This window comes from Beta vulgaris, chromosome 8 (genome assembly GCF_026745355.1).
Source record: "Beta vulgaris subsp. vulgaris cultivar EL10 chromosome 8, EL10.2, whole genome shotgun sequence".
NCBI lineage: Eukaryota > Viridiplantae > Streptophyta > Magnoliopsida > Caryophyllales > Amaranthaceae > Beta > Beta vulgaris.
In genome coordinates this window covers 9,638,261-9,710,349 of record NC_079209.1, presented here as the reverse complement: position 1 = coordinate 9,710,349, position 72,089 = coordinate 9,638,261, and the positions used below count along the sequence as shown (strand labels likewise).

At 31.9% G+C, this 72,089-nt stretch overlaps 3 protein-coding genes across 3 annotated transcripts; 2 read left to right on the top strand and 1 right to left on the bottom strand.

Moving 5' to 3' along the window:
• The first annotated feature begins 9,788 nt into the window (after positions 1-9,788).
• LOC109133541 (uncharacterized) lies at positions 9,789-15,809 on the top strand. The gene is made up of 5 exons (XM_048634826.2): positions 9,789-10,052; positions 10,361-10,437; positions 10,587-10,623; positions 14,769-15,085; positions 15,338-15,809. Exons 1-5 carry the CDS (start codon positions 9,884-9,886, stop codon positions 15,512-15,514), a joined length of 777 nt encoding a protein of 258 aa, XP_048490783.1. The 5' UTR covers positions 9,789-9,883; the 3' UTR covers positions 15,515-15,809.
• Positions 15,810-19,770: 3,961 nt separating this feature from the next.
• On the bottom strand, positions 19,771-21,591 carry LOC104901035 (uncharacterized). Its single transcript, XM_010688579.2, has 5 exons — positions 21,445-21,591; positions 21,029-21,251; positions 20,483-20,938; positions 20,217-20,365; positions 19,771-20,082 (listed from the first exon to the last, which is right to left on the bottom strand). Exons 1-5 carry the CDS (start codon positions 21,589-21,591, stop codon positions 19,771-19,773), a joined length of 1,287 nt encoding a protein of 428 aa, XP_010686881.2.
• Positions 21,592-47,877: 26,286 nt separating this feature from the next.
• On the top strand, positions 47,878-70,579 carry LOC104901034 (myb family transcription factor MPH1). Its single transcript, XM_048635246.2, has 5 exons — positions 47,878-48,365; positions 51,563-51,639; positions 51,731-51,767; positions 61,569-61,858; positions 70,153-70,579. The coding sequence occupies exons 1-5, from the start codon at positions 48,245-48,247 to the stop codon at positions 70,324-70,326; spliced, it is 699 nt and encodes a 232-aa protein (XP_048491203.1). The 5' UTR covers positions 47,878-48,244; the 3' UTR covers positions 70,327-70,579.
• The last annotated feature ends 1,510 nt before the right edge of the window (positions 70,580-72,089 follow it).

Below are 72,089 nucleotides of genomic sequence, written 5' to 3'. Positions count from 1 at the left end.
TCATTGTTTTACATTAGATTATTTGTTTCTTTCTCACGTCCGCTATTACAAATTGGTATCAGAGCTTTGTGTTCGATCTATGTGAGAAAGATGTCTGGGATGAATGTGAAGATTGATAAATTCACTGGGAGGAATAGTTTCAATCTGTAGCAAATCAAGATGCAGCCTTCACTGAAGCAACAGGGCTTGTGGACACCGTTGACAAAGAAGTCAACAGATTCAGTTACCGCTTAAATGACCACTCTGGAGGAGAAGACTCATTCAACGATTATGTTGCGTCTAGCTGATGACATAATCACTAAAGTCGCGGAGGAGGAAACTGCATTTGGTCTGTGGTTGAAATTAGAGAGTTTGTATATGATAAAATCTTTGATCAACAGCCTGCAAAATAAAAATAAGTACACCTCTTAGAGATCCCCTAGATCAATTAAATACAATTTTGCTAGAATTGTGAAATATTGATGTTAAGGTGGAGGATGAGGATGTCGCTTTGATTCTGCTTATTTCTTAACGTTATCATATAAAAATTTTGTGTAATCTTTCATTGTTGTTAAAGATTTTTTTTCCCTAGAAGAGGTTAGAACATCTCTTCATACTAGGGAATTGCTAACAGTGTAGTATGTAAGACAGTTGGAAAAGGCTCTATCAAGATTTGGACACATAATGTTACATTCTGCACTTTGAATAATGTTAGGCATGTTTCATAGATGACCAAGAATCTGATTTCACTTAGTCTGTTAGACAGTAAGGGGTTCAGTTTCAGAGGTGGGGGTGGAGTTGTGAATGTCTGCAAGGGTTCAAAGGATGTATTTAAAAAGGTCAAGTGTGGTACCTTGTATGTTTTGCACGGTTCTACCCTCTCAGGTTCAGCTATTGTTGTATCGTCTGAAATTGAGAAGGAGGATATGACCAAGCTATGACACATGAGACTTGGACATATGAGTGAGAGAGGGTGCAAATCCTCTGCAAGGCTGATATTGTGGGTGGCCATAAGGTCATAAACCTGGAGTTTTGTGAGCATTGTGTTTTTGGGAAACTACATCGTAGCAAGTTTCCTAAGGGCATTACTAGAACAAAAGATACTCCAGATTATATCCACTCCGGTTGTTGGGGTCCTTCACGTCTGGAATCTTGGGAGGTCACAGGTATTTTGTATCTTTCATTGATGATCTTTCAAGAATGACTTGGTTAATTTTCATGAAGTTAAAAGGTGAGGCTTTCAACAATTTCAAGCAATGGAAGGCATTGGTGGAAAATCAAACTGGGAAGAAGATCTAAAGGCTACAAACTGATAATGGTTTGGAGTTTTATTTGTTTGAGTTCGAAGAGTTCTGTAAGAATGAAGGGATTGCTAGGCATCACATTGTCAGAAATACACCGCAACATAATGATGTAGCAGAACGAATGAATCAGACACTTCTGGAAAGAGCTTGGTGCATGCTCTTTAATGCTCGGATGACTAGAAGGTTTTGGTGAGAAACCGTTAGTACATGTTATCTGATCAACCGTGGACCTCACTCTAGGATCAATCTCAAAACACCATATGAGATGTGGTCAGTTAAGCATGCCGATTACTCAAATATGCAAGTTTTTGGTTGTAATGTTTACTATCATGTAAATGAGGGTAAGTTGGATCAAAGGGCTAAAAAGGGAGTGTTTGTAGGATATTGGGATGGAGTAAAGGGTTGGTCTCCTTCTGAAGGTAGGGTTATACTAAGTAAAAATGTTGTCTTTGATGAACATTCTATATTTAATCCTACCTGTGAAGTCTATTGTTGTGTCAAACAGTGGTAGTGTTGATAAACAGGTGGATCAACAAGTCACTCATGATTAGAGTGATGATTATCAACACATTGTTTCTGAAGCACCACCATCTTCAATACCAAATGAAGAGGCGCCTAGCCTGGCTTGAGAATGTCCCATAAGGACAAACTTTGGGAAACCCCCAAACATGTATGATTTTGAAGATATGTTGGCTTATGCACTACAGGTTGCTATGGAGGTGGATATCTATGAGCCATCCACATACAGGGAGCAGTTGCATGTACGGTACCCATTGGCTTGCTGCAATGGGGGACGAGATGTAGTCACTTCATAAGAACGAGACTTGGGAGCATGTGCCGAAGCCTCCAACGAGAAGCATTGTTACTTGTAAATGGGTTTTTAATGAAAAGGGGGGGATAACACCTGCTAAGGAGGTCAAGTATAAGGCTCGACTAGTTGCAAGAGGATTCACACAAAGGGAGGGTGTAGACTACAATGATATTTTTTCACTTGTAGACATACTTCCATCAGGGTACTACTAGCAATAGTTGCACATCAGGATTTTGAGCTTGAGCAGCTAGATGTAAAAACTACTTTTCTGCATGGGAGTTTGAGGAGGAGATATACATGGCTCAACCAGATGGTTTCCAGGCTACATGGAAGGAAAATTGTGTTTGCAAGTTGAAGAAGTCCTTATATGGGCTAAAGCGGTCTCCGAGGCAGTGGTAAAAGAAGTTTGATAGCTACATCAAGTCCATTATGAGAGGACTAAACATGTAAATGTCGGGTATCATTTTTTAAGGAGTGAGACAAGAATTAAGGTGAAGAAAGTAGCTACAACTAATAATCCTGCTGATATGTTCATCAAGCCAGTTTGGTAGAGTAAGTTTCAACATTGTTTGAATTTGCTCAATGTTCGTGATTATTAGTTGCCCTCTTGGGGCAATTCTGGGGTCCTTAGGGACTAATGTGGTTTGGTTGCCTTTTGGAACAAATATGTTCGTAGGGAGAATCTGGGCGTTGTGATTAATGCATCTGTTTTCTGGTTTATTGTGAGAGGATTCAAGTCAAGGTGGAGATTTGTAAGAATATTGGCTTGAATGTGTTCGACAAAATACGTCGAAATCGCTGATTTGGAGTACAGCTAGATCGGGTTAGGCAGAGTCACCCGATCGGGCCCGAGACAAACGTCTTAGCATTATGTTGGAGTAGAGCGCCCGATCGGGCACCTTAGCGAACAACGACCGGGCGAGGTCACCCGATTGGGCCCGCGTGAGTCTGGTGTTTGGGAAAAGTTTTTCCCGGTCGGGCGGATGTCGCCTGACCCGATCGGGCGGAGGCCCGGTTTATGTGGAATATGCGTTTTCGACACGGTGGTATAAATAGGTTATATACCTAACTGTTTTAGACTACGAATTTAGTCTAATTCTCTTTGTAATTTGGTTTTCCTCACATAATAAAAGATTATCTCTATGTCCATGGACATAGCCAAATTGGTGAATCACGTAAATTTGTTGTGCGTTTTTCATTCTTTTACATTCGATTATTTGTTTCTTTATCACGTTTGTTATAAGAATTTTTTTAAAAGGGAGATATATATCCACAATTTCGGTATAGAGATATACAAGACCTAGGGCTAAGATTTCATAGTACATCCCAGTAAACAAAGAGATTTCTACGGGAGACAACAAATCCAACCATAGAAAAATTACTCGCTCAAGCTGAGACAATCAATTGAAATAAATCATAATCAAATAAAATCCAGGAATGTTTTTTGAACCATATGAAGAGTAAATATCATATTAAGTTTTTATTAAAATAAGACAGTTTTTGATAAGTTTTAGCACTATATAAAATGAGCTTAAATAATTTCCAATTAGTTAAGATGGGAGGTCAAATATGTTCAATTTAGAAAAAATCAGGAGAAGCTAAGTATACCAATAGTTCACTTCATATTATTTTATATTACACATGTGTGTGAAAGTTCATATTACTTTGAACCAAATTTTCTAGAACTAATAACAAAACAATGAAATTTGTTGATATAGGCTGAAAATGGCAATAATAGCCTCTTCTAAGATGACATGAGATAATTTATGAAAATATATAAGCATGTCTGTAAAAATATAGAGTGTATGTATATGCAGAAAATTAAACACTTTATTTAATCAAACAATAAAAATATTTTCATAAACCTTCCTTGGATACTTGTAATATTTAGATAATATAAACTACACAACTTTAATAAAAACTACTTTTTCCTTGCCTAGGTACATTTCTTAAAGTGTGCTCATCCCCCAAATTTAGTATTCCCTAATGCGTCTATGACAAGGGGTTACTACCTTATCCACCTGACTTACTACGTCTACAAGAAGTACGACATGGGTAAATAATATAATCACTACTACTCTTTTTAAGAAATAACAAGTTATAGTCTTTTTATAATTGTCTCATTTATTCATACTAAAACGTGGTTTTACCTACAAATAAAAACATTACTCAATCTAAGTCACTCAACCTTTATAAAATAGTACTAGAAAATTATTTATGATGTGCAATCGTAACTAATTATCCGTCTAATAAAACTCATCTATCATACATATATTTTTTCGATACTGATTATATCTCGTATCTCTAACATCTTTTCCCTAGCTTAAAAAGCAAAATTATCTAGCTATTTGATCTCAATCTCTCACCCTATGTCTTAATGTGGAGATTTCCACCAACTTTTTTAGTCAAATATTTATTATTCTTACTTTTACATTGTTTACCAACAAATTTTGCACTACTATACAAAGTCTTAGAGGATTATATCATAATTAATCACTTTGCTACTACTAAAAGGGAAGAAAAATTAAGTTAAAGCTAAACCTTTAATATCAGTAATTATTATTTGCTACCTTTTTGTACCACGGAACAAAACTTAGCTGTAACGGTTATATACGGTAGCAAGTTGGAATAATAGCTCTTTTTCGTTTTGATGCTAAGGAATAATAAATTAATAATACATTGATTACAATTTAACCAATTCGTTTTACTTACTAATCTTGTAAACAGAGAATGTCTTATGGAAAGACTTATTTGTGATTATAGACCTAGTCAAATTGCTATACAAATAAAGCAAACTTAATAGCATTGTCAGAGTATCAATCCCTCAGCAGTGCGTACCACAACTAAGGCTATGTTTGATTCACCTGAAATTTTTTGATCTGAACTTATCTGATCTGATCTGAACTTATTTTTTCTGATCTGATCTGATCTGAACTTATTTTTTCTGATCTGATCTGATCTGATCTGATCTGATCTGATCTGATCTGATCTGATTTACAAGATCTTATCTTATATAAAATATATTATTACTATTATATTATTTTTTTGTAAATCATTATTATGCAATACATTATAAGATCTTCTTTATAGTATTACTATTATTATCATTTTATTTCTATTACAACTTTTACACAACTTTTATTAATAATAATAATTATTATTATTATTATCATTATTATAAGCACATCAATAATAATTATAATCATAATTATTATTATTACTAAAAATAATTATATAACTCAAGTCATTATTTTATAAGAGCACTTATACAATGTCATTCACACTTTCCCTTAAAAAAAAGTTTCACACTTGAGAAGTCGGCAAACTCAACTCTTTTTTTTCCATATAAAATAGAATATGATATACAAACAACTATGACTTGAGCAAAAAATAAATAAATATCGTGCAACTTCAAATAGCTAGAGAGATTTGGAATTCGGTAGGAAGAGGTATACCGAATCTAAATTTATAATTTGTATCTCACACTTAGCTTATTTTGAAATGTAATCCGAACTTAGTAGTTTCGTTGTCATGAATTTGAGATATCATATTTTATATATTTCTTATTTTTGCATCAACTTATGTTCTTAACACGTGGCTTTTAATTTTCTATTATTTAATAACAACAAAATAACTTAATATAATAATAACAATGACATTTATAATGGTAACAACAAGATTAATAATAATTACCAATATTAATAATTAATAAGTACAACAACAATAATAATTCTTTTGAACAAATGTACTAGTAAATAATAATACTCCCTTTGTATTTTTTTATCTTTCTCACTTAGAATCTTGACACTATTCACAATTAGGGATAATCTTTTAGATTTTTCTCAATATATAAGAAAAAATATAGTCATGTGGGGTCTTGTTTGATTCGTCTCAATGAGTACTTTATTAATATTCAATTATTATAATTTTTATTAATATGTAGTGAAAGATATTTAATAATAATGAGTTTTTAAATATAAGCATGATATGATCTGAATTGATCTGATCTGATCTGATCTGATCTGATCTGGTCTGATCTGATCTGATCTGATCTGATCTGAACTTATTTTTTCTGATCTGATCTGATCTGAACTTATTTTTTCTGATCTGATCTGATCTGATCTGATTAGATCTGAAATAAGCAAAAATAAGGTGAACTGAACATAGCCTAAGTTCATAGTTGCACTTGCGGTTGGCCCAAGAAATTGGGTTGGCTTAAGTGATATGTTTTCCCATCTCTCTCATTAAAGTTTAGGGTTTAATTTCTATCTCAAATATTTTCTTGAAATTTAAGGGGGGAATAGAATTGAGGGTGCCTGATTTGTAATGGGCTCTTAAGGAAAGGGGGGGGGTTGCGAGGACAGCCCAGAAGATTTCTTCTTATCAATTTTTAAAGTTGTGGTTGTCACAAAGATTATATGAAGGAAAACTTGTCATGATGGTCTATGATCCCTAAAAAAGATAGACTTGAAAAATATAAGGTCTTTCTTCCTCAGCAATGCATTTTATGTTGTAATGCTCCTGAATCTCTTTATCACCTTTGTTTTGGATGTCCCTTCACTTTAGATGTGTTTGAGTGTCTTCATGACAGTGGTGCGTAGCCAAAACTCACTCAATAGTTCAACTTTTTTAGTCAGTTTTCTTTTCGATATTGATTTATCATTCTGAGCTTTCTATGGAAGTTATTAGGAAGCTATCTTTTGTGTGGTGGTTTATTTGGTTCTTTAGAAATAGAGTGATTTTCAATGACGAAGGCATTTCCTCCCGCCATGCTAGTTTTCAAATTAATAATTTTTTCACTCAATGGTCTAAAGTGGACAGTAAGGAAGGTGATTTCTCCTCGGCCTCGTATTCTTCTCCCAAGTGAAATCTTCCTTAAACCTTCGAGTGGGTATTAATCTCATTTAGTCCCCCTCCTATCAATTTTTCTAAGCTAAATTTTGAAGATTCTTAATTTAGCAATGGCAATACATCTATTAGGTTTTATGATTAGATATAGTGGTGGTGATGTTTTGTTAGTTGGTGTCAAGTCTCTGAATTCTCATATATCTATTATTCAAGTTGAGGCTTGGGTTCTTAATGAAGGCATTAAAGGAGCCATTTTCCTTAACATCACTCATCTTATTATATAAGGCGATAACTTAGAGTTCATCAATTCCATGAATTGTTCTTGGCTATTACTTGGGAGATTTCAAACGTTGTTAAAGATTCGGGTGTGTGGATGTTCTTTAGTTACAGGTGTGCCAGTTTTGTCACTAGTTTCACGAAGCTAACAGGACTGCTAATTTTTTGGCTAGGAAGGCACATGACTACCTTTTCCTGTTATATTGGTTTCCTCCTTATTTTATGATTTCTCCCCCATCATCCGCAAGAATGTTTTAGCGTAGCCCCATATTAGGGTGTTAGTTTAAGTTTGTTCTCTTTATAAAAAATGGCACAAAGATTATAATTTAAGTTCATTTTATGTAGAATAAACAATAAAATAATGTTATAGGAAGCGTTGCGATGGATAACATATTTCACCGTAACTTGTTATGTAAGAGAGTGCGTCTTAGTGTAACATATTACACAATAACTTACATGCATAATGATATAGACTCCAACAAGAATGACATGGACTATATAAAAAATGATATTAATCTCATGTCATTATGTCTTTTATTTCATTTCATTTGTGTTTTTTTTACAAAAGAAGCGTTGGTTTGTGTGTGGTTACACCATAAAATATGGTATAACGGTTACACCCAAGAATTTGTGAAAATAAGATGGTTTGGCGGTGTATATGAGATTCTGTTAGATCAATTTTCTTGTGTATTTATATAGAAGATAAACCTTTTTATTGTAGATATTAATATCTCTATTATATAAGTGAAGGGGGGAGGCATGGTTTCCCCTATTAAATGACTAAAATACCCTTATTTTTCTTAATTACATCAATTTTGTTTAAAATTTTAAAACAATAATAGGTAATCAATCAATCAAAATATTTCCTATTTTAAAAAACTAAAATTCGAATAATTTAAAATAATTTAGTTTAAAAAAAAAGAAAAGACAAACAGTTTTTAAAAAAACAAAGATAACAAATTCATTTAAGAATATCCAAATCTTCCATCAAATTATAAAAGGAAAAATTTTGAAAATGAAAAATTAGCAATATACTTCCACAACATTATAGTCATGTAAGAATATGATTATTTAATTTCAATTTGGGTAAGTCAATTAAATAAAAGATAAGTCATACTTCATTTAAAGTTTTAGCTATATTATCAATGATAGATAAATAAAAGCTAGAATTGAAAATAGTTCACAACTAAATCAAAATATAAAAGAAGACAAAAGAAAAGCACAAATATATGAAGATAATCATTGCAATTTTGGAGAACATATATTTGAATCAAATTAGGATTAAAAAAGCAAAAAATAGAAAAGATAAATATAATTGCGATTGTGAACTAATTTGCTAATCAACTTATAAACTAGACAAAAGAGGTGAGTATGAAATATTCTTATGGACATTTTTTATTATTATGTTTAAAATATAAAATAGAAGTGAATGCTTTCTTTAACTACTTTTGTACTCTTCTATTAGACTTATTTTTGCTTATCTGAACTTATCTAAATTATTTTTTTGCTGAAAATAACTTCTAATAAGTTGACCAAAACATATCATTTATTCAAAAAAAAAAATTATTATCTTAAACTACTATAACGAGTTGTCGTTGCATATATTGTGTGTATGTAAAACTAGCTACTCGACATCACGAAATATGACAATGAAAAATTATTATCGCACGCATCGCGTGCTTTGAAAGCTAGTATATTATAATCCGACTTGCGTGGACCCGGTTCACGTTACCATTAGCGTGCACCATGCCAAAAGCATGTATTGTTTTTGAACAATATACGATATCATTTAAAAACCCACTATATCATATACAAAGCCACTATATCATCCTTATTCTTACTATATCATTTATAAACACACTATATGATGCATAACTACATTATTTTCAAACCTTTCACTATATCATTCAAAAATCCACTATGTTATTTAGAAACTCACTATATCATTCAAAAACTACATCATTTTTGAACAATCAACTATATTTAGACACTCACTATATCATCCAAAACAATATCTTTCTATATGTTAAAGCATGTGCCACAATACACAACACAACCTACACCTTCCTACATGTTACAATTTTAAAATTGAATCCTCCACTATATTGCATAAGTTTCCCTATATGTTTTTCCGTTAATAAAATTCATTATATTGTATATAAGCTAAGTTCACTATATCTTTATAAAATTCACTATATGACGTTAATATCAATTACCAACCTGGTGCACACTAATGGTTAACATTATGTATTAGATAAGTGAGTGAAACTTAATAATTTAAGATTTCAAAATTAAGCCTCCGTTATTAAAGACACTTTTGTACAAATTAAAGGTCAAAATTGTCAAGTTTTATAGAATCTTGGAGAATTTCTTTCCATCTTTGTTCTCTACTATTTGCCTTTTGTTGGTGATGATGAATTAATATTTCAATTAAACACATAACTGACCTTTCTCTAGTATGCGGAAACCTGTCTAGTAGAAGACAAAGTGTAGTAAAATCACACGAGTCTCTCCCTCGCTCTCTCTTTTTCTTCTCACTTGTCCTTCACCACCTATTTATTCTCCTCTTTGGCTTCATTCTTTTCATCCCTCACCATCTCAACTTCCTCCTTTTTCTCTCCCTACCTCAGTTATCAATACCTAAGTACAAAAAAAGTAGATATATATGGAGAGAAGAAATTTTCTGAGGAATGTAGTTGGTGTTCATGATAATCTTAATCCTAATGTCCTTGGTGTTAGACCATATGTAAGATCAAAGAAGCCAAGACTTCGGTGGACCGAAGATCTCCACTATTGCTTCCTCCGTGCCGTCGCTAGACTTGGTGGTGAAGATAGTAAGTATATACTATCGTTTTCAATGTTATTAGATGGTACAGAACTATTACATCTATTTGCTATACGTTCAAAGAAATTAGGATGAGTCTAAGAATTATTGTTTTGTATCATAGAATATTTTTGTTTCGTAAAATATTATTTTGGACTAACCATATAAAATAATAAGTTAACATTATTTTCTGTTATGTTCATTTATAATTTTTGTACATGAATTTTGTGCATCAAATTTGAGTTGTAATGATATATTATTTTTTTTGGTAAAATGTACCAGAGAATTCACTTAACTATGGATTTGGTGTGTTTTTAGGGGCTACACCTAAAATGATTTTGCATGTGATGGGAGTGGATGGAATTACTGTGTCCCATGTCAAGAGTCATCTCCAAGTATTGTTCTTTCTCTCTTGATCTTTCATATATGAAGCATAATTTTTTCTTAAAAAAAAAAAATACATCCTCATGTATGTGTTGTTTGATTATTATCTTCTAATATTATATCATGAGGGTGGATGATTAAATCTTCATGTACACAACAGATGTATCGAAGTGTGCGTCAAGATTTGTTGATTCAAGGTAATCATCTAAAAATTAAATCATCAGCCGTTTATTTTTATTTTTCTGCATGGCTGACTTTTTAATTACTTATTTGTCATCTTGTAGGGCTCGAATTGATTGACAAATAGTTAGTATATAGTTACGATCATTCTTGTTTACAAAGTTTAATTTTATTTTTATAAAAAAAATATGTTAGATGCATTTTCATATTTTCTTATGTTTAGTGTTTTGGCTTTTGAGTTTAAGTATATGTTAAGATATGTTAATGAATTAAAGGGACTTTAGATGAAATATATATTGTGTACTAAATTTTAATAAACGATAATAAAAGACAAAATAGAGATACCCGTCGACCATAAAAGTTTTGCAAATTTTGAATGACATATACATACCCAATCTTATTAAAAAAAAAAAAACAAACATTTTTTTCTTGAAAGAATGTATACTCTCGTCCTTTGAAAAAATACATGATAGTTTTGTGATACATAATCATGAAAATAATAGCTATATGTTAACACAAAACATGTTTATTTTCTCCTCAATATATGCAAGAATTTTAACTGAAAGATGGGTCCCACTCAATTCGAGAAATAATCCTAATTTATTTTGCTTAACCTAAAGATAATTTTTTTATAACCTAAAAATAATTATAGTAATTTAAATTTATATAATAAAAAAAATTTATAATCATCTAATGGGTTGTTTTTTTTAAAATAAGAATCTTGTTTACAAGAAGAATTGCCACATTTTAAGTATCAGATCAACATATTTGTTCTTTTCTTAAATACACGTATTTTCTTGATAAGACTTCGGAAAGCCGTTCATATTCATATTTATTTCCATCAGTGATGCACTCTAATAATTATTATATATATATATGTGTGTGTTCTAGAACATATTTATTTTTCTTTAAAACCTATGTTACCTAACATTCCATTTATCAGGCATGGCTAAAATTCTCCATACATTCATTGAAGAATTACTCACTTTCATTTTCTCTCAATCTACTAATTAATTAGATATAGCTAACTTTACTTTATTACTATTATTTATGCAAAATATATATACTTTTTTACTCATCTTCCTCTCTCTCTTGTTTACTTTATATCTTTTGTAAAATATAATTAATATTCATACAAACTCTCCTCATTTAACTTTTTTTTACATATTCTTTCCTAGATATATAAATGTGCACATATAGTGAGTGGCATGATGACCTTGGAGGCAACACCTAAATAAAACATAAAAACACAAAAGGATGCATTACTAAGTTCTAGAAAGATAGCTAAACTACTAAGAAATAAAAGAAATTACTCATATGAACGAATGGAATTACTAGTATGAATAAATGTGGTTATTATGACAAATGAGATTGCTCTTAAAAATGGGGATACTTTTACAACAAAATGGGAGTACTAATTAGCTTACTCTTATGAACGAATGATCGAGGTAACTCGTATGAATAAATTAAATATGTTATTTTTGTGATATATTGAAGTTACTTACTCGTATGATTGGATGCAGTCCTCGTATAATTAATTTAGTTAGTCGTATGATTGAATGTGGTTACCAATAATGGATGAGATTCCTATTAACAATAAAAGAGTTACACTTATAATCAAATGGAGTAACTTTTATAACAAAAGGAAACACTAATAATCACTTTACTCTTATGACTGATTTCTTTACTAGTATGAATAAATGTGGTAACTTTGATCAATGTTTGGGGTTACTCATATGAATAAATTAGATTTCTTTTATGATAAATAAGGTTATTCATAAGATTAAATGAGGTTACTCATATGATTAAATAAGGTTACTCATATGATTAAATGAGGTTCCTCTAAAATTTTTTTTAGCTTAATAATATAATATTTGAAAGGTCACGCATAACAACAGAAGGGGGTTACTCTTATAAATAACGGGGTTAATTACTTTTATAAACAAAAGGGTACTAATGAGCTTACTCTTATGAACGAATGAAGTTACTCGTATGATTAAATATCGTTATCTCTAACTGATGAGATTATTATGAACAATAAAAGGAATTACGCTTACAGACAAGTAAGGTTACTTTTAATTATAACAAAAGGAAATACTAATCATTTACTCTTAGAAACACTTGGGTCAACTTCATATGAACATTTCTCACAACACAATCAACATTTTGGCTAGATTCAACTTGGAGATAACACTTTCGCTCGATAGCTTTCCAATGCATGGTCAAAAGCTCAATTTCGATGAAATTCAAGTGAGACATGACCTTTAAAAAATGAATGGATGCGCGTGTGTGTGCCCACATTATGTGGCTAGCCACATATAATCATGTGTGGTTCAGATAAGGTCTAGTAATTAAGGACTAATAAGTTTAGTTCAAAAAATAATATTTGACACCTTGGTAATATAAGGTCTAATAAGTTCAGAGAAATTTATATAAGAACTAATTAGATCTAATAAGTTAAAATTAATTCAGATATGTTCAGTTATATTTAAATAACTTCATATAAAAAAAAAAGTTGAATAGAATAACACACCTCTACGTTAGGTTATATTTTAATGACCTTGATCTTTGTAATACAATATCACATACATGGGACACTTTGGAAGAAATTTACCCCCACAATATATTTCGAAAAAGAATATGGCACTGTTGGAAAATTAGCGAATAGTTGTTATCTGATTATATTGGCTAATATTTGTTGGCTTATTGTATTAGATGATTTGATTAACTGATGTATTAGTTGTTTGTATAAAAGTGTTTTGGTAAGTAACTGCTAGCTAACTGCCACATTATTTTGCAAAATGACCAATAAAAACATGTGCATAATCTTGCTATACCTTTTATTATTAATGTAATTTTTAACAACTTTAGGATATAAATGTAATTGGCTCACTCATTCCCAAACCTCTAATGTCAAAAAGCTCCTTCCCTCAAGTTTTTCAAAAAGAGCTTTTTAGGCTCAATAAGCTAACTGAAACCTCTTTTTACCAAACACTCAAATTAGAGGATTGACTAGTCAAATCCTCTAATATGAGCTCAAATCACTAATTTTGTTCCAAACCTCCCTTGACCAAAAAAAGCCTATATATATTGAAAGCATACAAACAACAAAATTCTTACATAATAGAATTTTTTTTTGTATTATGTAGAAGTAACCCCATTAGAAATAAGGTTTGATAAATTTCTAACAGTTAGATATATCTAACATAAGTTTTCGTGTAACAAATGTTGTTTGTGTATATAATAAATATTGTTTGTATACGTAAAAATATTGTTTGGTTTTCTTATGACAAATAAGAGAAAAATAACACAAACAATATATTTTACGTACCCAAACAATATTTGTTATATACACAAATAATAATTATTACACGAAAAACTTATATCCAACACATCTAACTGTTAGATGTTTATCATCCCTAATTAGGAATAGATTTAATCTTATTCGAAGCATAAAATCCAAATATATTATTAAAAAATATGGGCTACAATTGCAACCTGTCATGTCTAGTTCCCTTTTTAAGTGTTGACGGAGAGCCATGTTATTTATGACATAACATTTCTTCGAGACTCAACATGGTTATGTGAGTGCAAGCGAGTGTGCACGCATAGGTGTTGATGTAGCTCATCATTAATTACTCATAGTAAATTGTTATATTTAGTAAATTTCATTTTTGGATAAACTATATGAGCCCTTATTACCATTTTCAACAAAAATTCTAGTAATTAGACATAAATATATACTCCATTGAATTTTAATTATAAAGCCTTTTAACTAAAAAGATTTATTTCACAATATAAAACATTTTGGAATGTTATTGTACTATCAAATATCATTTTATATTATTAAAGTAAGATTATAAATTGATTTGTATTATCGATACAATTTTGAATGTCAAATTTATTATCGATAGATTTATATAAAAGTGGTTTACATGTTATATTTTAAAAGCAAAGATATATATACATCAAAATTAATCTTGTAAGGAAGAACATATGCAAAGCTAGAGGATCACTTTTTCGTGCATGTAAATTGTAGTAGTACGCGTAGGAATACCGGATGGCCATGTAAGATGCAAAAACGCAAGTGATACCAGATCAATACACGCGCTAGCTATTCTACTATGTTTTAGTGTTGACATTGTTTTTGTTGTTAATGTAGATGCCCTAGATGCTGCTAAGAAAAGTGGGAATGACATGCAATTGATTTCTAAGCTACCTGAACTTCTCAACCACTCTTCTCGTGCGGTAACTCGTAGGCAAACTCGCCTTCAACGAATCAAGGGTGTACTTATTAAAAACGCCCTTGACAAGCATTTTCCTAATGATGTCCTAATGCCGCAACTTCCACCGTTGCCACCGCTGACGCTACCAAAACGTGTTGCGCGTAAGAATAGTCAACAACAAGCTAAAATGAACGATCAAGCCTATATGATGTTTAGTGATCTTGTTAAAAATTCCATCTCTACTGCTACACAGGTATGTTAAATATGTCATTAAGCTGATCAAATATGTCCCGGATAGATCAGATTATAAACTTTTCTCCTGATAATCGGGCCATTTTTAGACCATTTTGGTCTTATGTCCACTTGCTTGGCCTAGCCGTATTTTTGGTCACGTTCAAGAGCATCCGATCCATGATCAGCTCTAGTATATATATGTTCACCTACAATAGTATTAAGCTAAGTCGAAAGTAATTCTTAGCTTGATACCTTCCATTTAATTGTTCAGGTAAATGCAGCCAAGGGAAAAGAGAAAATAATATACTGTGATGATCCTTCAACTAGTACTAAAGATTTACTAAGCAATTTCAAGTCTGCTGCTTCGGATTCAAGTCTTGAGCTCAACATTTGCCGTTGTTCTGTCATTCCTACAAATGAAGACCTCTCACTAGCCCTCTCACTTTAATGATTATCATGCGCCTTATGTTAAGGAAACTAGAACTTTCAGCTTAACATATATTTGCTAGTTTTATGTTTTTAATTTATGCTACAAGGCTAAATGGAGATCTAATTGTCCAGCGAACAGAAATGAGAAATTGGTGTATGGCCGAAACCATGTGGATATATCGAATTTACCCCATTCTCATTCATTTGTTCGCTTGAGAATTGTTCTCCAAATTAGTCAAACTCTTATTTTATCATTATCTAGAATTTTTCCTTGCACTTTCTTTATTGTTACGTTCTATTATCACATATGTTGATATGTATACTGGCTTTGGAAAAGGTGATATTAAGCATATCTTTGTTATTTTACGTTTCGGTTAAATTTGTGACGCCATTAATTAGAGTTAGAGATATTTCCTTTAGGGAAGTTTATATAATAATATAAATAAATAATTTGTCAATAAAGGAAATCATTACTAGTGGTAAAAAGATTATGTTATAACGGATGTGAGAGAGAAACAAATTATGAATGCAAAAAGCGATAAAATCAGATAACAGATTTACGTGGTTCACCAATTTGGCTACATCCACGGTAGAGAGAGGGGGAATATTTTATTATGTGAGGAAAACCAGATTACAGAGAGAATAGAGACTAATTCGTAGTCTAAAACCCTAAGATATACATAACATATTTATATCCACAACAGAAAACGCGTTTCCGCGTTACCCGGTCAGCCGTCCGATCGGGGGACATCCGCCCGATCGGGCGGTAATTTCCCTTTTTCCAGTTTTGTTGCGCGCCCGATCGGGCGAAGCTGGCCCGGACTTTGTTCAGTCAGCCGCCTGATCGGGCGACCTCGCCCAATGCCATTGGGCGACTTCGTAAAACTGTCATAACTTTCTCGTTTCTCAGCGGAATTGGGCATATGAACTATCGCTGGAAAGCTCTTGGAACAAGCTATCACCTCCACTTTGAATCACCTAAAAATCATTTATAGATTGAGAGATATATCCATTCAAAGTCATCCTTATGTCATTCCTTCTTCACGTATTCTACCAAACACCTTCAAGGCACCATTCAAGTCACTATTCTTACATATTAGATGGTCTTTAAAGAAGGGATTCGATTCTTCCCACAATCGGATCATTTGACACAAGGTTCTGGCATGCAAGGGAGATGAATTATTAACTGATTCAGTGGTATTTTGAACTGGATCAGTTGACGAAAACGAATCCCATTCTTTTGTCAACTGATCGGGTTCAAGTGACAAAATTGTTAACTTCCCTTATTTTTTTCATTCTCTCTCCCACACTAGTTGTATTCATTCTCTATTATCTCCCACACTTCGACCTTTCTCCTCACTCAAACACCATATTAACGCTTCCACCAAGGTGCCATCTCCATTCTCTGGTCCATCAGACGAATTCTCAATCGTCAAGGAATTAGGACTCTATCACCGTTGGCGAATACCATGCACATTAGTGCTATATCAAACAAGGAAACAAGGGCTTTAGCCAATGGGCTCTACCCCATTAGGGCTTCATGGTCCGCCACAAACCTTCACAACAAGGTTGGCTCCACCTGTCACTACACCCATCACGACCACATCCCTCCTCCACCTCCCTCCTCCACCTCCTTCTATATCGGTAAAGGTGTTAGAGTTTAGATTTGCTTATTGTTGCTAGTTAGGTTGTTAAGAGTTTAGTAGTATTGTTGATTAGTTTGTTCGATGTAATTCTAACATTAGTTTGGTTACTATTATAATTAGTATAAATAGGTAGGTTGTAATATTCTAATACATCACTTTTACTTCTTACGTCAGAATTATACACATTTCATTTCTCTTTCTCTCTACACTCTTCGAGCTCTCTCTAAGCCATTAATGGCTGACTTCACTCTTTTCACTTTCCTTCCTCCCTAAAACATAAACTATAACATGGTATCACAATGGAAATTCGATTCCTGACTCAATTTCTTCCGCACATTTTTCAATTCAAATATATTCTTCAATTCTTCTCCTAAAAATTTTCTTTCAACTCACTTCAGTTTCTCATTATTTGGTTAAATTTACTTGTTTGATTTTCTTGAATATATATCATCTCACAAAATTATTGGTGTTGAATCTTTGTTGAATCGTAGAGTTGAGTTAAATCTCAACTGCAATTTTCTGACCTAGACATTCAATTTTTTCCCAAATCGATTTTCTTGGTTGATTCATTCTTTGATTGGCTTCCAATTTCGCTACGTAGAAATTTGCATCTGATTTTCTTTTTTAAACTTCCAAATTTTTCGCAATTTCTTGTTCCTTAATTCTTGATTCCATCAAGAAGTCCCTAAATCCAATTGTGCGATTAACCCTCTCACATTCTACCGAAATTCTTAAAATTTGAATCCCTAAATTCCATTCTTATAGCTGTTACTGATTAGTTCGACTTTCTCGCTCAAATTGCTCAAGTTTTTTTTTTTCATTTCTTAAAGACTTTTGTGCCTCACTTTAATAGTAGTTGGGTTATTCTGGAAATCGTTGGTTGAAGATTATGTTTGTATTTCTTGGTCACTTTGTTCTTTCACTGTCGATTTTCTCAAGATCTTTCGAGTTTTTCTTTCGGATTTGATTCTTTTTTAGATGTTGAGGCTCATTATCTACGAGGGATGAAGAAAACTTTGTCATATATGTCAAGAAGATGGTGCTACTGGGTTTAATAAGATTTACGAGCAATTTATGGATTTGCAAGTTTGGGGTATCCGTGAATGGTACTTGATCAGAGTTGATTGGAGTTTTGATTGTGGTTTTGGGGTTGCCATTTTCTTTTGTTTTCATCTCATAAATTGAGATTCTGGTTTGATTTCTTCAACTCCCTTCTCCTCTTTGGATTCGTTGTTGATTTGTCGAAATAGTTTTCTAGGCACAACTCATTAATGTTGAATGTCCGTTTCTTTTCCTATGAGCATCTTATGGTTCTCTTGAGTTTTGTTGCATTTGTTTGGAGGATATGTTGTGAATTTGTTGAGGTGTCTGCCTATTTTTTTCCCCATATAATATGAATGAAATTGGAATTATGTTGAGGTAGATTAGGTTGAAACTGTGAGTGCCCACTGCAAATTTTACATGACTCAATGAAATTTCTGGTTGAATTGCGAGGTTCAGTTATGTTCAACATTTTAGTTAGTGTGTTAATGACTTGGCTAATTGTTCACCTATAATTATTCATGCTCAATTTCTCACCATCTCATTGATGAATTACATAACTGAATGGCACTTCTCTCATGTCAACAACTTTCAATTGTTTTTGGGATTAGCTTGCAAACTGAATCATTTGGGTATCATTGGTATTATGGGGTTATTGGTTAGTATTGTGGTTGCATTATGAGGTTAAACTTTTTTTTTATGGTTTGTGTTGATCTGCAAATCAGGTTATGGATGAGGTGTTAATGATGAAAGTTGGGTTGTGTTGGGTATGACATTTACTCTATGATGGAGCAATGTCAGCGGCTAAATCTTTTGGTTCACAATATCATGTTGAGTTGGGTGATCAGGCTGGACAACTTGATTTTGGCTTATAATGATGTTGGTGAAGATCAGCTTTGCAATGTTGGGTGATCAGAAAGTGGCTTCTTGTGATATTTGATTTTGGATTATGTGTCTTCAGTTTTTTTGGTCTTTTGGTGATCAATCTTGTGATCAGTTGTAATGGTCCTTTGTGATCAATTCTTTGAGACCTATTGAGGCTCATTAATAGATGGTCATTGTCAAATTAAAGGCCCATAGATGGTCATTTCAAGACCTAAAGTGGTCATTTTTTTGACCAAGAAGGTAATTTTTTATTGATCCATAGTGATCGTTTTTTGAGATCTAAAGTGGTTCATTATTGAATTTTGAGACCCATAGTTGATCATTTTCCCATAGTTTCCTTTTTTGTGATCCATAGAGATCAAATTTATGACCCATAGAGGGCTTTTCTTTCCCACTATGGCCTTTTGAGATCCATAGTGAGCATTTTCTTATGTTTTTCAGCTTCTAAACACATTCTTCTTTCCCATTCTTTCTCTCTTTTATTTTTCTATTTCAAATTGGAGTTGTGGTGCATGTAGTGTGATTAATGGATGGTTATAATGGTGTGTATGGACAGCTATGTTCAGCTACTTGTAGGCAACATGATGCTTTCTTCACGGCAAAATCACAACAATAGTTCATTCTTATTCAAATTGAAAATGTTCTTCAATCAGCCATGTAATTGAAGAATTGAAATGGCCTACCCTGCCTAGGCTCATCAGTGCTACACCTCAACACCAATAGAGAGTGGTATGATACCAGGGTTCATATATTCAACAGAGAGACTTGGGAACATAGTCAACCAGCATGAATTCACAAGGCATCTATCAATCCTACTGGCAATTCTAGCATCACCCAACCCTTTATTAGACCAAGAGTAAAAGTGGCCACAAGATTTATATTCCCCTAATTCAGTAGTAGCCAGAAGTCTTATGAAATCTTGAGTTTCATAAGTAGATACAGGATTGCCATTAAGTCTGTCACCAGAAGCTAAAACAGCATTAAAATCGCCCATAACACACCAAGGCAAGGACATCTAATTATCAATAGCTAAAAGCTCAGGCCACAAAGTTTTCCTATCTTCAACAGTATGTAACCCATACACTACAGTCATTCCAATATGTAATCCACTATTTTTAGCTTTAATATTATTACAATGAATCAGCTGACACTTTTCTGCAAAAGCTGTAAAGAGAGCCAGCTAAGATCCCAAGCAAGCCAAATCCTCCCCTTAAGATAGCTATCACAGTTAGTCTCCCATTTCCACTGATTGCCAAACTTCCCCTGTATCTTCACTTTGTTATGAGTCTTTACCCTTGCTTTGAAAAGAGCAAAATAAGTGATTTTATTATCTCTAACAAACTTCTTTATTTCTCCTATCTTTAGAGGATTATTTAATCCCCTAATATTCCAGGAACATATATATAATCATTAACCTGGTGAAATTGTGAATGAACTTGATCTAGCTTCATCCAGTATTTGTGTTATTACCCCAGGCCCCTTCAGATGCTCAATTTCCTTCCTTTTCTGCCCACTTGTTACAATATTCCATGGTGGCCTAATTTCTGCAAATTCATTTACCCCTGCATTATCAGCCTTTGGTTGTTCCCTTACTTCAGTAGCCACCTCAACATCTCTCCCACCAACATGCTCAGGCTCTACCTGCTGCTTAGTTTGCTCAGACACTACTGGGACAACCTCAATTGCATCTGGTTGCTGGGCAATAACAAGTTTAGCCACCCACTTTTCAGTTGGTTTTGGATCAGCCACTTTCCCCACTTTGGAACCAGCCACTTTCTTAACACAATCATGGCCTACAACTTGACACTTCTTACAGAATAATGGAGCCCATTCAAAGCTTATCTTTTGCTCAATCATTCTACCTGACTCCCCTGCAATCAGAACATACTATGGCAAAGGTTTAGTAACATCCACCTCTATAAGCATCCTAGCAAAGGAGATCCGCTTCTGATGGGTAGTACACTCATCAACATACAAAGGTACCCCTATCATACTGTCAATATGACTAAGAGAGTTAATGCTCCAGTAGCTCAAAGGTAGGTTAGGCATCCTAACCCACAATGGAATAACTCTCAACATTTCATCATGGAAATTAAATTCAGGGGTCCAAGCCTTGATAATCATTGGTCGATGATTAAACATAGGGGGGCCAGAGTATAATATCTCATTTCTATCATCAATATTCTGGAATTTGACCACAAAATAACCATTTTCATGTAAGAAAACCTATGGTTTTGCAACAGTATACGACTATTTTTCTATATGGCGAAGGATCATACCTATGGAGGGAGTATGACCAACCACATAGACAATGAGAGCAGAAGCCCATACCTCAGCTAATTAATTCACCTCATCTTTGTAAAGCTTAGCCACACACCAGTTTCCCTTCTTTCATAACCGGAGCCACATATTTCAGAATGGTCCCCTTTGCAGTTAGAGGTTTATCCGCAGTAAATTTTACCCATGGGAGAGGAGATGGTTGTATTTCCAAGCATCGCGCGGCTCTTGATCCTCCTCCAATCATCACATAATCATTCCTATCGGATTCTAGCACCACTGGACCTTCAGTCCTCTATTCAACTGGAGTTCGATCAGACCCTTGCTTATCTACTTTGCTTTGAGTTTTCCCACCCTCCACTGTGATATGTACTCCTGGAATCACCTCAGATCGATTGGCCCTGAACGCAGCTTTCATTGCATCAACTATCATAGCAGTTTGGTTTGGCGAACCCTAGTTAATGCTACATTGGATTGCGACAATTTCCCTACATTTGAATCTCCCTGATCTCCTTTCTAGTTAATCACAGTCTGTTGCGGTTACGACGGTTTTCTCCGATGGCCCATCAGTGCTGGAAAATAGCTAGCTTGTTACCTAAGCTATCGTTCAACACTCATGGAGAGAAACTCATGGATTGAAGGTGTTAGTGATTAAATTGCTCTAAATCAATGCAATTCACACTTTTATGCGGCAATTTGTGGTTACATTTGAGTAGTTCACACTTTAGTTTAGTTATTAAATGCAAAGAAAAAAGTTTTAGATTTTTCGAGACCTCCATAGGACGTTGAGCTGGTTTTTCGTCTAAGGTACTATAGTGTTTTGGTAATTTCTAAATATATTTTGGCCTTGACCGAACATAAAGATTTGGCAATTACTAAACATATTTTGGACATGAGCAAAAATAAAATTAAGGTGTGTGTGAGATAATTGCAACAAATCAATGCACTTTAAACTTTTATCGAGTTACATTTGCTGATTAGATCATACTTTAGTTTAGAAATTAGATGAAAAAAAATTACAACATGTTCGGGACCTCTACTGTAGTGGAATGCACTGGTTTTCAAGCGCAAGTAACTGCAGGATTTTGATAATTAGTAAAGATATTTTTGTCATGAACTAACATAACCACTATATATGTTATATAATTGCCTAATTAGATTAGGATATTACCAAAAATTTAGGTCATTACCTAACCCATTTTACGACAATACCTAAACTAAAAATTGTCTTGGGTAATGGCCTCAAATCATGTGCATATAACATATATGATGAGGGAATTGTATGGTTAAGATGTTGGTTATTGAAAATCTAATCCATGAGGTTTTATGTGGTTTATATATATGATAAGATTAGATATGAGTAAAATGTTGCATTTTTTCCTTTTTATTTTGCTTTCAAGTAATTGAATTGATTTACTTTGGTGATATAAAAGGTTCATTGATAGAATGTTTATGTGAACATTACATTGGAAAAGTCGAACAATCTCTCAAAAGAATCCACTCCATTATAGTGGAATGTCACTAGTTTTTGGTGCAAGTTACTATAGCATTTAGGTAATTACTAAAGCTATTTTGGTCATGACCTAACATAACCACTATATATGTTAGATAATCACCTAATTAGATTAGAGTATTACTAAATAGTTTAGGTCATTAACTAACCTTTTTATGACATTATCTAAAATAATAATTGGCTTGGACAATGGCTTCAAATCATGTGACTATAACATATTTGATGACGGTTATTGATAACCTAATCCATGAGGTTTTATGTGGTTTATATGATAAGATTGCATCGCGGTAAAACACTTTTTTTTCCTTTTTCATTTCGTTTCAAATGATTGAATTGAATGATTTTGGTGATATGAAAGGTTCATCAATATAATGTTTATATGAACAACGAATTGGAATGGTCGAAGAATCTCTCAAAAGAATCATGTCTATGTAGTGATATTAATTTAACATGTTTTTATGCAAGTTACTGCAGGATTTAGGTAATTACTAAGTGGATGTTGCTCTCCCAAGCACAATCCATTCCTATTACTTATCAAACCAATTTTTATGGGATTGGACAATCATGCTACTGGGTCAATTAGGCCCAATACATCACCAAACCCCAATGACTTGAGATTTGGGCCCCATTGTCCCTCATTGTATTAAAAAGCCCAAATTAATCTAAGATCATATGCTTTTCGATAATTAGCAAACATGTTTGGGGAATTACCAAACCTACTAAGTGGAGGATGTTCTCTCAATCAGAATCCTTTATCATTACTCATCAAAGCAATCCTATGTGGATTGGACAATCATGACACTAGGTCCATTAGGCCCAACACTTACCAAACCCTATTTACTTGAGTTTTGGCCCCCTATGTCACTCCTTGTACTAAAAAGCTCAAATTAATCTTAAATTATATGCTTTTAGGTAATTACTAAACATGTTCTGGGATTACCAAACCTATTAAGTGGAGAATGTTCTTCTAATCATAATCTTTTATCATTACTCACCAAAGCAATCCGATGTGTACTGGAAAATCATGTCACTTGGTCCATTAGCCTAATACCTCACCAAACCCCATTTACTAGAATTTTGGGCCCTAACTGTCCTTCCTTGTACTAAAAAGCCAAATTAACCACATATCATATGATTTTAGATAATTACCAAACATGCTTTGGGCATTACCAGACCTATCCAATCAATCCATTCCCATTATTCATCAAAGCAATCATATGGAGATTAGATAATCATGCCACTGGGTTCATTAGGCCCAATACCTCACCAAACCCCATTAACTTGAGTTTTGGGCCCCCGTTATCATTCATTGTACTAAATAGCCCAAATTAACCACATATAATATGCTTTTAGGTAATTACTAAACATGCTTTGGGCATTACCAAACCTATCCAATCACAAATTCATCTATTTCATGAATCTACAAAGATGAAAGAGTAGAAAGTCAAAAAAAAACGTCCCCAAAATTTTCCCTCAAAATCGGGAAATAAAACTTCGATTTCACAACTTCTCCATCACAAATTCACGATTTCTTCATGAATTCTTACCATTTCATGGAATGAGAAGGTTCCAGTGAAGAGATCTACTGAAAATTCGAGAAGAATTGAAGATCAATGAAAAAAATTGAGGGAGGAAGGGGTAGAGGAGAGGAAAGAGAAAAGCCGCGTAAAAAAATTCCCCCAAATTATTTTTGTCTGAAACTAATTTTCGGATTTGCCAGAATTTTTCAGATTTTTTTATTTTTTATTTTTCGAAATTATTTAAAACATGTTCAAAAATTAGAATAAATGATTTTGGTATTTTCTAAAACCATTTCAAAGCAAAAAAGAAAAGGTAAAAGAAAGCTGAGGTGGATGGCTCACATTCATTGTGACCCCATATTTTCCATGGTATTTTTTCAAAATGACCATCTTAGATTTTCATTCTCCTTAAGTTTAATTATCAGAAGTAAATGTGTTTTACACATTCTGAAAAGCTAAAAGAAATTTGAGGTGGATGGCTCACATTCATTGTGACCCCATATTTTCCATGGTCTTTTATCAAAAAGACCATCTTAGAATTTTCATTCTCCTTAAGTTTATCAGAAGTAAATGTGTTTTGCATATTCTGAAATAGATAGACTATATATATATATATATATATATATATATATAATATATATATATATATATATATATATATATATATATATATATATATATATGAAAACAGAATTAGCTATACCGTACCATACTTGTTTCAGAACTCCTCTATCTTTCCTTAAACTTTTTTAGTAATTATATTGTTAGAGGTACTCCCTCTGTTTTTTATCATTCTCACTTCATGTGCACGTCTCCTAATCCACCTCTTTGAACTTAAATATCTTTCATTATATATTAGTAAAAATGATACCAGCTATTACTCATCGGAGGTTTGTACTCCCACTAACTCTCTTGCTTCTTTCATAAAAGAACATTTGAACATAAACTCTCTCTCTTCGCGGGTTCCTCCAGCTATTTCGCTGGTCGCCATGGGTAGACCTCGAGGGTGCAAGAGTTCCAAAAGCATTGCCAAGAGCAAAGGAAGTGTGAAAAAACCATCTTCATCGAATGCGAAGAATTCGAAATCGATGGATGAAATCATGGGGGTGAGTAGGCTGGAAATTCCGAACTTTCTAGGTCAAGCGAAGAAGAAGGTGAGATTCTCACTCCTCATTCTTCTTTACATGAATTGCAACGTAAATCTGCTGATTAACAACTATTCTCGCAATGGTTGAATGTGATTAATAGTGGGTCAAATCCTTCTAAAAAGGTCTCATGGGTTGCTAAAATTGAAAATACAAATGATGATGGAAATAGAATTGAATCTGAACAATTGAATGTGAATGAAACTTCAATTCTTGTTCAATTTCGTTAATTGTAATAATGCTGGAAATGGAAATGGTGACATCTCATGTGAACTTCCTGAAATTGAATTTGATGATATTTAGGAGGAGATTAATTTTCTGGAACCATCGATTGTTTGTTACATCTTTGGGGCCAATCTGCCAATACTGGTGGTAAAGGGTTTCTTTAAGAGAATTTGGGAAAAATATGGGTTAGATAAGGTCGCTTCATTGGTCAAGGATTTTTCATTGTGAGATGTGATTTTGTGGATAATAGGGATAAAATCTTGAATGATGGGTATCATTTTTCGATGGAAAACATGTTATTGTTCAGGCTTGGAGATCAGATATGAACCTATCCACAAAACATGTCCAAAACATTCCTATATGGATTGAACTTCATGATCTTGAATTGAAATATTAGGGTGACAAAAGTTTGATCAAGATTTTGAGTAAAGTTGGGAAGTACATTAAGGTGGATCAAGAAACCATGAATAGAGATAGATTACACTTTGCTAAGATCCTTGTTGAGGTTGAAATTAACTAATCCTTTCCTGATGTCATTCAATTTAAGAATGAGTATGGAGAAGTTAGGGAACAAAGGGTGGTTGATGGCTAGAAACTAATAATTCTATGCACCAGTTGCAATGGGTATGGACACCAGAAGACAAAATGTGTCAAGAAGGGTCAGGTGAAGAAGATCTGGGTTGCCAAAAGAAGAATGAGAGTGTCAAGTTGGTATCCAAGCCACCAGCTGAAAAAGAATTCACCAAGGTGACTTCAGGAGGTGCTAAATAGGTCGCTAAGGTGAGTAGTAGTACACCTATACAGAGCTCTTTTATGAGGTAGAGCAGATTAATGAGGAGGGACAACAACTGGATGATGAGATGTAGGGGTTGACCATCATGGATAGTATCATGACATGGAATGTTAGGGAGACTGAATAAGCTTAGCAAACAAGTTGAGGTTAGAAATCTCATTTCTACTCATTATATAAAGCTATTCAGTCTCTTGGAGACCAAGGTAAAAATTTCTACAATGGGAATGCTTTACCAAAATTTGTGTTTTGGATGGTGCTTTACTACAAATAGCAACTGTGTCGGCAAGGGGAGAATTGTTGTAGGATGGAGGCCTAAAGCTTTCTCTGTTGATGTGCTTTAGGTTTCATCCCAATTAATTCATTGCAAAGTTGACCCAGCTGGGCCAAGTCTAGGGTTCCTTTGCACCTTTGTTTATGGTCACAATGAAAGGAAAGCTAGAGAAGACTTATGGAATGAGTGGGGTGCTATGAAATCTAATGATCCATGGATTGTGATGGGAGACTTCACTTCTATTTTGAACCTTGATGAACGAATTGGTGCCCCAGTTAGAATTAGTGAACTGCAACCTTTCAAAGATTGTGTAATGCAATGCAAGTTGATTGTATGATGTGAAGCATACTGGAAGACTTTACACATGGACGAATAAACAAGAGGGGGAGAGTAGAGTATTCTCAAAAATTCATAGAATACTTGGTAATGATGCATGGATGAATTGAGATGAAAATGCTGAAGTTTCTTTTTTACCTAAGGGTGAACATGACCATTGCCCAACTATTTTATGTGTTTACACTAATGGCATGAGTGGGAAGAAACCTTTTAGATTTTTTAACATGTGGATCACGTCCTCTATATTTCTTGAAATTGTTAGAATAATGTGGGAGAGGTCTGTGCATGGTTGCATGATGTATTCTATGACTCAGAGGTTATAGAACTTGAAAGATGAATGGAGGAAGCTCAATAGGAAGGGCTTTTTCTGATGTTCAAGTTAGAGCTACTCAAACCTATTTGAAGTGTATTCATTTGTCGGATCTTGTGCATGATCATCCGAAAAATGTGGAGTATTGTAGAGAGGAAAATTTTGGTTGCTGATGAGTATAGGAGAATGCAAGACCTTTATTTGAGTTTTTTGAGGTAGAAATTCAAGGCTCAATGGATAGATAAAGGGGATGATAACATAAGATTGTTCCATCAATCTATTAAAGCTAGAAGGTGTAGTAATAAAATACACTCTATTCAAGATAGTAATGGCCAGTGGGTGAACTCAAGAGAAAAAGTGAATGAGGCTTTTGTGAAGTTCTATACAAACCTATTGGGGAAGCAAATGCATGATAGATGTAAAGTAAAGCAGTTGATTTTCGATGAAGGGACTAGGGTAAATGACAATCAGCGGAGCTAAATTGTAATTTCATAAAGGCTGGTGTCAGGATGGTGTTAATGTCCATTCCTAATGAGAAAGCTCCTGGTTTGGGTACAATAGTTTCTTCTTTAAGAAAACAAGGGAGATATAATTGATGATACTAGTGATGCTTTACTTGATTTTTTTAGGACTGGGAAACTACTTAAGAGTGTTCATGTGACTTCAATCACTTTGATACCTAAAGTGAAAATTCTTGCTAATGTTAGTGACTACAAGCACATTGCTTGTTGCTCTGTCATTTACAAATGCATCACAAAGCTACTCTATGAGCAACTCAGCTTAGTGTTGCCTTCAATAGTAGCAGAAACTCAAGGAGCCTTTGTATCTGGAAGAAGCATCCTGCACAACAGTTTATTCTGTCAAGATTTGGTCAAAATGTACAATCCAAGCCAAAACAAAAGGCTTGTCTAATGAAGGTTGATATTCAGAAGGCATATAATACAATTTCATGGGAATTTTTAGAGAAAAGGACGAAGGCTCTTTTATTTCCCTCTAAGATAATTAAGTTGATCATGATAAGTGTGACAACCCCCCACCTTTACTTTGATGCTGAATGGAATTCCTACTAACAAGAGGGATAAGGCAAGGTGACCTAATGTCACCCTTGCCATTTGTTCTCTGTATGGAATATTTTACAAGGGTTATGAAGTATGTGGGGAAAGCAGGTAGCTTTCAAATTTCATCCAAGATGCAGCAGCTTAGCAATGAATAATTTATGCTTTGCTGATTACATGCTTATCTTTTGTAAAGGGGAGGACCAGTCAGTTCTAATGCTATTACAGGGAATGAAGTTGTTTGCTGATACAACTGGTTTGATGGCTAATCCTAACAAATCTGAAAATTATGGTTGTGGGATAGATGGGTATGAAATGCAAAGACTTGTTGATTGTTCTGGGTTTAAACATGGAAGGATTCCATTCAAGTGTTAAGGAGTTCCAATAAGCAATAAGAAGCTTTCAGCAGCTGATTATGATCAGCTAATTGACAAGATGGTGAACAAGATTTGAGTTTGGAGCACTAGGAATATCTCGTTTGCTGACAGAAGACAACTTGTCGATTTTGTGCTTACGAGTCTATGTGTTTATTGGTCCTAAATCTTCGTATTGCCTCAGAAAGTTTTGAAGCAAGTTAATGCAATTTGTAGATCTTATTTATGCACTGGAATCTGCAACTCTGCTAGACCTGGGTATGTTAGTTGGGATTATGTCTGCATTCCTAAGAGTAATGGTGGTCTAGGATTCAGATCATTGGCTCAATGGAACATGGTTATAATTGGTAAACAAGCATGGAACATTGCTATGAAAGCTGACAACCTTTGGGTTAAGTGGGTGCATATCATGTATATTCAAAATCATAATTGGGAGCATTTGATGCTCGAAGGACAAATAGTTGGGCTGTTAAGATCATTTGCAAGGTCAGAGCTCATATTACATCCATGTGTGGAAGATCTTGGCTGATCAACACTTAATATAACAATTATGTGATGTATAAGCTTCTGCACAACCCTGGACAGAAGCTAGACTGGTGTAAGGACATTTAGGATGCTCATAATGTGCTAAAGCATAGTTTTATTGGTTGGCTAGCCATGAAGAAAAGACTGCAGACAAAGGATAGACTTCATGCTCTTGGCATTAGTCAATCTGAACAATGCTTGATATACAATAATGAGAAGGAGGAAAGCTCTCATTTGTTCTTTAATTGCAGTTTCAGCATGCAAGTGCTTCAAGAAGTAAAAAGATGGTTAGGAATCTGCACTACGACCAATACTCTACCTCATATTTTGACATGGATAAAGAGGAGATCTAAAGGTGGCAAATTCAAATAGCAGGTTTTAAAAGCCAACATTCTAGCCACTGTTTACAACATATGGCAAGAAAGGAATAATGCGTTATGGAATGCTCAAATACATACTGTACAGAAAGTTGTTTTAGAAATTAAAAGTACTGTGAAAAAAAGAAAGGAAACTAGAATTCATATTAAGGTTAGGGATGCTTTGAATTGGTGGAATAGCTTGTACTAGTTATGTTTGTTCTCTGTTGCTCCAGTTCTTTGGTGCTTCTTGTTGTGTGCTATATATTGGGACTTAGGTTGTAATGTTGATATCAATATATTTTACTAATTAACAAATATATATATATATATATATATATATATATATATATTTGTAAAAATTATAACAGTTGAATATTAATAATGTATAATTGAGACGAATTAAATTAAACAAGATCTCACATGACTATATTTTCTCTTATAAATAGGAAAAAAAATTAAATAAATTCTCTCTAAATATAAATAGTGTCAAGATTCCAAATGAGAAAGATAAAAAGAAAAAACCTGAGTATATGTAAGTGATGATATATTTTTTCGAAGTGTTGCAACTTACTCCCTCCGCTTTTATTTATTTGCTACACTTTGGTTTACACAAAAATTTAGGAGATGTCATTTTCATTCTTTTTTAGTGTATTTTTTGACCCCTTTAGCATTAAGGGTCTATTCTCTTCGGCATAAAACAACTGAACTGAATTGAACTGAACTGAACTGAATGGAACAGAACTGAACTGAACTGAACTGATCTGAACTGAACTGAACTGAAATGAATAGTGATATGTGAGAGTAAAAGTATTGTCAAGAGATGAACTGAACTGAATTGAACTGAACTGGTCTGAACTGAACTGAACTGATCTGAACTGAACTGAATTGAACTGAACTGAATTGAACTGAACTGAACTGAACTGAATTGAAAATAAGCTGGGGAGAACAGGCCTTAAATAGGATGGGAAAAAGGAAAAAAGTAATACTTCTTGGTAGAAGAAGAGAGGAAATAAATATAATACTATTATTTTTTGGTGGGCCAAGTCTCCTAATAAGAAAATGTAGCAAATAGAGAAAAGCAACCCTTTTTAAAAAATGTAGCATAAATAAAAGCAGATGGAAGACAACTGATGAAGGGGAGAGTGCAGGATTCGTTTTGCTATTTAATTATATGGTTTAAAAGCTTTTGGTTTTGGCCAAGATGTATATGTAAGACTGTACTAAGAGCTAGGTGTCAATCATGGAATAAACATGAAGCCAAGTGGAAGCACTCCCACTGTCAAAGCCACAGGCCATAACTAGCTACGACTACAAGGTCAAACTAATCAGCGCCAAAACTTGAAAGCCAATGTTGAAAAAAAATCCCCAAATTTTGCAACTGCCATAAACATAGTCATACACATATATATATTTGGATCCTCCCTCATTGATATTTTTCTTTATGATTATATAAATTAAAGGGAGTTATAGTGTCCCCTTTTAAAAAGACTTATATATTTTTAATTTCACAAAAAATAATAAATAAAAGATTTTCTTAATTCTTTCCTAATTTATAAATATGGGTAGTAAGGAAAGTTCTACATACATTACTAAAAAAATACATAAAAATGTGTAAAAGGAGGAAACTCACAATTGAAAATATAAATTGATGACTAATCAATTTTCAAACAATTATAAAAACAAATATTTACAGAGATTTTGACTATCTAAACTCTCATTTGTAATAACAAATTCAAATAACATGCATTAACAGACCATACAAAAACCGCCTCCTCTCCTTCTTTTTCTCTCTTCTCTCTCCTCTCCCACAAAACCCTAATTTTCAACCTTAGGGCTACCACCACCCTTTCGGGCGCTGGTAAGCCCCTTTATTTGTTTTATTTTTAGTTTTTTACTTCCTCTGTTTCCTAAATATCTTCCCACTTACTGTTACAGATACCAAGGAAAATCAAGTTGTGTGGGGCATGATGTGAGTAAAGTAGGAGACAGAAAGGGGTTAAGATAAATAAACAAATAAAAAGGGGTTAAAGTAGGAGAGAGAAAAGGAGTAAAATTGAATTAATAATGTAATGGTGGACCATATGATAGTGACATGAGAGGGTAAATAGGAAAATTTGTTTTGCCAAATAAGGAATAAAGCAAAAGATGGAAGATCTTTTGGAAACACCCTTAAACGGAAGAGGGAAGATCTTTAGGAAACGGAGGGAGTATGTTTCTGTTTCCAATAAATTTCAGTATCTCTCTAATGGAAAATTTTTCTACCCATATATTGGGTTATGTCTACCCATATATTGGGTTTTATCTCTTTCCATGTGAGAGTTTAGAGAATTTATTTTTGGGTTTTTGCATAATTCAAGATATTGATTTGTTGATCGAAATTTGTGCGGAGTTGCAACATATGTCAAGACTTCGTTTACAATCACTTGAATTGAATCCGGTTCTACTTCAAAACTACAAAAGATCGACATACCCCCTTGCAGAAGGCTACATCAGACATCGATGTGAAAGACAAGGGTATTCAGAAGTGTTAGATCTACTCAACGATCGTGGTTTTATCATATTAGAATTGTGTTTATTTCATTTTGATATGTATTTGTTTAGTTTTGACTTTTATTGTAGATGTCGTATGACTTTGAATCAATGAATTAATATTAATTTTTTTTAAAAAAAAAGACCATACAAAAATTAAGGAGCTTAGAGAATATTCATCTTATTTTATTTTTTGGGGCTCACAATTAGTTGGGATAATATATAATTAAAGAGATAAACATTCATCATTAGTTAATATCAATTTATAATTGTTTTTCATTGAAGAACTATTCACGACAGTATGCCTAAAAACCTCAATTATCCAGTGAAATTAAATTGAACTACTATTCATAAAATACACCTATAAAATGTACTCCCTCTGTTTTTTTTTTTTATCTTTCTCACTTGAAATCTTGGCACTATTCATATTTAAAGAGAATATTCTCCATTTTTTTCAATTTATAAGAAAAAATATAGTCATGCAGGGTCTTGTTTGATTCGTCTAAATTAGTTCATTATTAATATTCAATTATTATAATTTTTACTAATATATAATGAAAGATATTTAAGTTCAAAGAGGTGCATTGGGAGATGCACATAGGAAAGTGAGAATGATAAAAAAAACAGCGAGAGTATGTATTTTTAAACAAAAAAATATAACCTAGATAATTATTTAAAAGGAGAGTTGTTGAATTATTTATCAAATACTCCCTCCGTTTCACAATATAAGGCACGCACGATATCTGAGGTCGAACTTTGACCGTTAATTACTCTCAATTTATGTTGATAAAAAATTTAAAAAATAACATTATTATAGTATTTTTCAAGACAAATCCAACGGTATAATTTTTATTTAACATATTTGAGAGATATTTGTGGTCAAAGCAAATTTTTGTAAAACGCAAATGACTTATATTTTGAAACAGAGGGAATACAAGATAACATATCCTACCTAGACATAATCCTTTATGAAAAATATAACTTTTTAAACTAGAGCGATGCAAATAAAAAATCATTACGCTCATCAGTATTTACCATAAACTAGTATTTTTGCCCGAGCGATGTCTCGGGTTAGTCACAATAAATAAATATGCTATTATTTTAAAATTTCATAATTTATTTTGCTACTTTTCGTAGTTTTTGTCAATTAAGAAATTGAAAAATTCACGTCACAACGTGATAAGTGAAAAAAAACTGAAAGATTTGAGTTTGAAAACAATACCTTTAAAGGAATTGTGGTAAGAGAATATGACATCAATATTTTATTATGAGTGTAATAAGAGTGTTAGAGATGCACTCTTTTTAGGTAATTATAATCATTACAAGATTTCATCATATTTTATTTGAAATATTAGACATTAAAGTCATAGTGTATTGATGGTTAAACCCTTACTTTTCATTTCAAAGGCCACGTGTTCGATACCTTGCACTTACACATTTTTTTTAAAGTGATGTCTACACATAGACATCAAACATTTCCTTTACAAATTGAGGAGAGTGCCACATGGCACATAGGCTTTTTTTCGCACGTCTTTTGATATATTTGTATAGATATTAAACTCTTAAATTAGTTTTTTAACACTTTTTGATGTGAATATACTATCGCACGCGTGCATATAGTGGTAGTTCTTAAATATTAGAGGAAATTCTCAAAAGTGGGGTCTAACTATTACTCATTTTCTTTTATAAGTTTCAATTATGGATTATTCTTATCTGGTCTCAAATTTACTATTTTATGATTTTTATGATAGGCCATGAGTTACTTCTAACCAATATAAAAGGTAAGATTTTAAAACGTTAGTCTCAATTTATAGGTTTCTGTCACTTACTGGAAGATTTAGAAGATGATAAATGTTTAAAAATCTTACTTTCTAAACCAGTTATAAGTAACTCAGGATCTATAAAAATCACAAGATAGTAAACTTGAGACCTGCAGGAATAATCCATAGTTGTGACTTATAAAAGAAAATGGATAATAGTTGAACCCCTTCTTGTGATTTTTTTCTAATTCTTTTTACTACCCGTGATTATACATAAGAAAATATATAGTCATGTAGGATCTTGTTAGATTCGTCTTAATATGTATTTCATAAGCATCTACCTTCGACAATTTTCACAAATACATAGTTATATTAGTGTCCAAAATTTTACATTCACATACGAGAAAAATGAAAATAGGAGGAGTTTTAGAAACCAGAGTACACTCCTCTCAAAAAAAAAAAAAAGAAACCAGAGTACACTGCAATTAATGTAAAGAGCAATACAAATTAGTAAAATGCTTGGACACCATGTTGGCAAAGGAGAAAATTAGGAAACTATGTCTCTTAATTAGAGTACACTCTCTCCGTCTTTTTAATTATATATTTTTTTATAAATGGATTTGTTTTTTTTACTTCTTATCTGGTCATAACGATACACCCAAAATACAAATATTCATTCTCCTTTATTTTTGTTATCTTTTTATATATAACTCCTAAAATTTTTGTCATTTTCCATAAATTCATGGTATTATCACACCTTTTTCTCTGTTTTTTGACATAGTTGTGCCTATAAGTGTTAATTGAGCGAGTTGATCGCGAGCAAGGGCCTGTTCTCCCCACCTTATTTTCAGTTCAGTTCAGGTTAGTTCAGCTCCATTCTTTTACAACCCTTTTGTTAAATATTATTATTATGTTGGTCTAATTTATTTTATTAATTACTCTTATTATTATTATTATTATTATAATAATTATTATTATTATTATAATTATTATTATTATTATTTACAACCTCCATTTCCTAAAAATTTTCTTTGTTACTGTTCTTACAGATACCAAGAATGATCCATTTGTGTGGGGTATGGGGTGGGTAAAGTAGGAGAGAGAAAGGGATTAAGATAAATAAACAAATAAAAGGGGTTAAAGTAGGAGAGAGAAAAAGAGTAATATTGAATTAATAATATAATAGTGGGCCATATGATAGAGACATGAGAGGGTAAAAAGGGAAAAAACATTTTCAAATAAGGAATAAAGTAAAAGAGGGAAGATCTTTTGAAAACACACTTAAATGGAAAGAGGGGAGATCTTTAGGAAACGGAGGGAGTATTTTTATATCATTATGATTAAGTAGTATTATTATTATAACTAATTCTATATATTATTTTTTTATTATAGCTTTACTCATTATTATTACTATTATTATTAGAAGGAACACGATTTAGGTCAAAAGCACAAATAAACCCACGTTTTTTAGCCCATAAACCAATCAAATTGCGTCAAAACGGCTTATGATGCAATTTTGCACGGTCCGAACCAATCATTATTTTTATTACTAAATATTATTATATTATTAAATCTAATTATCAAAATAGTAATATTAATTTACTTTTTATATATTATTGTTATTATATAATCATCATTAAGTATTAATATATTAATACAAATAATATAAAATAATAATTAATATTATCATTATTATCATCAATTATTATTATTATTATTATTATTATTATCAATTTATGATTATTAATATTATTTATTCATAACTATCATATGAAAATATCAAAAATACTATTATTATTATTATTATTATTCATTATTATTACTTATCATTATAATTATTATTTAATATTATTATTATTATTATTTAAATATTATTTATATATTTATTACATTCAATTGAATTCAATTCAATTCAATTTAATTCAATTCAGTTTAGTTCAGTTTAGTTCGGTTCAATTCAGTTCAACTCAAGTCAGTTCAGTTCAGCTGTTTTATGCCGAAGAGAACAGTCCCCAAGACTCTATTCGACTCTACAAAAAAAACTAATTGACTCAGGGTCTGTTATCTTCGGCATAAAACAGCTGAACTGAATTGAACTGAGCTGAGCTGAGCTGAACTGAACTGAAGTGAATTGAATTGAATTAAATTGAATCTAGTAAATATAAAAATAATATTTAAACAATAATTATATATATATTAAATAATAATTATAATGATAAGTATAATAACAAATAATAAAAATACTATTTTGGATATTTTTAAATGATAGTTATGAATAAATAATATAAATAATCATAAATTTATAATAATAATAATAATAAATGATAATTAATAATAATTATTTTATATTATTTTTATTAATATATTAATAATTGATGATGATTATATCAATAATATATAATAAGTGAATTAATATTACTATTTTAATAATTAGATTTAATAATATAATAATATTTAGTAATAAAAATAATGATTGGGTCGAACCGCCCAAAATTGTATCATAAACCGTTTTAACGCATTTTGATTGGTTTATGAGCAAAAAAACGTGGATTATTTGTGTTTTTTACCTAAATCGTGTTCCTTCTAATAATAATAGTAATAATAATGAGTAAAGATATAATAAACAAAATAATATATTATAATAATAATAATAATAATAATAATAATAATACTTAATAATAATGATATAAAAATAAATAAATAATAATAATAATAAGAGTAATTAGTAAAATAAATTAGACCAACATAATAATAATATTTAACAAAATGGTTATAAAAAATGGAGTTGAGCTGAATTGAAGTGAACTAAAAATAAAATGGGGAGAACAGGACCTCACGTGGATTTGTGTTCGCTATTCGTGAGGATCGCTAAATGACGAAGCTCAACTCAAACTTTCGACTCATAACTGAACTCCACGCCGAATACTCAACTCAATTCCAAGACTTTTCTTTTTTTGACCATTTGTAAAAAATGGAACAACACAAGTTAACGGGATACATAAACCAAACATTTCAATCCCCCGGTTAATGATTTATTTTCTCCAAAAATAAGGAAAAAAATGCATCCAAATACGATATTACAAACAAAATTAAAAGAAAAAATAGTTGAATTTTTGTAACATCCCTTAATTCTATATAGCATATCATGATTATCAATCTTGAGGTAAAAAAAAAAAAAAGACCCAAAAAAAACTGTGAAGACGAGGGTCAAAATACATATCTGCATGTCATGGATGCTTCACTAGAAAGACTGCCAAAAAAAATGGTTCCACAATTAAGGAGCGAGGAGTGACATATTGGAACCCTAGAAAATGTTGGTGGCTCAATAAGTGATAATTGCCATAGAACTAGAGTAATTAAATCATCAATATTTTTTGTTAAAATATAATCATATGGTTATGCATGATATATCGATAAGGAACAAATGGGCGTATTAAATCTTATAGTACATGGAATATTTGATTGCATGGGTGATATTTCACTAGAAGGTCAGAATTATTTTCCATAAGAAGCTTTGTCTCCTTTATAAACGGAAAGAATCAGATCAATTCTGAACCCAATATATTATAGAGGCATGCATGCATGATGTTGAAGCTAAAAACATCTCCTCTCGTCGCCTCGTCTGAGACAAACAACAAGGAATCTGTAACAGCATATTTATGCGGTATAATAATACGCATGTACTCGTTTAACCTATGAAGATATAAAAGAATATATTCTATGTTTGGCAATAAAGCGTTGGGTTTATAATTGGTCCCCTTAGTTGGAAATTGATTGTAACATTATAATAACCTTTTTTTTTTTTTTTTGAGAACATTATTATAACCTAACCTATTCAAGTATGGTATGATTTTATCAATTTACCAATAAAAATAGTTGCCTGACCTATATTGTCTTCCATTGCTTAATTCAAAATGTGTATACTACTAATTTTATGAATAGAGTGAAAACTTCTTGGACCTATTTGCGAGGGAATAGTTTTTCCACTTAAGGGCCATTGTGCAAACTATGAATAAATTATTAGTTTTCATTTTGAGAAAACACCTTACGTCTAAGATCATATTGCGCGTGATCTACTTAATATAACCCAAGGGAGTATAAGGTGTTTACAAGATAACAAAAGTAAATATAATTGTTACTAAACATTAAAATATATTGTTACTAAACATTAAAATATCTGATTTTTTTAAAGTAAAAGAAGGGTTACGTTTATACTTTTAATATTTGAACTTACAAAATAAAACAAGAAAAACATAAACATTTAGAGTCTTTTTTTAATATTTTTTTTGACGGAAAAGAGTAGCCATAAAATTATTAATCAAGGGCATAATCGTCATTACAAGAGTATTAACATCATAAAGAGCTTCCTCAATTCATACCCTCAATTCTTCAAAGTTCTTACTCGTTTTAGCTAGTTTGTGAGCAATAAAATTCCCACTTCTCTTTACATGGATGTGAGAAAGAAACATTTATGAGAAAGCAACATTTGTGAGACTCTAAATTCCAACACATTTCTATAATTTTGTGAAAATGTGAATCACTAAAAGATGTTAGATGAGATGGTGAGTCTTTGACATGAGGTCAGGGGTTCGAGCCCAATCTTTAGCATATATACTTTTTTAAATAATGATCAACTGACTTGTTGTTGATTAATAGACACGTGGCAAGATTCTAGTGGCAGAAGGAGGATGCCACGTGGCGCATAGACATTGTTTATTTGCACACCTTTTAATATATTTGTATAGATGTCATGTTTAAAATGAGTTGAGTTTACACATAAATCATTAGTAAATATAATATTCACTTTTCAACTCATGTAAAATAAGAGTATTTAATATATAATTTGGCTAATAATTATAATAACAAGACGGTTTAGAAATACAGACTATTATAAGTAGTGTATCCTTATATATTATATTACCAATTCAAATATGATCGAAAGAAAAAGTCTCTATTTGATAAGCTTCTTCCTATACCTAAATTCCATTGGACCCACAAATGATACATTTTGAAAAATCATTTAGGTCTTCCAATTTAAATACGATGATTGTTTCGCTACTCTATATTCCAAAAAGAATAAAGATATATGAGAGTTATTTCCTAGAAAGAGAGAACTTGATTTCTTCCAATAATTGAATAGTGTGTCATGCCTATATATATATCTAATCGGGTTCGCGGTGGTGGAGGAACTGGATCCGAAAAAATAGGGATTATAGTTGTAAGATATACCCAAAATACTTATAGCATACACGATGCATAATTAGACTCAACTATCCTCAATATTTTTTATCTCAAACACAATCAAAAAAGAAACTCTAGGAATTTACATTACAAATAAAGTTTTAAGATTTCAAATGTTCACAACAAAACATAAACATTACCTTAATTAAGAAAAACCATACTAAGGATAAAAAAGGTCTTATTTGATATAACTATTATCCAAGACTGAAAAATTTATTACCAAATATAACCTAAAACATAACCTCTGCAAAAATAAATAGTTTATCACTTCGTTAAACAACCTAAAAGGAAAACCAATAAATTGAAGGAGATTGTAGAAACCAATCCTCAAAACTTGTAACCTAGAGACAAAGTGCATGCAGCATCGCCATGAAAATTAGTGTTAATTGGAACCTTCTATTGTTTATTACACGGCTAAACCTTGATTGGTCTTTTATGTTCAAATTCCAACACTCAATATTTATATATGTGCCTTTTAATGAGAATAGTTACAAATTTTGTTTATATGAGATTCATTAACACTCATATTTAAAAGATGTGTCTAACCACCAAAGCGTCTTTATAAATACCTATGGCAAGATTTAGCAACCAACCACTATAGTCTAACAAATCTATTTGGGATATCAAGGAATCTCTAACATCCTTCTAACTCAATTTTTGTCGAGTGTCTACCATATACTGTTATGCATCATGGTTTTCTTATAGCTTATAAGATGGTGTTAATTTAATATATGTAGGAAATGATTTACAACCTAATTCTATGATAATACATACTTGCCATATTTAAATCTATTTAATGGTGTTAACAAAGTATACTGAGAATATTCACATATTCTCTACCACACCCCTTCAGTCGGAGCGAGAGAAGGTCGGACGATCAAACTGGATCTGAAGTAAAGGAACAGTTGCAAAAGAAGACCTTTGGTAAAGATATCTGCATAATGATCAGCTGCGGGGACATGAAGGACTAACATGACACAATGCAACCTTTTCACGAACAAAATGGATATCCATCTCAATGTGCTTGGTACATTGGTGATGCACCGGGTTGCCGGCTAAAAAATATAGTAGATACATCATCACAGTATACAAGAGTGGCCTTACGCAGACAAAGAAGTTCTAGAAGAAGATTCCGTATTAGCCAAAATGTTTCGGCAACGACGTTCGCAACGCCACTGTATTCGGCCTTAGCACTCGATCGAGAAAGGCCGGGTAGCTTGCCGTTTAGCAAGCCAAAAGATGAGATCATCACCTAAAAAGACATAGTGTCCAGAAGTAGATCTACGAGTGCTTGGACAACCACCCCAATCAGCATCTGTGTAGGATATGAACCTGCTCAGAGGAGATGGGCTGGGCTCAGGTGAGGATGCCGAAGTAGAGGAGCTGGGCTGGTGTTGTGTAGAGGTCAGAGCGAGCTTGGTAGGTAAAGGGGACGCGCACCCATCAAGGGAAGGAGGGATATAATGTTGCTGGTTTGGTGTGTCAATGGGATGGGCTGCATTTTGTGGGCTGGTTTGAGTGAGAGAAGAAATGAGATGGGAAATGCAATCCTGGTCCAGAAAATCATAAGATTGATTTTGGAATTTTTGAATATTGGCATATGGAAACACATCTTCATGAACTATGACATGGCGGGAGATAATATTTTTATGAGATGATAGGTTGAGACAGAAATATCTACTATGATTAAACGGAAAAAACCCAAGAAGAGCCATGGAGTGAAGCGAGGAGCTAGCTTATGTGAAAAGGTGGAAGATAAATTGGGATAACACACACCCAAAAGTTCGAAGATGATCATAAGATGAGAATGCGATGAAAAAAAAATTCAGTGCGAGTTTTATATTGAAGAACACTCGTGGGCAATAAGTTAAGAAGGTGTGGCACCATATACAATGCATACACCCAAAAGGTAAGGGGAATAGAGGCATGAAAAAGAAGAGTACGAATCATATTATTGATAGTACGTATCATATGCTCCGCCTTATCATTTTGAGATGAAGTGTAGGGAGAAGAAAAACAAAATGTCATTCCATGAGTGGAACGATACTAATGAAAGGGAGTGTTATCAAACTCACGCCCATCATCACACTGAAAAGTTTCGATGTCCTTTTCAAATTGAATTTTAACATATTGCCCGAAATGAGAGAAAGGTGGAATAAACTAGAGATTTATATTTTCACGTAAACACCCTAAAAAAATGAGAAATCTTCAAGTAGTACTAAATATTATGTGTGACCCAACTTGCTTGTAATAGGAGAAGTCCAAATACAAGCATGAATCATATCAAAAGGCAAGAAAGATACACTAGTAGAAGAATAAAAAGGAAGTTTAACATGCTTTCCAAGACGACAAGAATGACAAAGAGGAGGTATATACTCCGTATTACATTGAATTAACTGTTTAGTACCAAGATGATTAAAAATATGTGTGACGAGGCGACCAAGTCTATTATGACAAGTGGACGGAGAGATTATAGCTAGAGAGTGCGTGGTGAGAAATAGGATGAGCAAAGGAAGTGGATGAGAAGGGATACAGATCACCCACACTATTGCATCTCACTAGGAGGGTCCCCGTACAAAGGTCCTTCACACAAAAATCAAGAGGATCAAACTCAACAGAAACATAATTATCACGAGTAAATTTTCTGATAGAGACTAAGTTTTTTATGATTTTTAGTGCTACAAAGACATTTTTGAGAGAAAAGGAACAGTAAGGGGAAGGAGTGGTGGTTTAGCCACAACCCTTGAGTGGAATGCAATTGCCATCACCAAAATAAATAAACTGAGGAGTGCTTAAATTAAACAGTTTAGAGAGATTTCCAGAGTTGTGAGTGAGATGAGAAGTAGCCCTCGGCCTGTGTCCATATACCACATGTCATCCGGTGGTTGGAAACTAATGGTGTTGTAGGCCTGACCTAATTTAGTAAGAGTGAAAGCTGACCAAAGGGTTGTTGTGGGGTCGTGAAGTAGGCCTACTGGGGAGGTTGATATGGAGGACGTAGGACTCGAGAAGGGCCCAGAATGCTGCCATGTGAGCACTGGATAGAAGGGGTGATTATTAGAATATTCTCGGTATATTTGGTTAACACCATTATAGAGATTTATTGTGTCAATATGGCAAGTATGTATTCTCATAGATGAAGTATTCTCATTAATTAATTAAATATATATAGGTAATGAATTACAACCTAATTCTATGAGAATACATACTTGCCATATTTACACAATAAATCTCTATAATGGTGTTAACAAAATATATTGAGAATACTCACATATTTTCTATCAGATGGTAGTACACAAAACATAATTTAAATAGCCATATATATCCTCATCATCAGTCTATAAATCAATGTTTTGCATCCTTTGAAATACAATGACTATAGAAATGAGTCATTAAAATGAGACATAAGCGAGTTATCTATCTTCAAAATGGAGAATGAGTTTACTTTTTATTAATAGGAGATTAATGAGGATTTGGATCATGTAAAGAGATTATGTTCAAGCATAAACTTGCCGCATGAATTTCTTAGAAACTTGTCTCAAAAATCAAAATAACATAATTAGAGAAACAAGGTTGTACTACTATCAGTTATCACTGATAGAAAATATAATTGTCTTCGGATATACTTTAGATTATTGAGACTATAACTTGTATTTTCACTATAAAGAGTATTCAAACACCAAGCTTCCCGCTTCTCAACGGTTACTGTCACGAGCTACCGTCTTCAACAACCTTACAGAGCCTTTGAAAACAAATGACTTTCTTCTTCAACTAGTTTTTAACTCGTGCAATAATGCACAGGAGGTTTTATGTGGATGTGATTTGTACTCATACATCATGCATGAAAAATGTTTTGTTTATTAAACAATTGTTTTATTCCAGATTTATTGAATCCATAACTATTATGATTCAAACAAAAATGGCTGACGAAATAAGCATTCACCCTGCCCATTGCTTCATTCGCAAGCTCATATAAACACAATTCACACCACTACTTGCACTCAATCATGCAACCACTTCACCTCCTCCATTCCACAGTCCTGCTCTAGTTTTCTGTTGGAGGTTAAAGATCACTAAATTATCTTTTTGCATGTTGGTTTAGTTCTTTATCTCAAATCCAAGCTTTCATTATAGTGAAGAAATACCTGATTTTTTTTTTTTGAAAAAACAAAGGCTTAAATGAAATGAAACAAAAAAGAGATCAAAATCCAAACATTTTTGTTATCCCCTATTAGTATTTTTGTCCTAGGTTAATTTCTTAATTATGGCCTCTAAATACTTCTATATTATGCCAAAGTGAAATGTATCTTCTATTAAAAAGAAATACACATAGACATTGTAAACAAATTAAAATCTGAAGCAAAACATGCGTATGATTCTAAATTTCAACTATTTATGAATTATAATGGTTCGATAGTTTCAAATACTAAAACTTTGAAATCATTACTTAATAGGATGTTTTATATTTTCTAATGTACTTTCACAAATGCAATAACATAGTTATATAAATGGGCAAAAGAAACACTTTGCAAATAAAATTCTATTCGAATCTAAATCAATGCAATACACTTTATTGATCGAGTGATGTGTAGTTGATACATGTCAATACATTAACTACACAAAACATAAAATATGTTTGGCTACCATGATGCCTGTGCAACACTAAATAAGTGTGTCTATTGATCCAAGTTGAATAAAGCAACATAATAAACATTAGCTCGGGGGTGAAAAGTAACCAGTTCTACAGTAACTAACATTAGCTAAAGAACACAAAGAGCTAAAGCAATTGGTTTATCTAGCTCATAGCTAAATACTCTGATGATTGATGACCACTAATTTCAGGAAAAACAACAAAAGCAAAAGACAATTTCAGAGGAAATCCTAAACCATTAATACAGCTAAAGAACACATTCATTACACATGCATCCTAATAAGAGAACAAAATACATATTTTAGGCACCATGCTTATAGCACAAAATAATTTCCGCAAAATCAATAATTTCATTGTCCTCCAATTTATTGTTAGGTATATAACCCTACTCTTGTAAATTCTTCATAATCTCATAATTTATTCTGTAATTTGTCTGTCAGACTTATGTTTGACATCTCTATTTTTTCTTTGGCTGAATTGTAAAAGCTGGAACCATTGCTAACACCTGGATTCTTAAAATCCTCTTCCATATAACTTAGTATGTTATAGCCCTAATAGAAGGCATATAGGGAGCCCAATTCCAAATCTCGTTGGCTTTCCATTACCATGATCTAACACCTGACGCAAACCATTTGGTATATTTGTCATAAAATATTAATTGTCTTATTGTTAGATATATTCGGCAAAGGCATTTTACACTCCACCAAAACTTGGTTACTTGTTGATGGCAATTTTACACCTAATACACAATTATTCACAACTATAATAAAAAGTGGACATTATTAACAATATATATATCAAATTGATATACTTATATATATCAACACATAAAAGTAACATATCCAATATTTATAAAATTGAATAATGAAATAGTGTACATTCTCATGTAATTTCATATTCCTTAACATATTAAATAATCTATATATAAACCTTTATATAAGGAAAAATTTGGACAAACTATATTAAAAGATGGTGAATTTGATAACTTGGCTATATTCTTTATAATCTAATTTTTACCAGATCATCACTTTAGTGATAGACCATTCACCTTCATAAGTAGTTATGCTCTTTTGGAACAAATGACTTTTTTATATTCTCCATTGACTCTCTCTCTTCACAATCCATTCATAAGAATGATTTTATTAATCTCCAACAATTCATCTCAAAAAAATATCAACTCTTTCTCCAACACAAATAATCTAGCAAATACAAACAATTCCTATCATTACCACCAATTTCCTTATTCATAAAAAAAAAATCGATCTATGTTCCAACAACAACACAACTAAATTGCCCAAAAGAGTTTCACAAAAACAATCTTTTTATCCACATTCAATTCGAATTTTTATGTTCATCCACTAATGGAGTTTTTTCGATTTTTCTACCAATGAAGTCATGAAGCCTTAGAATATGAAGATACACTAATCAGCAATAGCATGCATGTTGGTTATGTTGGAGGAATGTTGATGATTCAGATATAGTTGAGGAATTCTAATGTTTGTCCCAAGTTTATCCCTAAAACTGTAATTTTTTTTTTAATTATTAAGATTAAGGATTAAGGTATAGAGAAAATATGAAAGAATCCATTTTTAGTCTTGCATGTAGGATTTGCCACTGATATAATTTGCATTTAATAGAAATGTAATTTACAATTTCTCTCAGATAAGTTGTTGCTAATTGTCAATTACTTTTAACATTTGCTACTGTTTTTTTACAGTATGTTATAGCATAACAATATACATCTAATGTCATTCATAATTGTAATACAGCAAAAGAATTATAGAAATAATAATATTATAATATGATAATGGTATTAGTATATGTACATATAACTTTAGTCCTATTAAACATACTTACATCATGGTTTTGCAAATAAGGATTATGAAACTATTAATGATTTATCTCCAAATTCACAATCATGAACAGAGTTAACCCGTGGCTTGATGAATCTCCCAATACATGAAGTAATCACGAACATATTTTATAGATAGTTTATAATCACAAGACATGAACGTTTTTTTGGGCTTCTATTTTTCGCAGCACATAATTTGATCCATGAGACATCAAGTAATTAAGAAAATCTTTGAAATAATATGACAAAAGTCGTTTAATTATTCACGCAGGATATGAAGATCATTTTTTAGCTATGATATTTGAAGGCTTGCGATAATAATCTTAATTGTGTATGTGACCACTACTTATAGAATAGTAGTGTGCTAATGTTAAGATGGTCAATTTTTTAAAATTTTTGGATGCACAAATCATTTCCAATTAAGTATAGTTGATTGATAGGCGTAATAGAAGCAAATATTTAAAATTTGCCGATTGAATGAGATTATAATTGAAATATTTAAAACTTGCCAATTGAATGAGACTGTAATTGATTACCTACTTATATGTATAGTGATGAATGTAATGACACAATTTTGCATTCAATATTTGAGCGACACATCATCATTCGAAGAGAAAACATGACACTTGGCATTCGAATTAATTAAGGAGTTGATGAATTATGCCAAATGGCGTCAGAGCTTAATATTGAGATACGTAGGCTAATTTTTCTAGGTTTATATAGATATATAGATTCCCAATTATAGGAATTAAAATTTTCTACCTACAAAATTTTGTGTTTTCGAAAAGAGTCACCAATCAATTATTTAAAGAAAAAATAACAAACAAATTTTAAGAAATTATGGATACGAGAGTAAGGTTACAAATTAGGTCATGAACCACATGTACCAATATTCATCTTCTCTACTTAATTTGATGGCATATTAATTGCAAGTAAATATATGCACACAATATTAATTAATTGCATAAAAGGTCAACTATATTAAAGTCATTTTTTTAATCATATAAGATCAAGTTTTGGTGATCACTTTGTAAAAAAAAAAACAAATTAATGGGAACCTAACCGATTGTCTGAATCATTTATTTAAGCGTAATATACTATTGCAGTTTTATATAAAAGGTGATCATGCAATTGTAATTAAGATAATAAAACCATCCTGAAAGATAAAACAGAAAAACATTATTACAAAGTTGTAGAATTTATACAAGCGATCACTAATTAAGAACTACATTAGGAAATCAAAAGTCAAGTTAGTAACAGAAAAAATGATTTGGAATCAAATTGGACCCTCAAAGATTATACCGCTGTCGCCGAGGTCTTAATGAATTCTAGACTTCGGAGTGAGCAATCTTTTAAGCCTTGAAAATGTTAAGTACTCAATTAGGGAGAGTTTTGTTTTATTTTGGAAGCGTTTGAGAGAGTATGAGTAGGAGAGTAAGAAAGTTTCCATGCGAATATAAGATATCACGGAACTACCTCAAAAACGAAGATATGTAAGGCTATCTACTGAGAATCAGAATTAGGGTTTTGAAAAATGTGTCGTAGGTGTTATTGCAAACTTGCATGGCGCATAAGGCCTCCATGCATGTTGCTCTCTTGGCTAGAGCTTGACCATTTTTACAACTATTTAGTAATGCACGAAGCGCAAGAGTCTGCACTAACTCAACCGTCCTTCGTCCCATGCAGCCAGCTTCTCATTTATTGGTAAAGAAGAGATTTGAGATGGTATAGAGACAAATTATAACCTCCATAATGAAATTTAGAAATTTATCATGAGGTTTTTAATATTTTAATGATATTTATTAGTAATCTTGTATTTAGAGAGATATTTTGGTGTATTAAAAATCTCAAGAAGCAAAAAAAAAAAAAAAAAAAAAAACTTAAGGTTTAAGTGTTGCAATTCTGAAAATAAAACAAGACATGTCTAGACAATCTAAAAATAAAATTTAATTCAAGTAGTAATAAATACCGATATTATGCACGTATGTTGTCATCACTTGTCCTCATGTATGATAGCCTAAAGGAATTCAACTTTCACTGTCCTTATAATTACCAGGCCATTTCCCACTTTTTTCTCCGAGATTATGAAAGCAAAATTGAACTTTCACAATAAAAGTCTAGAATTCCGTGAAGAATATTGTGCATTTTAAGCAGAAAAAACCTCCAAAACTAAAGCAAATACATACACAAAGCTGACTATTTTGTGCGCAAGCATATAAAAGCAAAGCTTCTCTATAAAGACAACCCAGAAAAAAAAAAACAACCCAGAAAAACACCCTCTCTCCCTTCTCCTTATCTTATTAGTTTGTCAGTAGACAGTAGTATATTTATTCTCTTTTGTTCTATTCTTCACCATCAATTTTCTAATTTTTACATTCAACAATAAGAAACCAGTTGGAGAAAACAAGAAGAAGATATACCGACTTTTTGTGCAAGGAAGGATGGAGATGAAGGAGAGAGGCGCTAGGCCTTACGTACGATCAAACTCGCCGCGGCTTCGATGGACGGATGACCTTCATCATAGCTTTGTCCGTGCAGTTGAAAGACTTGGTGGTGAAGACAGTAAGCCCTATTTGTAACCTCCATTTTCATTTCCTAAATGCTAACAGTAGTGATATTTTTTTTCCTTGTTTAGTGAATAACTTTAAGTTTTTTCTTTTAAAAAGATGAATTCCGCAGTTAATGATATCCGAAAATATAGGTTGATTAGTATAGAAAATGGTATATGTTATACACAAATTCTTGAAAAGCAATTTATCAGGTTAGTGTTAATATGAGACTAACTAATGTAATGCTAAGAGCATGTATAATGGGTTGGTTTTAGGTTGGTCTAGCAAAAACTAAAGCTAGCTTTACTTAGTTTTGCTATTGGGACAATTAGCCCTTGGAGTTGGTTGGTCTAGATTTCCAGACCAACAACACCTTGGATGGAGTGCACAAGACCAATGACTCTCTAATGGTAGCGCGCCACTTGGCATTTTTGTCTACAACACTCTTCCCTTTAATTTGCAACGTTCTAAATTTTGTAATATTAATAAAAAAAATCAGCTCATTATTTTTTTTAAAAAATTACAATAACGCTTATAAAATATTTTTATCTATAAATTGAGTCCAGATTTCATATATTTTATCAAACTTCTTCCCAGCTTAATTTTCTAATTACTCTCTCCTACCTATATTACTTATACTAAGCCAATATTATGGATTCAAATAATCCTAATTACTCCAAAACACCTACAAAATTCGCATCTCACTAAAATTTCATGTATGTATGTTTTTAAAATTTTCTATCTTATGTACGTGTTTCGTTTTTTAATTTATAATGTCAAGTTAACGTAATTTAATTTAACGTAAGCTAATTAGCTAATTTAATTTAACGTAAGCTAATTAACTTGTAACGTAATTTAATTTATCATAATTAATTTAACGTAATCTGATTAGCTTTTATTAATTGAAATTATCTATTTCATATAAAAATACAAGTAGAAGAAGAGAGAGAATATTATGGGGTTTGGTAAAAGTAGGAGAGAGAAATAGAAAAACCAAGTAAGACCAACTAAACCATTGTGAGAAAAAAAAAGATGAGTTGGTGGGAGTTTTAGTGGGATGTGAGGTGTAACAAGGAGGAAAGGACAGAGAAAAAAAAAACTCAAAAACCATATAAGACCAACCCACCCATTGTACATGCTCTAATAGTGAAATTACTTAGGCGTTTGGACCTATTAGTTATGCTAGTAAAACCATCACATTTTCCCTCAATTTATATTTTTCTTTCCTTTGCCAACCCTCATTTCTCTCTCCTATGCCCCTCTCCTCTACCCCTCCTATTTCTCTATCCTTTGTAATGCCATTATTCTCTCCACCACCCAACTTTTAATACACTCTAAAACCTACATATCTTTCTTTTCTTTTTCGAACATTTGAAACTTTCACTTAACGTTCGTTTTCGCTTCTTCTTCAATCTTGATGATGAGAATTCGATGATGCTTAGTTTAGTTTATCCCGCTTAAACGACGATATTATTGCATCAAAACCAAGTAAATATATATTCTTAATTCCCCTCAAATCAAAATTAAGTATAACCTTAATTCTCAGAATTCATTGTTTTCCTCTATTAACGGATCTATACTCTAATGTATCTCGTATTATGAGTTATGATTTTTAGGTAGATAGTTACAAATTTCATCTTCTATGTGTTTTGGGTAAGTAGTTATGATTTTCTGGTAATTAGTTATTGCTTCCAGGTAGATAGTTTGGTTCTGGGTTAATAATTATATTTGTAAGGTTAATAGTTATGGTTTTAGTGATTACTAATTGCTTACGCATTATTAGTTATAGATTTCATGTTATTAGTTATAGTTAAGGTTATGGGTGATGGTTATATTACTATGTTTTAACAATTATGATTTTCAGTTATTAGTAATTGTTTACAAGTTATTAGTTATAGTTTTCAAGTTATTAGTTATAGTTTTCGAGATAAATAATTCAAATAATACAACGAATTGAGGTGGTTATAGGCAGAGAATGGAGGAAGAAAGCAATGTAGGTTTTAGGACATCGTGATGCGTTGGAGAAGAAATAGAGAATGATTTATGCGTGCATTTGAAATTAAGATTAATAAAATGCATTATAATAGGGATTATGTGATATAACTAATACACTTCATCCGCTTAGCTAATATACCTTAATGCTTAATTAATATACTTCAGCACTTAAGTAATCATCCAAGCGCCAAACCAATTTCGTTGGTGGTTTGATGCACGAACGTGATGTTAGCATGACATCAGCTGGTCTCATGCTAACACTAACATGGGACTGTCTCTTCAAAATCTGACTCATTATAATTGATACGTATATGTTATATCATATAATTTATCTTAGAAATATATCTATAGTTTACCGATATAGGTGTTTTTTTGTTATTTGTGAAACTTATGTTTATATTTTGACCAGAAAATAAGTTGTGAGAGTTTACAATGCATAATTGCATACATCAATTAATATATATGTCCAATTAGTTAATTAAATTATACTCTAATGAAGTCGATATAGTTAATCAAATTATAAGTTAATGTATATATATATGTATATATATATGTATATATGTATATATGTATATATATATGTATATATGTATATATGTATGTATATATGTATATATGTATGTATGTATATATGTATGTATATATGTATATATGTATATATGTATGTATATATGTATATATGTATATATATATATGTATATATGTATATATGTATATATGTATATATGTATATATATATATATACTCCCTCCGTTTCACAATATAAGGCACGCACGATGTTCGAAGTCGAACTTTGACCGTTGATTACTCTCCATTCATGTTGATAGAAAATTTTAAAAAAGAATATTATTTTAGTATTTTTCAATACGAATCCAACGGTATAATTTTTATAATTTTTATTTATTGCATTTGAGAGATATTTGTGGTCAAAGCAAATTTTCGTAAAGCGTGAATGTCTTATATTTTAAAACAGAGGAAGTATATGAATATGATAGCCACTATTGACACTGACTCCATGGTGAATCATTACTGGTGTCACATTGACTGTAAATTTTGCATTTTGTATGGTTTTCCGTAACATTGATACTTTATAAGTAAAAGATAATCCCAAAAATATTGGAAATTAAAATCAATTTACGAGAAATCCTCTTCTACTGTCTGGCTAATTATCTTATAAATGCTTCTATTGTCTTCCAAATCAAACATCAAAATTAGGGGCCACACCCAAGATGATTCTGCAAATAATGGGTGTGAAAGGCATAACTCTATCTCACGTGAAGAGTCATCTTCAGGTACTCTACTTAGATATATATAGCCAATTTCTTAAATTTTTTTGTATTTAAATTATCCTAAGAATTTTCATTCTCAACATGTGTGGAACAGATGTATAGAAGCATGAAGCAAGAGCAAATTATTAAAGGTATTTTATTGTTTATATCATGCTTATCTTTCCAATTCTTTTTGAAATTAAAAATAAAATTAATTCATTGATTCAAAGTTATACGAAATCTACTATAGAAATCAAAACTAAACAAACATATCAAAAAGAAATAAATACAATTCTAATATGACAAAACCACGATCGTTGAGTAGATCTAACAGTTCTGAAAGCACTCGTCTTTCACATAGCTGTCTGATGCAACCTTTTACAAGGAGGTCTGCCGATCTTTTGTAGTTTTGAAGTAGAGCTGGATTCAATTCAAGTGATTGTAAATGAACTACTGACATTTGTTGCAACTCCGCATAAATTTCGATCAACAAATCAACCTTTTGAATTACACAAAAAACCAAAAACATCTCCAAACTCTCACATGGAGAAAGATAAAAACCCAGTATATGGGTAGATATAACCCAGTATATGAATAGAAAAACTCTGCATTAGAGAGAGACAAAAGTTTATTAGAAACATTAACATAGAAAAACTAGTAACAAAAGGATGAAGGGGGCTTACCATCGCCCAAAAGGGTGGTGGGTAGTCCCTAGTTTTGAAAATTAGGGTTTTGTGGGAGAGGAGAGAGGAGAGAAAAAAAAAAGGAGAGAGGAGGCATATAATATATACTTCACCCGTTTCAAAATCCCCATTTGGCATTCGGCCACTTTTCATGAGCCAACTTTGACGAGCCTTCCCTCGCCATTATATACGAAAAAATATAGTCAAGTGTGATCTTGTTAAATTCGTCTCAATACGAGGATTTCAAATAACAAATTTTTATAAGTTTTACGCATGCGTAATTAGAGTTATTAACATTTAAAAAAGCGTTTTGGCAAACGTGAAAAAACAAACGATGCAACTATTTTGAAACGGAGAAGTATATCCCATTGCTTATCTTTCCAGCTTTTATGGGCTTTCTATTTATCTATTTACATGATCTAGTATCTAACATGTAGTTTTAACATGTAGAAAAAACAATTTTATGATTCATACAAAATACAATTTTTTTTTCAAAATGAGTAAATGGTATATTTTTTTGGTTATAATTAAGAAAATTTGCTATGCTTTATGGTGGTAGATGATGAATTAGATAGTTGCCAAAGTTGCGTAAATGTCTGATAGCTTTCGATATTTCCTTGAAAGATTGGTAAACATGATATAACAAATGGTCAAGTCATGTATGATATAAATTATACTACTAGAATGCAAGCCCTTTTCACTATTAAGGGTTAAAGCGAGTAAAGTCTTTTAGAATATTGGATATATATTATTTTAAAAAAAAAAATTATGTTAGATTTATATTTTTTTTTAAATATATTTTATATTTCTTGAATTTCAAAATACTTGACATATTTTACTTTTTCACTATTCACATATTCTTAATTGACTGTGTTCTCCAATAAATTTACTTAATTACCCCTTAGTAAATCAACTACTCTACCAAAAAAAGATGAAAGAAAATCAAATTGAAACATAGCATAAAAAAATTATTAAAGAAAATTATATCAATCAACTATTTGATCAATCAATACGCAATCAAGTTGTAAATCAAAAAGGAAAATAAAATTAATTAACAAAGTAGAATGATTTAATTAAAACAAAATACTTTGTTGATAGAAATATAAAAAATACTTAATAAATCTATATAACATTCTTTTATTGCTCATAAGTTTTGATTTTAAAGATCTTAAGGAAAGTATAAATAAAATAAATAATAAAAGATGGATTTGGTTAAGTGATATAAGCTTAATCGACAAAATAAGCTAGCCCAAAAAACATGTCTAATGTTCAATTTTTACCTTTGTTCATGCCCAAAAAAGTTATAAATTACGTTCTAAAAAAGTGAGGCAGGCATCGCATGCATAAATTGCTAGTTCTATATAAGACAATATATAGTCTTCTAAAATCTTGTTAGACTCGTCTCGACATATATTTTCACTAGCAATATATGCACGTGATGCGTGCAAAGTATATTAATATTAATAGTAACATCAAAAAGTGTTAAAAACTAACTTAATAGTGTAATATTTATGGTGAATATTGAAGAGCATTATGATTTTTATTTGCATTTCTAGTGTAAAGAGTAGTGTTTTCCAGAAAGGACTAAGTCGATGTAGGATACGTCACCTTGTATTTGGTAGAATATTCAACTAGCAACTATCCTTTTAAACAATGATCAAGATTATGTTATTTATTTATTTCAAAATTCATATATATATATATTATAGGCATATTTTATGAGTAGTAGTGCAATTTAATCTCACTGGGTAATAGAGATTTTTAGGCATATTATGGTGAGTAGTACTTCAATAAAAATAATAAGTTATAAATTGATATTATCTGATGATGTATGTTTATATCTTTAATTATTATTATCCCAACTAATTGTAATCGCCAAAAAATTATTAAAATGAATATTCTCTAATTAAGTTTATTAATTCTTTTATGGGTTGTTAATGCATGTTATTTGAAATCGTTATTGCAACTGAAAAGTTTAAATAGTAAAATCTCTATGAATCTTTTTTTTTATAATTGTTTGAAAATTGATTTAGTTATCAATTTATATTTTCAAAAGTGATTTTCCTTTTACGCATTTTTATGTATTCTTTTTGGTAATGTAAAACTTTTTTTATTACCCATACGTGTAAATGAGGAAAGAATTCAGAAAATATTTTCTTTATTATTTTTTGTGGGCTTAAAGGTATATAAGTATTTTTAAGAAGGGATACAATAGCTCCCCCATTTGACTTATATAATAGAGATAATATTAAATTATAATTTTTACTTATAGAGAATTAGAATAATTAATTCTTAAAAATATATATTTATAAGCATGTTGATAGAAGTGTGTCAAGTATTTTGAATAAGATGAAGTGTTATTTATGATGATTCGGTTTCTCTCCTGCTTTTGAGGAGTGGAACTTACAATTCTCAATACAACACCTGCCCACACACTGAAACACATCTCATTGAAATCGGAAACATACATGGGGGGGTTTCAGAACTTCTTTACTTATTAATGTATGAAGTGAAGATAAAGAAATGTAAGCGAGTTCTATTCAATGTAGAAGATCGGTGCAACGTAAGGACCTCAAATTATTAATACTCATACTTCCTACCTCAAACTTTAGAGAAATAAATATAGGAATTTCTATTTCTTTGTGACAGGGATTGATTTAATTTGCGAGTTCGAGCTTTTAGAAAATTCACGAGTTACCCTCCAACTTTTCAAAAATATACGGAATATTACTAAGTTTCAAAATCGAGTGGGGGGGTACGAGGTGTGGGGGAGAATGGGCAACTGAAATGGTGGGGGAGGGGGCGACTGCAGGGGATGGGGGGAACGGAGGGTTGCTAGGGTGGTGTGGGAGGGGGTTGCAAGGATGGTGGGAGGTCGGGTAGGGATGGTTTGGGTTATGTTTAGGGTTTAGGGTTTTGTTTAGAGGTAGGAGTTAGAATTAGGGTTAGTATTAGGGGGTTATTTCAGGTTTAAAACAGAAAATTAGGATTGATGACTAATGGCGGTTAACATTAGTCATTAAGGCATTTGAGTGTATTTATTATGAAACTTAAGGGTATCCTGTGTATTTTAAAAAGTTGAGGGGTATCTCGTAAACTTTCTGAAAATTCGAGGGTACTTGCTAAAAAAACTGTTTAGTTTTTTTCTTTTTTTGGTAAGCAAGCCAGATCATTATATTAATCACCTCAAACATTACAACCAAACAAAGCTTCTAAGAGCCAATCAGCTAGATTGGACACACAGCAAGCTTCCAAACAACTCTGCTTACAACACTACTTACACACCTCAGTGGATATTTCTCTAATCCATTCTCTATCATTTTGGCTTCTCTTCTTAACGTAATGGCAATAGCATCTATCAATTACATTTAGTTGAATTCTAAAAACTGTTTAGTTTGCTAATCATAACTCGTGTAACTAATCCTATCTATCCGTTCTTTATTGATTTTTTACAGTCTGGCTTGCACAATTGCCAATATATATATTTTACTATAAAACCCTGTTATTACATATTTTTAAATATTATAAAAATTTGATATTGTGAAAGTCTTAATTGAAACAAATCAAACAAAAGTCCACACAAATATTTTTTTTTCTTATATATTGAGAAAATGTAGAAGATTTTATGTCATCTCGAATAGTGTCAAAATTTCAAGTAGCTAGGAACATTAATATGGAACAAAGGGAACATTAAATAGTGGATACAACTTTAACTTTGTCAAGGTGAATGTATCCAAACCTCATTCTTGTAAATAAAATTTATCATCTCTCTTTAAAGTCACAACATTTAATTTTAAACCGTTGCAATATCTAGTAACTTGTACTATATATAAGGAAGTTATAGTTATGAGAGATACAAGCTTGTCTTAATGCATATATATTTCAAAATTTTAATTGTATAATAATTTTCTATTATATCACAAAAGATCAAGGATATAGATTATATGTAATTCATTTGGAATTCCTTCATTGAAATAATAATGCATAAGCTTAGCTATAGCCATTTTAAGCTACAATAAACCTGTGAGTTTTTATATTAACCTCTATTTATATTAAAAGTTCTACTATTTCCGTTGCATATTAGATTCTACACTTTCTATTATGAGGTGTTTTATATTAGATGCTATACTTCTTCTCCTTATAAAACTTCTTCAAGTCCTTCCATTGTCGTATTTTATCATTTTTTTTGACATTGAGAGAACTTACATTAATTAAACAACGAAGTACAACCTATTGCTAATACAATCAAACATAAATAAAGTAAAACCTAAAGGTGCTTTATTATCTCTTACATGCCCTAAAAGACAAAAACAAGTAAAACCAGTAGAGAGTCTCATATTAAGGAAGGCACCGCTAGTCGATAATTGTGCTGGTAGAGTCAAAACTCTGATGACTGGTGGAAGTGGTAGGAGAAGCGAATGTTGTTCCCAATCCAGACAACAACAACCAATGGCGAGCTTCGCATCTCGCCGCATGAGCAATCCTAACAAACGTCTGTTGCGTGGGATTCTTGGCTCATGATTTGTTGAAGAGTCATGTTATTCCTAGGTGACTCATGACCCTCGAGAGTATTTCAAGTTCCTCCATGAAGTTGGAGAAATGGAGCGTGCTGAAATCCACCAGATGCAATTGGGGTGTCGCCTACAGATTTGAATTTTTAAAGGCAAGGACCATTAAGATCATTGCCAAGCTAACAAGAAAGCAAAACATTTTGATATCTCGATCACCCATACGGCTTTTGAAACCGGAAAACATATGTCCTAACCATGGATACCGTTCATCGCCTCGACCACACTTATACTCCTGAACCTCTTGATTCACTTGTTCTTTCATTAAAGATTCCAAAAGAACTACATATTAAACTACTGCAATATTACACCACCATCCCTATGCAACTACCAAATATTTAATAATTGCATAACCAACTACAAACAACGACCTTAGCAACTTGAAATAAACAACTTACGCCAACTCTTTGATGACTTACCACACATACTAAGAAAAAAATCAACATAATTATAGCTAACATAGTTCGGTTGCGGAGCCTAATAGCTAGGGGGAGGGGAAAGGGAAGCCCAACAGCTAGGGTGTTAGGGAAAGGGATGCCCGAAAACCAAAACTCGACCAACTAAGGGGAAAGGGGAATCAACATAAACACACAAACAGGGGAGGGGGGGAGGCCCCACTAGCGATATACAGGGGAGGGGGAGGGGAAGCCTGATGCACAACCAGGGGAAGAGGATAGGAGGCCCAACAAGCGAAAAACGAGGAAGGGGAAGGAGAGGCCCAACAAAGGAAAATAGGGGAGGAGGAGGGAAAACCCATTGCACAACTAGGGGTGGGGGAGGGGAGGCCAAGAAGTGAAAAATAGGGGAAGGAGATGCTACGACGGACGAACAAGGGGCAGGGAGGAGATGACTAATGAACAGGGGTGAACGAGTGGGATGAACAGCTACAACAGCGGGGAAGGGGGTGATGTGATTTGGCAAGGAGGGGGTGATTGGACGCGGCAGCAAGGACGGCGATGTGATGCGAGGGCAGGGAGGGGGGAGGAAGAAAAGGACGCGACGACTGGGAGGGGAGGGTAAGGAGAGGGACACAACGACGACATAGGATCCGATGCAGGCTCACCGGTGACCCTGGGTCACCAGCGAGCCTACAGGGCAACGGGGAAGGCTAAAGTTTTCTAGGATTTGTTTTTTTTTTTTGGAGGGTAATTTTTAGAGAGAGAGAAAATAGGATTTACATGCATCATTGTTATCTTGTAGCTAACGCAAAAACTTTAAGCCAATACCATCTTTTTTCTAAAGAACACTGATATAGCATGGCAATGTATATAAAATAATATATTAATGAATAGAAACTCTAAAAATACAAATGGCTCAAATCTGCATCACTTGCCAGTAACATAAATTAGTGTAGATTTCTAAAATTACTATTGTTGAGTTTTTAGAAAACACCTAAAAACTTTCCGTTTCCACAAGAAATGGAGGATGTACATGTTATTTTGTGAGATATTAATGATTAAAGATTAGATATAGAAAAATCTTAGTGTTTAGTTTAATTAGTTGGTGTATTTATCATTTGCTTGTGATATATCAACATCTCTCTTTTTAAGATAAGGGCTGCTTCAAGTTTATATGTTCGGTAATTTAGAGGCTTTTATTGTCTAGGAAGGAAGCAAGAAAGGTCCAGTATCAAGATGACATGTGTCATATACTGTAATGTGCTAGTGTTTGAGTTCATTATGAAATAATGTAGACATTCACTAAGCATGAAGCTAGAGATTGATAAATCTACCCACTAAGAATAGACAATAAAAAAAAAGAAAAATTATTTTTAATAAGTCAACTTTTGGTTGATCTTCTCAAAATAAGTCAATCTTTTGATTATCTCATAATAAGTTAACCTTGTATCTAGTTCTACTGTAAATGAGTTAATGACGTTGAAATTATGATACGTGTCGCATTTTAATAGGTTGACATTGTAATTAAACTCATTTATAGCAAAAGTAGATACAAGATTAACTTATTCATAGTTAATAGAAAGGTTGACTTATTTTGAGAAGAACGCACAAATGTTAACTTATTAAAAATATTTTTTCCTAAAAAAAATAAGTTATTAAACTAAGTTGTACTTTAATAATTATTAATATCCATTTCTAGTAGAGCTGGCAAAAATGGACCCAACCTGATAACCCGACCTGAAATTGACCTGAAAATTCCGGGTTTGGGTTGAGATTTTCGACCTGAAAAAAAATTGGGTCGACCCAACCCGACCTGAAAATATAATGGGTTAGGTTCAGGTTGACCTTTTGAACCTGAAAGTAACCCGAAATGACCTGATTTAAAAATAACTTATATTATGTTAGTTTACCCCTTAGCCGGTTAGGTTATAATATTGGGCCAAGCCCAACTCACTTCAACATGAAAATTCCGGCTTTGAAACTTGAAACTTAAACATGTTACATGTACAATACCTTTCTAAATTAAGTTGCCAGTTTTTTATCATTGAATATTTAGATTTTTATTTCAGGTCATTTTGGGTTGATTTCGGGTCAACCCGAAAAATATAAGGTCAAGTTTGGGTTGAGGTTTTCGACCTGAAATATAAATCAGGTCGGGTTTGGGTCAAGGGTAAGTGACCTGAAATATAAATCAGGTCAACCTGAAATCGACCCAACCCGACCTGATTGCCAGCCCTAATTCCTAGTGGGTGGATTACTTACTAAACGTCTAAACCATGTCAATTTGCTTTAGAACCTTGCTCTTAGTTTGTTACTCCCTCTGTTTCAAATTATAAGGTATTTTAGCTAAAAGAATTTGTTTCAAAATATAAGGCATTCTACAATACCAATGTAAGATTAAATGCAACTTTATATTATCAAGATAAGCTTATAGGTTATTTTGTATTATCAATACAATATTTAATGTCAATTCTTATTATCCATGTAAATCTAACTAAAATTAACTAAATTCTTAATCTATGTGCAAAAACCTTAAATAACTTATATTTTGAAACGGAGGAAGTACCACCTTTGATAACGTCTCAACTAAATTCATTTAGAGAGTCCTAACTCCTACGTAAAGGTCATACGTACGACAAATTCTTTTACACGAGAGGAATGTTTTTTGTTCAAAGATTCCTTGTGGTAACAAATTAGAACCCGAATTTTCAGGCATTAAATAACTCTGAAATTCACTGGACCCAACAAATGTTTTAAATTATTTGCACAAAAATAGATGTTTAAAACGAGACAAATACGGAGATAAATACGTGTGACTATAAAACGTTTTCACGTGTATTGAACATGGGAGATTATGGAATTTACCTGATATTTAGTACCAAGTTGTCCAATTAATTTCCAGCAACAAAAAAATTCCACTATGAAGTTTTAAGATAGAAAAATGCTACCATCAAAAAAACAAAGAAAAGAAAAGTGCCATATCAAAATGATACCTGGCTTTGCCAAACGTAACTCCTTTTTTGCTTATAGTTTGAACCAATCTAGCTTCTTCCTCATAGTCCTATTTTAACCCGTCAAAAAGACCTGTCAAAAATAAACTCACTTTTATTACATTCATAAAATTAAATCAAATCAAATTTTAGGACGCATGGATTTATTTCTTGAGATACACTAAATCAGACAAGACAATATACTTAGGCCTTGTTTGGTTGTATATAGGAAGTCATACTTTCTAGAAAGTTATTTTTTCCATGTATTTGAAATTTCTAGGAAGTGTAAAATTGTGTTTGGTTGATAATAGATTAATGGGAAGTAGAACTTCCTATGGGAAGCTCTACTTACCTAGGGGGACCTAGGTAAGTAACTTCCTCCATTTTGGAAGAAGTAGAACTTCCTAGGAAGTGCAAATTTCCATGGTTTTGTCAGCCAAACAACTTCATATAATTCTACTTCCTAGGAATTTGCATTTCCCATGATTTGTTTTGTCAACCAAACAAGGCCTTATAATAGGATATGATTTTAACTTAAAGATCATGTTTTATATATGAAATAATCAATTTCACGGAACATACCAAAAGCTATGGTCTCACTTCTCTCGGGTTATTCTGTGAAATAATATTAGACTAATTCACACAAGTTGTATAAAGAAAATATATACAGTTTTGATAGAGTATAAAACTATTTCCTGGAATTCCAATCATTAATTTACGCTTTTGGTTGAGTTGATCCTTTGACATGGTATCGGAGCCAGCATGACATAAAGGTCACATATTCAAATCTCATCTGCCCCTTCTTTTTAAGTTGAATAAGCTTTTGGTTGAATTGGTCCTTTAACAAGTTTGATTTTTTCCCCTTTCCTTATACTTTAATGATTTTTTTAGTGGAAAAGGTGAGGGATAATTTCATTGATAATAAGACAATTGACACTTACAATCATCCCATATTACAAACGAGAAAAAGAATACAGGTATTAAAAACATCGACATATTGACATCACTTCTAAACAACTCCGATACGTAATTAGATGTTTTTAATACCTCCACCTAATTGATAATAAGACTTTAATGATGATTAATTGGAAGGAAACACTCTTTCTTTAGAAGCTAAGGTCAATGAACTCATCAGTGCATGATTGATTAATCATCCATGCATGCACATATAATTTTTATATATTATAGAATCCGGGGGTAGGATGAATTTTCAACTAACACGAAACTATTTTGGAACTTTTTGAAAATCAAGGCCACATACTCTTAAATTCGGCCACAGATTCCTCAATTTGATGACTTGTTTGCCTTTGGCAGATATAATGGAAGGTACGAAGGTTAGTACAAATATGGAGAGTGACGTTCATTCCACTCCCTCACGCCCATTTTACCGCAGGAAAACGAAGATTCAGAAACTTACGGCCTTGCGTGATCAAAACATACTCGTTCATGATATTTTTTCACCCCATAATCATAATTTTCCAATTACTTGTAACATGCTAGCTTCTCCTCAAGACAATGCTACAACTTACAAGCAAGGTGACAAACTACGACATTCGCATGCCTACATAGTCTTCCACGATCTCCTACGAAGCTGCACTAAGCTCGTAAGTTTTTGCAATTTTTTAATATCTGAGTATTTCTTTTCTTGTTTTAAGTTGACTTTAATGTTCACTAACACATAACATTGACCATTAATAACCTATAACAGTCTAAAATAACACAAAATTGATATTATGAAATATAAGCAATGAGATAAATTCAATACCGTATTACATAATTATATTTGTGTTCATATATGCAAATTATGGTCAAAGCAAGGTATATCAATAATGCAAAGGTGAAAATAAAACTACTAAAGAAAAAAAAAATAGTAATATAGTTTAGTTGAGGAAGTTATTAAATCCTATATTACCTTTAATTCTTATATGTACTACCTATCAATTTATGCACGATTAGTTGGTCGCTCAGTTCGTATAAACAAAGTTTATAATTTATTCACATTGATCTTGTTGATCTATAGCATAAGTTTCAAATGACATTGTTGGAACACAAGGTGACACTCAATAAGTGAGGGGTTGAATTGAGTGACTAAATCTAATCGATTTTCCCAAAACATTGGTTATGATATTGTGCCAAACACTGTGCGATTTGCTCGTAAATCTCTGATTTGAGTTTTTGCGAAAAATAAAACTTAAAACAATATGAAATCAACACTTAAACACAAGATATAACGTGGTTCAATCTCACTTCTGAGATCTACGTCCACACAAACTAAACTCTTTATTACTTTGAATCCTAAAATATCAAATCCTTCATACAATAAGATTTCTCCACTACTAACCTAATGCTCCCCAACACTTAACTCTAAGTGTTGTCACTCTCTATAATATTGAAATTACATAAAGAATGATTCCTCAAAAGCGTGATTCTTATTCAAGCAAATAAAGGACAATTACAAACTTCGAATAGTTACTCAATCTGACTAGAACATTGCTATACTCTGTGCCTTAGGAAACTGTTTTCAGCTCTTAATATCTCCGATTTTTTCTCTTTGAAAATGTAAGTTGTAAAACTAAATATTAAATGCTTATATACCTTATGGACTGATCGAAAATCCCTCAAAATATGTTTATTTTTTACTCTTTAATTTAAGGGATAAAACCTTTTTTTTTTTTAGAAAATAAACTTTATCCTATTTATCTTTATCCTTATTTCTAAAAAGATAAGTTTTATTTGAATCAATGTTTATCCATAATCTTGACAACCAAATTGATTTCTTTTTTATCTCATACTCCTCATTTATTTTGAAATCCTTTTTATGAAAACAGTTTATGAAAATCTAATTTTAATAAAACTATTTTATCTCAGTAACCCGTTTTTTTTTTTCGAAAACTCTTTAAATTCGGTTTTTATAAGATCTTTTTATAAATTGTTTTTTCCAAAACTTTATCAAAACTATTTTTCTAAACTTAGAATTACAATTCTGTTTTAAGTTAGACATATAAAATTAACATGATTATTATTCCCTTAACTCTAAGAAAATAATAATCATCCTAATCTCATACTCCCTCCGTCTCTTATTAGTTTACCCCTTTCTTTGGGGCACATTTGCCGAGATACTAATTTGAACCTTAATATCTCTAATTTTCGATAAGCAAAAATTCCAAAAAGTTGATATTTGGATAATACACATTGAGACGAATCCAACAAGATCTCACATGACTTTATTTTTCCTTAAATACAAATTACAAGAGATAGTCAAAGTCATGTATGTGAATAGTGTCAAAAGTCAAAAGGGGTAAACTAATAAAAGACGGAGGGAGTATTTCTATACTTGGCACACAATATATCACCTAGTTCTAACATATTACATTTTGAATATAGTAACTAAATTTGGAATACAATCTTGATTCTTCACTTCTTGAAAGCCTTCATTCGTCTATTCATTTACTTTGAAGCTTGATAACCTTTCTTGAACCACTGTTACAATCATTCATATTATAAAGCATAATGTTTATCATCATAGTGTTTATCATCATCAAAATAACATTGAATTAGAATCACAACAGACATTAATCACTTTTGGTAGATTATTAGATACACCGTTATGGTGTAACCATTAATAATTAGCTGATGGAATAGAGGTTCATAATATCAATGTACTTCCTCCGTTCTGTTTTATTCTTTTTTAGAATCTTGACACTATTCACGATTGAAGAGAATCTTCTAAATTATTTCAACATATGATAAAAATAATATAGTCATGTGGAGTCTTATTTGATTCGTCTCAATGAGTACTTTATTAATGTTTAATCATTATAATTTTTACTAATACACAATGAAAGATGTTTAAGGTCAAAGACGTGCATCGGCAAACGTGGAAGTCAAAATAGGAAGAACAAAAAGAAACAAAGGGAGTATAACATGGAGATCCTATTATCACCTAACTAAGAAAATTAATTTAGTAGTTCATATATTTTTTTTTTTGCTAAGTAAGAGTAGAAGTATTATAACCACAACCAAGATTTACAACCTAACAAGCCTAAGCAAGGCCAAAAAGTATAGCTATACACTTATGCTAGCTCTTGAATCCAATTTCTATCTCTGTGAGAAATTTTCTCAATAAGAATAACTATCACTCTACTTTTACTTACATATTGTAAATTTCTAATTACATCGTGAAGCACAAGAACTTTTTGATACCGGAGACATTCATTTCTACTCTGCCAGATACCGGAAATAGTAGCAGCAACATCTTTCCTGAAATTTGACAGCTTACTATGCTTAAGCCATCTGATAATTCTCCCTAGCTCAGTAGTAGTGCACTTGAGCTGCAACCAGTCCTTAATAGCCACCAAGCATCTTATACAAAAGTGACATTCACATTCAAAGAACAAATGAGTATGACTCTCAACATTACTCCCACACTAAAGACATTGAGCGTTCATACAAGCACCAATCCTGCATGACTTCTCTGTTGTTTGAAGCCTATTCTTCATAGCAAACCAACAAATAAACTTATGTTTAGGCATAGTCAACCTATTTCAGGTGAAACCGTTCCAAGTCACCTGCTGATGCTATTGAATCAACTTGCTATAAACAAGTTTGACAGAGTAAGTATCCATAGCTTTCAGTTCATTCACTGTGAAACAGATGCTTCAATTTGTCTCTTGTTGCACAAATTTTTCCAGTACCACGATGCTCCTTGTTTAGGAACATAATCCCACTAGGTCTGCTCATGGAGGTAAACAACATCAACCCACGTTATCCAGGCATTATCTTTCTCGGCAGCAAGGGCCCAAATATACCTGCCCCTATTGGTAGTATTCCACATAAATATATCTCTGAAACCCAAGCCACCCACCTTCTTAGAACATCAAAGTTCATTCCAGGCAACCAAACTAGGCTTTTGAGAGTAAAAATGACCACTCCATAAAAATAATTTACCCACTTTTACAATCTCATTCAAGATTTTCTTTGGTAAAAAATAAACCTGAACCCAATATTAATGGATGCTCATCAATACAGCATTAATAAGTTGTACTCTAACCATATAAGATAAATTTCTAGAGCTCCATATTAGTAGTTCCTATCGTTGGAAAATTATTATGATCATGTTGAGGTCTTACTAACAATTAAATATTAAAAAGAAATGATATTAGATCCTAGACTATTTAATTTCTAACGTTCTTTAATGTCTACATTAAGAAATTAAACTAATTTGCTTAAAGAGGGCCCAACCAACCTTGGAATTAAAGTACCCAGGAAGCTGGCCGACTTGCTTTTACATCTTCGACTTTTATAGGCCAAAAATTTTCATTTGGTGGATCTTTCAATGAAGCCCAACATATCGCTATGATTTTCCCTTCGTTTCCTTTTTTTTTTTTTTTTTTTTTTTGTTTTACACCTTTTTTTTGTCAATTTCCTCGGTTGTTTTTGTTGTTGTTTCTATATTCTTCATTGGAAAATTAATATATTTTTCCTATTTTGAATCTTTTCATATATATTACTCCCGAGAATCATGTGGGAACCCAATGGTTGGAGCTCCCACCTCCCAACCTCATGGTCGTGAGTTCGATTCTCACCAACCCCATTTTCAGGGTGATTGTGTGGATTTATGCTTCTGGATATAAATCCCCAATTTTCAGTCTCTGGAAGTTTTCTTATGCCTCCGTCCCATAATATAGTGCACTAAGATGTAACTGTAACAACCCCAAATTTCTCTCTTTTGGAAAATATATTTTAATATAAAACACTTGAGAAACTTGAGAGTATTACCGCCACGTAATAACGTTAAAAGCTTTAATACTAACTACTAACTGAAATTGAACTAATGCAACGGAAATAACTTAAATAACTGCTCTTTATTAATAGAAACTTTATTATACAACTATATAACAATGAAAATAAAGAAAACTCCTTGACTAATTATGATTCTTCACTAGCTCCCCAATAAGAAATATGCATCATATCAACTTGTAAATTCTGCTCGCCAAAATAGGGTCATCACAGGGACAAAGCCATAAAACAAAAACAATAAAAGTGTATTAGTAAAAATATTGTGTACTTGTATATGTGAAATATAAACACTTTATTTAATTAAACATTTGAAATATTTAATTTCGAAAAACCTTTCTGAATAATTGATAATACTTGTATAATATAAAGTATATAACTTAGATAAAAAAAAATCATTTTTCCTTGCCTAGGTACCTTTCCTAAAGTGTGCACACTCCCTAAGTTTAGTATTCCTTACCGAGTCTATTACGAGGGGTTACTACCTTGTCCACATGACTTATACAAAAAGTACATGGGTAAATAATATAATGGCTACCGTCTTTGCTAGTAAATAACAAGTCGTTGCCTCTTTATGATGCGACCATAAAAGATCATATATCTAATAAAAATCCCTCTGAAATAATCCTCCTTCAAAAAGAATAATAATTCTTAAAACTTAGCCATATTAAAGCATAAATTAAATAACTTGCTCAAGGGGTAACCTTTGAAAAATAATAATAGTTAAAAAACACACTACTTTTTTAAATATTTAAACATGAATCAAAAGATCAAACTCCTTCTAAAATATTTGAATATAAATTCAAAGATCAAACTCCTTCTAAAATATTTGAATATAAATTCAAAGATCAAACTTTATAAATATATTAAACGAAAGACATAATTCAAAGTTCATAAATAAAATTTCTAAACATTCAAACATGTTCATATAAAAAGATGCAGTTCATAATAAAACTCATAAAAACATGTATTTCAGTCCAAAATATTTTCCTAAAACATGATACTACACTTGCAAAACAATTATTAAAGATTTACAAATACACGCACCTTGAAAATTACTCCCTCCGTTTCCTAAAGATCTTCCCACTTATTGTTCCTACAGATACCAAGGAAAATCAAGTTGGGTGGGGCATAGTGTGAGTAATGTAGGAGAGAGAAAGGGGTAAAGATAAATAAACAAATAAAAAGGGGTTAAAGTAGGAGAGAGAAAGGGAGTAAAATTGAATTAATAATGTAATGGTGGACCATATGATAGTGACATGAGAGGGTAAATAGGGAAATTTATTTTGCCAAATAAGGAATAAAGCAAAAGAGGGAAGATCTTTTGGAAACATCCTTAAACAGAAAGAGGGAAGATCTTTAGGAAAAGGATGGAGTAATAACTACTTAGGCTATGTTCAGTTCACCTTATTTTTGCTTATTTCAGATCTAATCAGATCAGATCAGATCAGATCAGATCAGATCAGAAAAAATAAGTTCAGATCAGATCAGATCAGAAAAAATAAGTTCAGATCAATCAGATCAGATCAGATCAGACCAGATCAGATCAGATCAGATCAGTTCAGTTCAGATCATATCATGCTTATATTTAAAAATTATTATTATTAAATATCTTTCACTACATATTAATAAAAATTATAATAATTGAATATTAATAAAGTACTCATTGAGACGAATCAAACAAGACCCCACATGACTATATTTTTTTTTATATATTAAGAAAAATCTAAAAGATTATCTCTAATTGTGAATAGTGTCAAGATTCTAAGTGACAAAGATAAAAAAATACAAAGGGGTATTATTATTTACTAGTACATTTGTTCAAAAGAATTATTATTGTTGTTGTTGTTGTACTTATTAATTATTAATATTGGTAATTATTATTAATTTGTTGTTACCATTATAAATGTCATTGCTATTATTATATTAAGTTATTTTGTTGTTATTAAATAATAGAAAATTAAAAGCCACTGTTAAGAACATAAGATTGACGCAAAAATAAGAAATATATAAAATATGATATCTCAAATTCATGACAACGAAACTACTAATTTGGATTACATTTCAAAATAAGCTAAGTGTGACATACAAATTAAATTTAGATTCGGTATACCTCTTCTTACCGAATTCCAAATCTCTCTAGCTATTTGAAGTTGCACGATATTTATTTATTTTTTGCTCAATCATAGTTGTTTGTATATCTTGTTCTATTTTATATGGAAAAAAAAGAGTTCAGTTTGCCGACTTCTCAAGTGTGAAACTTTTTTTAAGGGAAAGTGTGAAACATTGTATAAGGCTCTTATAAAATAATGACTTGAGTTATATAATTATTTTTAGTAATAATAATAATTGATTGTTGTTCTAATAATAATGATAATAATAATAATTATTATTAATAATAAAAGTTGTATAAAAGTTGTAATAGAAATAAAATGATAATAATAGTAACACTATAAAGAAGATCTTATAATGTATTGCATAATAATGATTTACAAAGTAATAATATAATAGTAATAATATATTTTATAAAAGATAAGATCTTGTTGAAAAAATAAGTTCAGATCAGTTCAGATCAGATCAGATCAGATCAGATCAGATCAGATCAGATCAGATCAGATCAGATCAGAAAAAATAAGTTCAGATCAGATCAGATCAGAAAAAATAAGTTCAGATCAGATCAGATCAGATCAGATAAGTTCAGATCAGAAAATTTCAGGTGAACTGAACATAGCCTTAGGGAGAAGGAGAAAGAGAAAGGTAGGCTAAGAGAGAGAGTTTAAACTTGAGAAAAGAGATGTATTTCTCAAATTTGGTGTGAAGAATATGATGGGTGGAGACCCCTATTTATACTAGCTGGATAAGTAGAATCGGAATGGGAATAGGAAACTGAAAAATAAATATAGTGAAAAGGATAAACTAATCTAGCTAAGATATGACTAATATTTACGCTTATCCAACTAAGATTAGAAAAAAATATAATTTATCTCATAATACATAATTATAAAAGGTAAAATAATTAAAGATAATAAAAACAAAACTTATCAAACATATCAAGTCACTCACTCACTAGCGTGAGTTGCCGCTAAATTTTTTCTTTTTCTTTTTATAAATCTTTTTTTTTTGCAATTTCTTTAAATCTCTTTTTTTTTCTTTTCTTTTTGTAAATATTTTTGGAATGGTTTTTAAAAAATTATTAATTTTATTTTGAACCAACTACTTGAATTTAAAACTTAAGAAAGTTAGGCCCAAAACTCATTTGGGCTAAAATTTGTTTTAAATACCAAAACCTTTCTTATAAAAGCCTTTCTAATAAATAGTAAATCTTTTTAGTAAATAAAACCTTTTTAAAAACGAAAACTTTTATAAAAATATAAATAATAACTTACTAAAAATACGGAGTATTACAGTCACTTTGATCTTATTATCTTCAATTCCTTATTAATAAAAAATATATAAAGTTGATATTATGAAACTACACATTGAGACGAATCTAGCAAGATCCCACATGAATATGTTTTTTTATATATACAAATGAGAATATTCGGTCAAGATTTTAAAGTTTGACCCAGTAAAAATAAAGTAGGCACTATATTATGGGACGGAGGGAGTATAATTTATGAATTAAATTTTTCATTAGTTTTAAGTTGCAATAATAAATGTTTTCACACTATTGAGTAGTCATTCTTTACCTTTTTACCCCTTAAACTTTTGTCTAATTGGTTGTCTAACATAAAATAACTCGAGCAGTAAATGTGTTTACACTAATTTGTAGTTATTTTACTCTTTTATCCCCCTCAAACTTTTTGTATCATTTGGTTGCTTAATATAAAATGACTCACATAACTATAATCTTTATTTTTAGTTAATTTAACTTTATTTAAAATAGTGGAATCTTGTCCATTTTTTTTAGTTGCATTGGATTATTCCTCGATTTCAAGTAGGAACAACAAATGAATGAAGTAATAAATTGATGCACAATTAAAAATACCAATGTTCGACTAAAAAAATTAGTAGAAGAAAAATAACTGGGTCATGATCTTACATTCAGCGCTTAGATTTTTTTTTTTTTTTAATTTGACACTTCCTTTATTATTTTTTGTAGCAGGACGGCAAAGAGAATGATGAAGTCTCTGCATGTACATCATTATCATTGTCATTATCATCTTCATCTGGTGACCAACACTTGAATGCTTCAGTTAATTTGGATTGGAACTCCTCATATAGAATTAGGACAGTAGGTGATCTAGACGTCTCCCTAGACCTTACTCTATCTTAGGCTCTTAGCTAAGTTTTTATTAATCTAATCATGTAAATAAATTAGGACATACGTAATAGAAATTTAAGATAATCAAATTGGGTTCAACTCCAAGTAACGGATATGGCGTTTTACAAATTTCATGTTTAGATATTCTTCTGTTTAAGGCATAAAAGAACCATACCAATCCATCCCAAATTTGGCAATTGAATTTTATGGTCCTTTTGACTATTGGATGGTTGATGCAATTAAGTAGAGACACTGGTGCTGATTGGGTGAGCTCATCCGTGGACCCTAGTGGGTCCGGTTGAGATTTCACGACTCACGATCGGACTGTGAAATTCACGATTCAAGTGGGCTGGTCCACGAGCTGAAAAATCTTGGCCTACACCGGTCTGTTAATGATTTTCACGGTTGGGGAAGCGGTTCTGGCGGTTTGTGGGCCTAGCAGGCCGACATGAGAATTTTTTTCAAAGTTATATAATTATTTATTATTGTTACATAAAACCTTTAAAATTAATTAAAATATATATAATTATTAATATTAATGAATAATTTCATTATTTTTGAATTTGATTGACCATCTCTACAATTAAGTATGGAAATTAGAACACATTGGTTCTAATGTAGCTTCCTATATTCCTACATAATCTTCCTTGATTTGTGTCTTGTACATTCTGATTTTGAAAGTCCGACAGTGCTGCGAAAATCACTTTTGTTATTCTGGTATGAACAGTAGACCAACTATAAGAGGTAAAATGAATTGTAGTTGAGGCAAAATTTTCGAATTTAAATGTGCGTAATAAAAAGAACTTAGAATGAAAGGAAAATCACACACAAAATTTTACTTATAAGGAAAATTTCGTAGGTTCAATAGGAAGAAAAACCTTGACCCCAAGGGATTTTAACTCAATACTTCTCTTATTAGAATAAGCCAAAAGACTCTCTTTACAACCTACTACTGGACCCTTCTTTGTTCCTCTAGCAACTTGTTCCCAGTCACTCAATTTTCCCTGAACTGATGATACTCACTTGACTTCACTCGAAGTCTTCTCTTTTTCTCTCTTTCTTTCTCTCACTTTGTTACAAAGATATTCTGAATTTCTCACTCACCCAAACACTAAGAATATTACAATTATATGTATTGTAGGAGAAGAAGAAAATTACAGAAAAACTTTCAAAGTAATTATGAAATTGTAATGCTTGAAAGTTGTAATTTATATCGAACAAGTTCTCCAATAAGAATAAATAATATCTTGACTAGATTAAAGCTAAGCAGTTACTAGATCTCCAATGGGAATAAATTAGTTAGAATATATATAATTCTGAATTTAACAAAAGATTCTCAATTACTAGATTTATTAACCACACCATATAATAAAATTCAATGGGAATAAATAATATCTTGACTAGATTAAAACTCATTAATCTTTCTTCACAAGATAAAACAATATTATGTAACAAGTAAAACAATATTTTTGAGATTTTTATATTTTTCCAAAAAAAAAAAACTATACAAACAACAAACTATTTGTCATCATAAAATTATAAAACAACCATTTGACACAAATAGCTTTCATCTGCGTCGTTTCCTTATCCGATCGACGCAGATCATGTCTCTGTCATTTGCTTTGAGACCTACGACATCGGACCGATGTTCGACACAAATGGTGGTCCAAGGCCAGACACAAATCAATGATTCTGTACTAGTGCATAAATGCAGCAAAGGTAATCAAAATTCTGATTGCTTCTATCCTACCAACGAGAGAAAAGGTTTTATCGAA

Excerpts from the sequence above, each read along its gene's own strand:
- LOC109133541 (XM_048634826.2), top strand. The coding sequence starts at position 9,884 with ATGGAGAGAAGAAATTTTCTGAGGAATGTAGTTGGTGTTCATGATAAT. Across the intron at positions 10,438-10,586 it reads ATGTCAAGAGTCATCTCCAA|ATGTATCGAAGTGTGCGTCA; the intron begins GTATTGTTCTTT and ends TGTACACAACAG. Across the intron at positions 15,086-15,337 it reads CCATCTCTACTGCTACACAG|GTAAATGCAGCCAAGGGAAA; the intron begins GTATGTTAAATA and ends TTAATTGTTCAG.
- LOC104901035 (XM_010688579.2), bottom strand. The coding sequence starts at position 21,591 with ATGATTGGAGGAGGATCAAGAGCCGCGCGATGCTTGGAAATACAACCA. Across the intron at positions 21,252-21,444 it reads TTATGAAAGAAGGGAAACTG|AATATTGATGATAGAAATGA; the intron begins GTGTGTGGCTAA and ends GTCAAATTCCAG. Across the intron at positions 20,939-21,028 it reads ACCTTTGTATGTTGATGAGT|GGGAGTCAGGTAGAATGATT; the intron begins GTACTACCCATC and ends TTCTGATTGCAG.
- LOC104901034 (XM_048635246.2), top strand. The coding sequence starts at position 48,245 with ATGGAGATGAAGGAGAGAGGCGCTAGGCCTTACGTACGATCAAACTCG. Across the intron at positions 48,366-51,562 it reads AAGACTTGGTGGTGAAGACA|GGGCCACACCCAAGATGATT; the intron begins GTAAGCCCTATT and ends CATCAAAATTAG. Across the intron at positions 61,859-70,152 it reads TACGAAGCTGCACTAAGCTC|CAGGACGGCAAAGAGAATGA; the intron begins GTAAGTTTTTGC and ends TATTTTTTGTAG.